Here is a 72,089-nt window from a genome sequence, read left to right on the forward strand (position 1 = left end):
TTACACAAGCACTTCAATTACTCCCCTCTTTATAACACTGTAATGACCACATAAGCTCATGTACATTAAAACCAGACTTTGTGGAATAAATTAACTGATTTATTGGAGTTTCTCTTCACAGTACTGGTACATTGATCTTAGACAGTTCAGTATTTAACACCTCCAGATGCAAACTTAAAAGATACAGTAACAGTCGTTTTAACATAGCTTTGGGACACAGCAATAGATTAACTAGTGCAATGTTTAACTGGTGCAATGGTTTAGACTTGTGCAGTGGTGTGAATACCTTTAGCTTGATCCACCTCTTTAAAAATGACTTTCATTTGCTCACTTTTACCTGTACCCAGGTCCCATCTTTTTGTATAGCTTGTTCGCTGATTCGGTGTGGGGGCACATTGATTGCCTTCAGCTGCCATTGTGCTATTGCTAGGCATCCAATATGTCCCCATGCCTTTAAGGAGAAGTGGGGTCTCTCCAGGCAAACTTGCCCTTAATTTATCCATTATATATGTGCTCAAACTTGGAGACTCTCAAAACTATAGAGTTAGGACCATAGTATACAGAGTCTTTTTTCATTGATGTTTTGTCAACCAATAAAATTTTTATATTTTTTTATATAATGAAAAACATGCCTACAAAGTCCATTTTTTTACTATTTATTTCCATAGCATACAGAGGACTAAACCCTCAGTTTTTAATTATGGATTAATAAAATACCTAAAATCTGTGCTAATGGCAACAAAAAACAAAGCAACTGAATGTTATGCCTTGATACCAAGCATAGTCTTAAATGTAAACCAAACAGTGCAGTGCATCTACTATAATCAGTAAGCCTTGGGCATCAAAAAGTAACAGTATATTGACCTAACACAGAAAATTGTAATACACTTGTGGCTACTGCCATTACATGACCAATAAAGTTGTGTGCAGTAAAGACAGTGACTGCAAATAAACAGAAAAAAAAGTGTCTTTAAATTAGCCAAAACCAAGAAGAAAATTTACCGATATGAGCAGTCCAAAATGACAGTCCCACAAGTCATAATGGAAATGGAAAACTTCTAGGTTAATCACGGTGACAAAATCCACTCGCATGCAAGGCTTACCAGAATGTCTGTGACCCCCTAATAAGAGTGGTCAACAAACGCTTAATACAATAGAGAGACTGTCATCATGGAAGAGGATGATCTTCATATAAAACCCAGGAATGTATTGTAATAATTAAACCACACCTTTCTTAACAGAGACTCCTCAGTCATTCAACTCAGCCCAATGGATTAGGATATGCCGTAGAATGCCTGGGTAAGTCTGGGAACTCATGTCAGGCCAAGAGGATTCTTCGAGAAATTACAACCAGATCCAACAGCCAGAAAATGTGCTAAGCAAAAGAACATTAAAGAAACACTTTGTGGCAAAGCAAATCAAAATATCGCCAACATGAAGCCACTGAGAAAGACTTCCAAACTTACGGACCTCAGCCGCCTATATTTATCAGCTGTATGACTTCCCTTGGCCTTCCCAACATACCGGGCCTTGTTCTATCTCTGCCCACAAAGCTTGTATATCCTCCTGTTCTACCCGAGGCTCTACCTTTGTTGACCACTCTTATTAGGGGGTCACAGGCATTTTGGTAAGCCTTGCATGTGAGTTGTTGGTGCTACCTTGGTTTTCATCACAGCTTGTGGGACTGTAATTTTTGACTGCTCAAATCGTTCATATTTCTTCTTGGTTTTGGATAATTAAGGACACTTTTTCTGTTTATTTATTTACAGTCACTGTTACTGTTTACTGTACACAGCTTTATTGATCATGAAATGACATTAGCCACAAGTGTATTATAATTTTCTGTGTTAGTTCAATATATTGTTACTTTTTGATGCCCATATGGGTACTGATTATAGTTACAAGTTTACGAACCTTGGTGATAGCCAATTCAATTTTTTGTTTAACCCTTGCACTTCTCCTTTGATAAAATAAACAATGTAAGCTCTAGTTGTTCCTGCTTATAAGAGCATAAGTGACTTTCTCCTCTGTTTGTATGACCCTTGGGTGAGAAGGCCTGATGATTTCAGCATATTTAAGATCTTCTGTATCCTGCAACAGTGACATAGTTACATAGTTAGTCAGGTTGAAAAAAAAGACACAAGACCATCTAGATTATATATATATATATATATATATATATATATACACATGTATATATACAGTGGGGACGGAAAGTATTCAGACCCCCTTACATTTTTCACTCTTTGTTATATTGCAGCCATTTGCTAAAATCATTTAAGTTTATTTTTTTCCTCATTAATGTACACACAGCACCCCATATTGACAGAAAAACACAGAATTGTTGCCATTTTTGCAGATTTATTAAAAAAGAAAAACTGAAATATCACATGGTCCTAAGTATTCAGACCCTTTGCTGTGACACTCATATATTTAACTCAGGTGCTGTCCATTTCTTCTGATCATCCTTGAGATGGTTCTACACCTTCATTTGAGTCCAGCTGTGTTTGATTATACTGATTGGACTTGATTAGGAAAGCCACACACCAGTATATATAAGGCACAGATCTGGCTAAGGTTACAAAAAAAATTCTGCTGCACCTAAGGTTCTTAAGAGCAGGTTCTTATGGAGCCCACTGTGTATATACACATATATATATAATTATTATTATTATTAAACAGGATTTATATAGCGTCAACAGTTTTTGCAGCACTTTACAACTTGAGGGCAGACAGTACACTTACAATACAAATCAATACAGTAGGAATCAAAGGGCCCTGCTCGTTAGAGCTTACAATCTAGAAGGGAGGGTCAAGTGGAAACAAAAGGTAATAACTGTGGGGGGTGAGCTGATGGAGAAAATTAAGAAACAGTTGTTAGGTGTGGGTAGGGTAGGCTTCTGTCACGTACCTGGTAGGTTGTGAGCCCGGAGTGCAGAGAAGGACCTCCCTTACAGCTCCCACTCCTGTTCCTCTGGAATGGAGACAGAAGGCCAGGAGTGAGGAGTGGTATGGGTGCCTGGCAGGATCGACAGTCACCGGAAGTTCAGGAGTGGTGACACCCTCTGGGTCCAGAAGCTGAAGAGGAAGCTGGATTACAGAGAGGACCCGGAGCCACAGCAGATAAGGAAGCAGGTAAGTAAGCAGGTAAGTAAGCAGGACTGGAACCAGGAACAAAGCAGCAGGTAGTAGCCTGGAACGCTGGACTGGAACCCGGAACAAAGCAGCAGGTAGTAGCCTGGAACGCTGGACTGGAACCTGAAACAAGCAGCAGGTAGTAGCCTGGAACGCTGGACTGGAACCTGGAACAAGCAGCAGGTAGTAGCCTGGAACACTGGGCTGGAACCTGGAACAAGGCACCAGGTAGTAGCCTGGAACGCTGGACTGGAACCAGGAACAAGGCAGCAGGTAGTAGCCTGGAACGCTGGACTGGAACCAGGAACAAGGCAGCAGGTAGTAGACTGGAACGCTGGACTGGAACCAGGAACAAGGCAGCAGGTAGTAGACTGGAATGCTGGACTGGAACCAGGAACAAGGCAGCAGGTAGTAGACTGGAATGCTGGACTGGAACCAGGAACAAGGCAGCAGGTAGTAGACTGGAACGCTGGATACAGGTGTCAGACTGAGGGGTGGTCAAACAAGCCAGAGGTCGGTATCGGTCGATCAGCAGAGGTACCAGGGACAACACAGAGGGATGGTCAGGCAAGCCAAGAGGGTCTGGTGCAGGCGGATAGCAGGATGGTCTAACAGGAAGCCGGGTCAGATAGCAGAGTACACAGGTCAGATCAGGTTAAGGCACACGGAACGCTGTAGAGCAGAGAGCGGGGATGGAGTGTGACAGGCCGGTTTAAATAGCCCGCCTGGCACTAGCGGGAGTGCGCGTGCCCATGCGTGACAGCACCCGTGAACGCGCGCGCATGCGCAGTGGAACCCTCGGCCGTGTCCCCCTGCGTCTGGATCGCTGATTATTGGCAGGATCTTCATGACATTGCCCCCCCCAAGGGGCAGCCTCCGGATGCCCCTTTGAAGGAATTTCTCCGGATGGGCTCTTTTAAAAGATTGCAAAAGATTTTCAGCATGAATATTATCCTCGGGTTCCCAAGAATTTTCTTCTGGGCCGAACCCCCTCCATTTTATCAGAAATTGATTTTGGTTGCCTCTTCTCCTATGGTCCATGATAGCCTCCACCTCAAATTCTTCCTCCCCATCCACCAAAATTGGATCAGGAGGATCCGTACTTCGGCCTGGAAATGGGTTAGAAACAGAGGGTTTGAGTAGAGACACATGAAATACTGGATGCACTTTTAATGAATCCTGAGTTCAAGTTCGTATGCTACCTCATTAATTCTTCGCTTAACAGGAAATGGTCCAAGAAACTTGGGACCCAATTTCTTTGACGGGCAAGCCATCCTGAGATTTACTGTAGATAACCATACCTGGTCCCCGGGTGTAAGTAACAGCTCACCTTGTCTCTTCTTATCAAAAATTGCTTTATTATACTCCTGGGTCCTGGTCATGGTCTCCTGCAAAACTTGATTGTTGGAAGTGAAGAAGTCCAACCTCTCCTGAACTGCGGGTACTGTGCACTCTGGAAGAGAATTAGGCAGAAAAGAAGGGTGGTAACCATAATTTGCAAAAAATGGGGTTTGTTTGATAGCGGAATGAATAGAGTTGTTGTAGGCAAACTCAGCCAATGGAAGAACAGAAATCCAATCATCCTGGGCAAATGAAGAAAAACAGCGTAAATATTGTTCAAGAGTCTGGTTTGTTCTCTCTGTTTGCCCATTAGTCTGTGGGTGATAAGCAGATGAAAATGAGAGTTCAATCTTCAATGTTTTGCATAGAGACCTCCAGAATCGGGAGGTAAACTGTACCCCCCGATCTGAAACGATATTAACTGGTACCCCATGGAGCCTGATGACTTCTCTAATGAATGCCTGTGCCGTTTCTGTAGCCGAGGGAGTGCCCTTCACAAAGTGGGCCATCTTCGACAACCGGTCTACTATGACAAAAATTGAGGTGAAACCCCCAGCCGGAGGTAATTCCACAATAAAATCTATAGAAAGCATCTTCCAAGGCCTATCTGGGACAGGTAATGACTTTAGCAAACCCCATGCCTTGGTCCTGTGCCCCTTGTTTCTGATACAGGTGGTACAGGATTCAACAAATCTCCTACAATCATCACGTAACTGAGGCCACCAAACGGTACGCTGTACCAGATCAGTAGTCTTAGCTACTCCAAAATGCCCAGCAAAAGCATGGTCATGACAGAGTTCTAGTACTGAAACTCGTAGTTCTTCAGGTATAAAAATCCTATTCTCGTGCCATAATAACCCATTCTTAACTTGGAGTTCTGGCCTAATGGAAGACCCCAATTCTGCGGAAGCCTGCCTAATCCGGGAAAGCAGATCTCCCTGAAGCAAAAGAAAATTCCCTGGGGACAGAATGGTGTCCGGAGGGGAAACCTCTTGGGGCTTATGAAACATCCTGGATAGGGCATCAGGCTTGGTATTCTTGGAGCCAGGGCGATAAGTGACATGAAAAGAGAACCTGGAGAAAAAGAGGGCCCACCTGGCTTGGAGTGGCTTCAACCTTTTTGCAGACCTCAAATACTCCAGGTTCTTTTGATCTGTAAAAATTAAGACTGGATGAGCGGCACCCTCTAGCAGATAGCGCCACTCCTCCAACGCGGATTTGATAGCCAATAATTCTCTGTCACCTACATCATAATTTCTCTCTGCCGTGGACAATTTACGAGAGAAGAAGACCACAGGATATAACAGGGCCTTAGTTCCCTGTCTTTGGGACAACACTGCCCCTACTGCAATTTCGGATGCGTCCACCTCTAGTACAAATGGCAGAGAGGAATCTGGATGTTTTAGCATGGAAGCAGAGGTAAAAAGGCCCTTGAGAGTCTCGAAAGCCTTTTGAGCCTCAGCAGACCAGTGGAAACGTGTACCCTGTTTAGTTAGCTGTGTGATGGGTGTGATGATGGCTGAAAACCCCTTAATAAATTTACGGTAGAAATTAGCGAATCCAACGAATCGCTGGATCCCCTTCTTATCTGTTGGGACTGGCCAGTCTAGTACTGCAGTGACCTTTTGAGGGTCCATCTTAATGCCCTTGCTGGAAATGATTAACCCCAAAAATGGAATACTTTCCTGTTCAAATTCACATTTCTCAGCTTTTGCATATAGACCGTGTTGTCGAAGCCGGGCCAATACACTTCTGACGTGCCTGCGATGGGATTCAAGGGAACAAGAAAAAATTAGTATGTCGTCTAAATAGACGATAACAAACAGATCTAGAAAGTCTCGTAAAACATCATTGATGAAGTACTGGAATGTAGCAGGAGCATTGCACAGCCCAAACGGCATCACAAGGTATTCAAAATGTCCATAACGGGTACGAAAGGCGGTCTTCCATTCGTCTCCGTCCCTAATACGAACCAAATTGTAGGCTCCGCGGAGGTCAAGCTTAGTGAATATGGTAGCTGTCCCAAGTCTTTGGAACAGCTCTGGTACCAGAGGAAGAGGGTAACGGTTCTTTACAGTGATCTTGTTCAGCTCACGGTAATCTACACATGGTCTGAGGGTCTTGTCTTTCTTTTGTACGAAGAAGATACCTGCACCTGCAGGAGACGTGGATGGACGAATGAAGCCTTTCTTTAGATTCTCATCGATATATTCTTTTAAAGCCCCTTGTTCCACTTCCGTTAAAGGAAATATTCTTCCAAAAGGTATCTCGGCACCGGGGAGTAATTCGATAGGACAGTCATAGGCCCGGTGAGGGGGTAAGACCTCTGCCCCCTGCTTGCTGAATACATCTAAGAAATCATGATATGCAGAAGGGATGGAAAGGTGTAGACTAGGGTCTGTGTTCAAACAGAGCAGGGTAGGATTCTTCTGAGTGTCCTGAAGTCTACAAGACTGTTGGCAATATGGGGAGGAAAAGGTAACCTCACCTGTGATCCAATTAATGTCAGGATTGTGGGCCTGTAACCATGGCATGCCGAGGATTATGGGGAACATAGGTGAAGCGATGATATCTAGGCATAACAGTTCTTGATGAGAATTGGAGATGGAAACGGGTAATGGAACAGTCTCTTGGGTAACAGGCCCTGACTTAATGGCTGTTCCATCAGCAAGATGAATGGAAAGTCCATGGGTTTTAGGCAACAGAGGTATCCGGTGTTGGGTAGCAAAAAGAGAGTCCATGAAACAACTGCAAGCTCCAGAGTCAATAATGGCGGCTATTTGCAGGGTCTCTCCTGGAAGCTGTAACAGGAGAGAGAGAGCAAGGTGAGTAGTGTTCTTAACCAGAGGTGCAACATAGTCAGAGGACAGAGATAGGCACTTACGGAGTTTAAGGGGACAGTTCCTGACATAGTGCCCAGGTTCCCCACAATACAGGCACAGATTATTCACTCGACGGCGTTGTCGTTCCTCCTGAGTAAGAGAAGGCCGCAGAACCCCTAATTGCATTGGCTCAGGTGGGTTAAACGTAGACATTGGTGGTGCTGGTGATGTATGATGGGGAACTTTAGGGGTAACCCAAGTTGGGCGAGAAGTTCCCATAGCTCTCTCAGTCCTCCGTTCTCTTAGACGTCGATCGATCTGGATGGTTAGATCGATCAATGCATTCAAAGTCTGTGGGGTACCCACCCTGGCCAATTCATCTTTCAGAGAGTCAGAAAGTCCCATTCGAAACTGATAGCGGAGAGCCGCATCATTCCAATTCGTGTCTACACTCCACTTTCTGAATTCCGCCACATAGTCTTCTGCAGCCCTGCGACCCTGCTGAAGGGTGTGCACAGCCGCTTCTGCAGTCACGGACAGCTGGGGGTCATCATACAGCTGATATAGATTGTGGACAAGAAAAGATTACTCCTGCGCTTGTGAGGGTCTGATTGGGTTTGAGAAGAGTAGTATTGTAAACTGTAGCAAAGCTAGAAGAGATGGTATTGCATGTCCCGCTGCCCAGAGATTGACCCCGGGGTGGTCAGGTAAGGCTATATGAAGAGTGATGGATGAAGGACGCGTGATCAAGCTTACATCAAAACATATAAAATTTATTTCAGAGGAAATAAAGAGCAAATAAAAGCAATTGAATAATACCAATACTACGTATCATGCAAACAGGTGACAAAATGTAAAAGACATGAAAAATTAAAAATGGGTTAAAAATATGGGTTAAAAATATATATCATGAGCCCATGTTAAGGCGGGCATTTAGAGTTGGCTAACGCGTTTCGAGGATAACCTCTTCATCAGAGCCTATTGAGAACCAGGGTGCAGTCTCTATATGCCAGTAGGCCAAAATATGTACATCAACATGATGGCTAGTTGGAAAAAACGGCCTGAAATGGAAGATGCGATTTTCTGTGTTCCATACCAGTCCACGTTCAAGCGTTCTATGTGATAGTAGATGGTGTGTGGGTTCTCCTTTAAGTTTGTAGAGAAATGGTTATGGGGTGGTGTGGACCTGTCACTGGCTGGGTAGAGGGGAGATCTTTTGACCTGTATATTCCTGGGAAGGTGCTGTCCAGTAAATGGAGGATGGAGGGGGGTGAAGGTCTCATGAGAGAATGCTGCAGCCGTGTGTGTCCGCAGCAGTCTCTCTGTCTCAGGGGACAGCTGACCTAGTGCGTCAAAGAAGGCGGAAAGATTAGTTAAGGATACGTCCTTTTGCTCCAAGAGGCGGTGGGCCCAGGTTTGGGGGTCACCAGAAAGCAGAGAGATTACGTAGCCCACCTTAGTAGCCTCCAGGGAAAAGGTACGTGGCTGAAGAGCAAAGAACAGTTCACAGGAGTTACGGAAGGCCCTGAATTTGAGGCGATTTCTGGAGAAACGTTCAGGCGTCGGGACCTTGGGTTCTGGAGGGAGCATCACCACTGTTGAGGAAGGCCCGACTGAAGGAGCAGAAGCGGAAGGAACTCCCTGAGCCCCAATGGGATTAGACAAGGTTAACACTCGTTCCTCCAGCCTGGTGTATCCTTGCTGTAGATTCTTGACTGCTTCAGTCAATCCTGTCAGGTGTGCACAAAGTTCCTCCATGGGAGACATTCCCTGCTCAGGCTCAGACATGGCTGTCTGCTACTGTCACGTACCTGGTAGGTTGTGAGCCCGGAGTGCAGAGAAGGACCTCCCTTACAGCTCCCACTCCTGTTCCTCTGGAATGGAGACAGAAGGCCAGGAGTGAGGAGTGGTATGGGTGCCTGGCAGGATCGTCAGTCACCGGAAGTTCAGGAGTGGTGACACCCTCTGGGTCCAGAAGCTGAAGAGGAAGCTGGATTACAGAGAGGACCCGGAGCCACAGCAGATAAGGAAGCAGGTAAGTAAGCAGGTAAGTAAGCAGAACTGGAACCAGGAACAAAGCAGCAGGTAGTAGCCTGGAACGCTGGACAGGAACCTGGAACAAGCAGCAGGTAGTAGCCTGGAACGCTGGACTGGAACCAGGAACAAGGCAGCAGGTAGTAGACTGGAATGCTGGACTGGAACCAGGAACAAGGCAGCAGGTAGTAGACTGGAATGCTGGACTGGAACCAGGAACAAGGCAGCAGGTAGTAGACTGGAACGCTGGATACAGGTGTCAGACTGAGGGGTGGTCAAACAAGCCAGAGGTCGGTATCGGTCGATCAGCAGAGGTACCAGGGACAACACAGAGGGATGGTCAGGCAAGCCAAGAGGGTCTGGTGCAGGCGGATAGCAGGATGGTCTAACAGGAAGCCGGGTCAGATAGCAGAGTACACAGGTCAGATCAGGTTAAGGCACACGGAACGCTGTAGAGCAGAGAGCGGGGATGGAGTGTGACAGGCCGGTTTAAATAGCCCGCCTGGCACTAGCGGGAGTGCGCGCACGCGTGCCCGTGCGTGACAGCACCCGTGAACGCACGCGCATGCGCAGTGGAACCCGCGGCCATGTCCCCCTGCGTCTGGATCGCTGATTATTGGCAGGATCTTCATGACAGCTTCTCTGAAGAGAAGGGTTTTCAGGGATCGTCTAAAAGCTAATAGAGTAGGAGATAAGCGGACAGATTGGGGTAAGGCATTCCATAGGATTGGAGAGGCTTTGGAAAAGTCCTGGAGACGAGCATGAGAGGAGGTGATGAGGGAGCTAGAGAGCAGAAGGTCTTGATAGGAACGAAGAGAATGAGTAGGTTGGTATTTAGAGACTAGGCTAGTGATGTAGCTGGAGGCTAAATTGTGGATGGCTTTGTACTTAGTTGTTAGTATTTTGAATTTAATTCTTTGGCCGACCGGAAGCCAGTGGAGGGATTGACAGAGAGGGGTAGCAGAGACAGAGCGATTGGTAAGGTAGATGAGTCTGGCTGCAGCATTCATGATGGATTGAAGAGGTGATAGACTATGTAGAGGTAAGCCAATGAGAAGGGAGTTGCAGTAGTCGAGGCAAGAGATGACCAGCGAGTGAATTAAGAGCTTTGTTGTGTCATTGGTTAGAAAGGGGCGTATTTTGGAGATGTTGCGGAGGTTGAAGCGGCAGGATTTGGACAGTGATTGGACATGGTGCTTGAAGGGAAGTTCGGAGTCCAGGACGACACCTAGAACCTTGGCATGTGGGGATGGGCTTATAGTTGTGCCATCGATTTTGACCCAGAGATCAGGGGAAGGGGCATATGGGGGAGGAAAAATTATAAGTTTGTTTTTGGATAGATTGAGTTTGAGGAAGTGGTGTGACATCCAGACTGATATATCTGATTAAATTAAGTAAATTAAATTGAGTAAATTAGTGATACGTGAGGAGACAGAGGGAGTGAGCTGAGGGGTAGAGAAACAGATTTGGGTGTCATCAGCGTAGAGGTGGTATTGGAAGCCATGGGATGCTATCAGCTGGCTCAGGGAGGAGGTGTAGATTGAAAATAGGAGAGCTCCAAGAACAGAACCTTGGGAACTCCAACTGAAAAAGGAAGAGGAGAAGAGGAAGTAGAGTTGTAGGAAGTGCTAAAGGTGTGGTTGGATAAGTAGGAAGAGAACCAACGAAGAGTACAGTCACAGAGACCAAAGGCGTGGAGTTTTTTGAGGAGGAGGGGGTGGTCAACCGTATCAAAGGCAGCAGAGAGGTCCAGGAGTAGGAGTACAGAATAGTGTTGATTGGTTTTGGCCGTTAGTAGATTGTTTGTTAGCTTTAGGAGAGCAGTTTCTGTGGAGTGTTGAGGGCGAAATCCAGACTGAAGGGGATCAAGAAAGCTATTATCAGCAAGGTGGATGCTCAGTTGGTTGTAGACCAGACGTTCGAGGAGTTTGGATAAAAACGGGAGCAATATATATATATATATATATATATATATATATATATATATATATATACACATACAGTGCCTTGCAAAAGTATTCACCCCCCTTGGCTTTTTACCTATTTTGTTACATTACAGCCTTTAGTTCAATGTTTTTTTAAACTGAATTATATGTAATGGATCAAAAACTGATAATTGGCATGTGCATATGTATTTACCCTCTTTGTTATGAAGCTCATAAAAAGCTCTGGTGCAACCAATTACCTTCAGAACTCACATAATTAGTGAAATGATGTCCACCTGTGTGCAATCCAAGTGTCACATGATCTGTGATTACATATACACACCTTTTTGAAAGGCGCCAGAGGCTGCTACACCTAAGCAAGAGGCACCACTAACGGAAGACCAAGGAACTCTCCTAACAAGTAAGGGACAATGTTGTTGAGAAGTCAGGGTTAGGTTATGAAAAAATATCCAAATCTTTGATGATCCTTAGGAGCACTATCAAATCTATCATAACCAAATAGAAAGAACATGGCACAACAGGAAACCTGCCAAGAGATGGCCACACACCAAAACTCACAGACCGGGCAAAGAGGGCATTAATCATTGAGGCGGCACAGAGACCTAAGGTAACCCTGGAGGAGTGGCAGAGTTCCACAGCAGAGATTGGAGTATTTGTACATAGGATGACAATAAGCTGTACGCTCCATAGAGTTGGGCCAGAAGAAAGCCATTACTTTCAGCAAAAAACAAAATGGCACGTTTTGAGTTTGCGAAAAGGCATGTGGGAGACTTCCAAAATGTATGGAGGAAGGTTCTCTGGTCTGATGAGACTAAAATTGAACTTTTTGGACATCAAAGAAAATGCTATGTCTGGCGCAAACCCAATACATCACATCACTCAAAGAACACCATCCAGTGAAACATGGTGGTGGCAGCATCATGCTGTGGGGATGTTTTTCAGCAGTCGGGACTGGGAAACTGGTCAGAGTTGAGGGAAAGATGGATGGTGCTAAATACAAGGATATTCTTGTGCAAAACCTGTTCCACTCTGTGTGTGATTTGAGGCTAGGATGGAGGTTCACCTTCCAGCAGGACAATGACCTCAAACACACTGCTAAAGCAACACTTGAGTGGTTTAAGGGGAAACATGTAAATGTGTTGGAATGGCCTAGTCAAAGTCTAGACCTCAATATAATAGAAAATCTGTGGTCAGACTTAAAAATTGCTGTTCACAAGTACAATGCATCCAACTTGAAGGAGCTGGAGCAGTTTTGCAATGAGGAATGGGCAAAAATCCCATGGTAAGATGTGGCAAGCTCATAGAGACTTATCCAAAACGACTTGGCGCTGTGATAGCCGCAAAAGGAACACCAAGTTCACTATATGGACCACTTATGTATTTGTACATGTTGATCATATCCCTCCTTAATCTCCTCTTCTCAAGAGAAAATAAATTCAGTTCCTCTAATCTATACTAATAGCTGTGCTCCTCCATGCCTCTTATCAGTTTGGTTTGCCTTTCTCTGCACTTCCTCCAGTTTTCCGATACCTTTTTGAGAACTGGTGCCCAAAACTGAACTGCATATTGCAGATAACATCATACTAATGATTTGTACAGGGGCAAAATTATATCTCTCGCTCTGGAGTCCATACCTCTCTTAATACAAAAAAGGACTTTACTCTCTTTGCTTTGCATTGCATTGCGAAACTGCTGCTTGGTATTGCATGCTATTATTAAGACTACGAACTAGCAGAATACCCAGATCCTTCTTCACTATTGATTCCCCCAGTTGTAACACCACCCCCCCCAGTACCTATGATGCATGCATATTCTTAGCCCCCAAGTGCAGAACTTTACATTTATCGACATTAAACCTCATCTGCCACCTAGTCGCCCAATTAAACAGAGCATTGAGGTCGGCTTGTAAGTTGGAGACATCCTGTAAGGACGTTATTCCACTGCATAGCTTGGTGTCATCTGCAAAGACTGAAATGGTACTTTTAATCCCAGACACTATATCATTTATAAAGATATTAAAAAGTAAGGGTCCCAACACTGAACCTTGGGGTACACCACTGATAACCTTAGACCATTCAGAGTACGAATCATTAACTACTACACTCTGAATTCTGTCTTTTAGCCAGTTTACCATACATTTACAATCTAATTTTCATGATGAAGTCATGTGACGCTATGCAACGGGTAGAGCCCCCGTGACCGGAAGTGATGTGAGACACCATGATTTGCCGAGTATACACATCATTACATGCGCTTTTGTCTTTCCTATTTTAATAAAGTTTTGTACATACGGTTTTACACTATGGGAGGCTTGTTATACTTTATTCTAACATGTTACTGAGCGTATGCAGCGGAGGTATTAAGGGACCATTGGTGTCTTAAAGGGACCAGCACCTTATTACCCTGGTTATCTGTATATGAAAAGTGGAGATCACTGGAGTTCCTTGGAAACAGATTTATCACTAAAGACTTATATTTATCACATGCATTAAGTGTGTCCTGAGAGTACGTCAAATTATGAAACGCAGAGGGCGGGGCAAGGACGCTAACATCGTTGCGCACACCTTTATCACACTCGTGGCTTTGAGATCATGGCCAGAGGTGATAGGCAAACACTAATAAGCGTTATTACCCTAGTGCCGGGGAGAAACTTAATGCATGTGAGTGGATCTATGTTTTAAATAAAAGTTTGGTCCTAAAAACATTTTTACTCTATGGAAATCTTGCTTCCTCTATCTTGATTTATTTCATGTGTGACCGGGACTTGCTTGAGCGGGCTCAAATGTGAGGGACCATATTGGCAACCAGGATCATGGAGATTAACCCCTTTGGGTATATTGTGGAGTACAGTAACTGGTTTACATTAATTCTGGTGAGTCAATAGAGTGTGGATGGTGAAGGATTTGCACTGGATGTCGCCTATATCAATTTGAATAATACTTTTAAGAAGATTTTCAGTGGTTTTCTGGGGTTCTTCCTTCTGGATCACAAATGAACTTTATTTTTATTTTTGCACTTTGCATATTTTTACATTTGTAGCACAATATTTCGCAGTTTTTTGCAGAATTTGAACTTTATTGATAAGCATTAATAATAAGCATTGTTTACACATCACATTGTATTTAATTAATCGATTATTCATTACGTGATATATATTTTTATGTTTATTGTTGCACATGTCAAATGTTTGATTAGGATTACTTTCATCTATATTTTCCTTGTCAAAAGATACTTTCATCTATATTTTCACTACTGGTATAAGCCAGAGTGATTACAGAAGGGATTATAGACCAACGCCACAACTTTTTGGCAGCGGTTTTAAAAATGTTTCCCTTCATTTCCCATGAATATCCTAGGTGCTGTATTTCCTCTTTTTTACACAGATTTCTACATGTATTGCTGCTTCTAGAAGCAACTACAATATATACAGGTTCATTATTAAACTGTGAATTGTTTGAATTAGGGAATTGCAGCTTATTACTGCAGGTTTTATTTAATAACTGGGTTACATCTAAAATTAAATTTTTCAATCAATTTGAAACATTGTGTGAAATAAAAAAAAAAAAATACGTACAATGTGCCCAGTGACTTGTCTTTGAAAGCCAGATGTTGATGCTGTAAAGCCAAAAATGAGAACCATTAAAGTAAAAATCAGGGCAAAATGATATACAGGAATAAAAAACATATTCAGGATACTTATTTTTTCAATATGTGCTCAATTCCCTATATTTTACTTGTTCATCTGCTACAAATCCTTCTGTGTAGGATGACGACATAGAGACTTTCTATTCAGACTGACAACTCTGATGAAGTGAAATCCTTAGCAGTGTTGTCAGAGCTGCTTGCTGGACTATAGAACTCCCCCTATTCCCCACCACTCTTTGTCCCCCTCCACATGCATAGTTTTATTTCTTACCTAGCAAAACTTTTCTGCTACCTGGAGTACCAAGAGCCTGCACTCAAACTCTGAATGTAGAAAAAGAGCTCTTGAGAGATGTAGTTCTGGTACACAGAGGTGGTTTTTGTTTCGTTCACCTAATCGCGCTAAACAAAAAATAACGAAGAAGCTCGCTGTACTAACTATGTGGTGTTAGTACAGCAATCTTCCCGCCAAGCTATTGTGTTCTGACAGGGGGACTGCCCTTCCCCACCAGAACACATCGGCCATTGGCTGCAAGCGCTGATCTGATGCCGGTCGGCTACTGGTTTTACAGCGTGGCCGCTTGACAGAAGCCGCACAATAGGCTGGCTTCTGTTGGACAGGTTGCTGTACACACGGTCTGAATGTCGTCTGGTTTCTGTTAAACCAGTTGATACTGACCGATGTAAAAATAAAAGAACCAAGCGTCAATGGATCGCTGATTGGCTGAAACGCGTCTAGGTATTACTGCGTCACTGCGACACACTTCTGCCCAGACGAACACAGGGTATCGAGCAGCACCATGGTTAGCGGTAACTACCACCATTGTGGGACGATTTTTCCCCAAAAAATCACCTGTTACACACGTCGGGTACCAGGATGTTCAGGCACCCTAACATGTGAGTGATACTTTTTATTTGTAAATGCTTTTAACAAACGTTTTGAAACAATATTTTACGCAATGAGGATTCTATAACCATTGTATGCCCAATTACTTGCATATATGCCTTCAAAATGGACACATTTGATTTTTGACGTTCAGGTCCCTTTGACTTTAATGGGGTTCGTTAATTGGGTTTGAACTTTCGCCGTGTTTGAAAGTTCTGGTGCTTACCGAACAGGGGTCCGTTCGGCCCATCCCTAGTGGTAATATCACAATGAGTAATAAATGTTGTTTTTCTGTACAGGTACAAGGTACAAGGCTAGTTCATGCGCTAGAGGTCACCAAACTTTTCTGTACAAAGATCACAGCATATATTTTACAAATATCAATTAATTATTTTGTTTTTACTTTTTAAGAAGCAGCATAATGTGATTCAGAACATAAGAGAGAGAAATTACGAAAAACAAAGCAAAGTTCCCCCTTACATCAGGGCCCCCCATCAGAACCCCCTCACATTAGTGTCCCCATCAGGTTCCCCCCTTACATCAAGGTCCCCATTAGAGTCCAACTTTACATCATGGTTTCCATCAGGGTCACTCTTACATTATGGTTCCCATCAGAGTACCCCTTAATATCAGGATCCCCATCAGTGTCCTCCCTTACATCAGTATTCCCATCAGAGTTCCCACTTACATCAGGATCTTCATCAGTGTCCAGCTTACATCAGGGTCTTCTTTTACAACCCCCCTTACATCTGGGCCCCCAAACAGAGCCCCCTTACATCAGGATTCCCATCAGCGGTGACCAACTGATGGGGATCCTCAGTCTGCGCACATCAGATTTCAGCAGGATAAAATCTTGTACCGTGCCAGTTCTGGCCCCTGATCTTAGTTTGGAGATCCGTGCTCTAGAGGTAGAGAGAGGCTTAGGGTAAATTTGGATAATGCTTGGACTTGCTCTTTAAGTTACTGTTAAAGTTTTGAAAATTGATGACTATTTGATTGGTTGCTGTTGCCAAAAACATTTTATCCTCTCTATTTTAATTTATGTATGAGGTCCATTGTAATGATGTCTTCTTAACATTATTTTAAAGGCTAATGCTGGGCATACACTATATGAAAACTTGTCCGAAATTCGGTCATTTGGACAGTTCATTTGTTTTTTGGCCAGTTAATGGGCACACATCGGTAATCGGTTGTGACGTTTTTGAGCCAAAAAAACGAAGACAAGTTTGGAAATGTTCTGCCGAACGAACAATAAATTGAAAGGTTAATTTGTTTCTCATTCAAACTGTTTTCACTAGGTATATGTGAAAAAAACAAACAAAAAACTGATTCATTTATGTCCATTGAACGATTTATCGGTCAGTACATGATGGCACTATCGTTTGCTCTCACGGCCGAGTGTTCGTTTTTCGAAAATGAGTTTGAACGATAATTCGTATAGTGTATGGCGAGCATTAGTTTATAGAATAACACAATTTTTGAAGGAATTGGATGGAATGGGGAAGGGTCAGAATGTTTGTTGTATTTTATTGCTCTCTCTCTGACAACACTGGGGGGTTGTTTCTCCTAACTGCATGTGTGGTCACCAGGACAGAGAGTAAAAAGGGAAAGCAATCATAGTATTTGAGATCAATAGAGTGGGAACAGATTAGAATTTCCATCAGGTTTTTTCTCTTTGCTTCACCTCTGAGGTTTCCCTTACTTTCTGTGTGGTCACTGGGACATGAAGTGAGAAAATATATTTCTAACAAAGATACATAAAGCAAAGTGAATAAATAAATATACATCCAAAATGAATAAAAAAAGTTTTTACTGTGAATGAACTTTATCAGCCTTGAATACCTTGTGTTAAAGTATAACTAAAAGAAAAACTTTTTTTTAACTTTGGATAGGGGAGGTTTTTATTACTGTCTGTACCCCTGTTAAAGGGATTTACCCTCTCTATTTGTCCTGTTTACCATTATCATTGAAAGTGAAAGTAAAAGAAAATCCCAAATTTCGGGTTGTCCCCAGAAAAGTAATAGAGGAGAAATCTTCCAATGGGGACGCTAGTTCTGGTGACTTGGAGGTCCCCAAGGAATTCCCTTAATTTGCAGGTATTTCCTCTCACTTCCTGTATTGGCTATGGGACAGGAAGTAAAGGTAAATCTCCCCAATGGGACAAGAATAAACCTTACAGGAGTTATGACCCTCCCTTACTCTATCCAAAATGAAGAAAAAAGTTTTGCCTATAGTTCTACTTTAAGTGTAAAATCATTATGTAGGCTAATGAAACTCGCAGGGTGATTTGAACAATGTTTGATATGAAGCATTCGGCTAATTCTTCCCTTAATTAGATATCTAATTCTTCACTGTAAAATAGACATACCTGCACGCGGACGCCTAAAAGCCATTACAAGAAGGATAAAGATGATACAAGTCTGAAGCACTATAACGCCATATAGGATGTATGATGATATATCTGTTTGATTTTGGTGTTCACCACCCACACCTGTCATGGAAAGAAAAAAAAATCTTATTTTACTAAATGTCAAATATGTTTGCAAAATAGTTTTTCTCCTTCAAATGCAATAGGTAATTTTGGACCCTTACAGAGTTAGTTCATTTTTAGACACATTATCCACAAAACCCCCTATGCACTGCAGGCATCCAAAGCACATTACAATCCATTTTTCAGCTTTTAAAAAAAGTTCTTCCTTGTCATTCCATATCTGTAGGCGATACATGGCCTTCCCACAAACCCTCTCCTTTATCCTGCTTAAATGGGAGGATATAAAGTATTAAGCATGCGGCTCATTCAAAGACCGCACATGCTCAGTGCATGAAATCTCTCCCTGAGCTCAACCACTCAGAGGGTTGCCTACTCAGAGTTTTTGTAGACAGGTTGTGTATATAGACTGCAGGTATGAAATAAAAAAGGGGCACTTTTTTAAAAGCTGAAAAGTGGAGTGCAATGTGTTTGGGATGCTGCAGTCATTTACAAGAAAAGGTGTGATGCTGCAAGACATCTGTAAATCATGTATTCTTCCCTCATTAGAGCCCTGCAGGTGCAGCAGCTGATTGATAATTATAAAGACACTCCCATTAGATTCACTTTGCTAATGGACACAGATAAACAAACAGCTATTTCTTCAGAATAACAAAAGGTAGGAATCTGCAACAAAGTTTGTTAAAATCCTTGCAGTCTACACAGATCACCCAGAGGGGAATCTTTTTCTTCTCAACAAAAGTGGAGTTACTCTTTAAATGTATTACCAATTAGTGTAAAACTGTAATTTGGCGATTTTTGTTTAAAAATATTACTCAATAATGATTTACTAAAGGCAAATAGACTGTGCACTCTGCAAGTGCAGTTACTCCAGAGCTTAGTAAATGAGGAAGAGCTCTGCTGACTTCCATCTTCCAATTATGTGCAAGCAGAAATTCCGTTTTTTTTTTTTTTTTATTATTGTTCTTGCATGTGATTGGGTGTTCCTTCTAAAGTTAACTTTCCCTCTTAGTAATAGGCTCTGGAGCAACTGCACTTGTAAATGTGCACAGTCTTTTTGCCTTTAGTTAATCAACCCCAGTATGTAGAACCCAGTGGCGGCCCGTCCATTAGGGGCGCCCGGGCGCCTCCCCCTCTCTCCTCTCCACCCTCTATATGCAGTGGATAGATTCATGCATAGCATGAATCTATCCACGGCCGCCGTGGCCACCCCCTATTCATGTGTTCAGCCCCTTTCAGGGCACCGGGCACATGAATTACAGCTGCCAGGGTTTATTTTGGAAGCACCTGATTAGAACCATAGGCTCTAATAGGCTTCAAAATAGCGTGGGCTCAGGTCTCAGAGGATGCGTCCGGAGCCCACCCAGGTGTGTTGCAACAGCGAATGAATATTCGCTGTTGCAACACTGATCATCCTCCCGGCCAATCAGGAAGCAGGTATGATCCTGATTGGCCAAAACGTCAGGTGAGCCTATTGGATGCCTAGCGGGAGGAGCAGAGAGGAGACGCACCGCGGAGAGGACTCCAGGAGAGCCCGCCATGCTGGATGATGGCCACAGCAGCTCCGACCGCTGCATCCACGGTAAGGACAGCAGGTGGTGGGGGGGTGTTGGTGGCCGCCCCCCCCCCAAAAAAAAAAAACACCAGCCGCCACTGGTAGGACCACCCTACAGATAGAAAACACCATTAGTTGAACAGATTAGATATTTATGTCTTGCCACTGCTGTCCTCAAAAAAGATGTAGGCAGGTGCATTTTTTTCTCTCCTCTGTAGGTGTCACTATTTTGCTGGCCGCTGTACAGAGGGAATGGAGGTTTGTTCTTCCTCAGCCTCTGTAGGTGTCATCAGGGGAGCAGCTGTTTGATTGGACGCTGTAACACTGTTTGACCTCCACATCCATCTTTAGTGAGGTCAATGCTAATAAATAGCACTATCCCACTGCAGTTGGCATGCATTTGCAGAGTGGATAGAGTAGGGACAGGATCCCCACTGGTTAGGGGCAGTATGTAATACTTTAGGAGAGGTTCCTGTCGAGGAGGGACAGAGCAGGGAGACCACTTGTGGCTCCACTATCTGGGGATCCTAGAGAGTTGGGACAGGGATCCTCTCCTATCAGTCTACTAAGTGCATTTGCATCACTGCTCTTCCTATCAGCCACCCCTTTCACTCAGATGCTGCTCTGGTAATGTAATCATTATCAAAGTATCATCTCAAGTGCTGGGAGTGTGTTGAAGTACCGCCAAGGTTGCTGAGAACTGTTGTACCCGAGTTGCCTACGCTATCAAGTTACTGATGCCATATTGTTTGGGACTGTTAAGTAAGCACCTTGCCGCTGCCTTCCACATGTTATTTGTTACTTCTAATTAACTAAATAATATCGGTGCCTCTTTTCTTGGTCTCTGTGTGCCTTTACTCCATCTTGGGTTCCAATCAACTGGCCCAGCCTACAAAGAAATCACTGAAACCTAGATGTCAATTTAGCAGCGTCAGTATGTGTCTGTTAACCACAGTGCGCTCCTAATTCCACATTAAATGATTGTGATGTAAATGAATGTTCTTTATGCACAGGGCACTGTGATGAGAGATGGCAACAGATTGCAATTAGAAACAAATTAATTACTCAGTTAAAAAGTGCTAAACAAATATTGATACATTACCTTCACTACTACATGGCTCTATAACCTGAAGCATTATGAAACGGTTTAATGTCTTCTTAACAGTCTTCACAGCGCAACAGTAAACCCCAGAGTCTTCCTTTGTCAGGTTTGTAATAGTGAAATTCAGGCCGTTTTTGGTGAAATCCAATCTATCTTTGTAACGCTTGTGGAAGGTGAGGTTCTCATTCCCAGGGAACAAGGACCATGCCGCAGAGAAAGAACCGACTTCCGGCTTACTGCAGCTTATCGTCACAGACTCCCCGACTTCAGCTTTAATATTCTGTAACTCTTCCTTATAGGTATCTGTTGTAAAAGAACAAACTTCAAAAGAAGCTTCAATGTAAAGTTTCATAAACAAGCTGTAACTTCAAACCTCAAAAGATAGCTGCATTATACTACAGTTCTTTGTATATGGACACAAATGAGTGTAAATAATCTCACTAGTATTAGGTAGTCTTAAGGCTTAAGTAGGGTGACCAGATATCACTGGACTGAGGACACTGACCCGGACCAAGACTGTCCCCGGTTTTGTCCCGGGATTCAGGGGCGGTGGTGGGGGCAGTTATAAGCACCGATCTCCCTGTGTGGCTTTTAATGAAGCAGCTGACAGCAGCTTCATTGAAAGCCACACAAGGAGATCAGTGCTTGTAACTGCTCCCACCACCGCACACCGATCAACCCCTGACTGTCCATCAAAATATCCCTAATCTCTGGGCCCCGTGCCCTCCTCCGGGCTCCCCCTCTGTGCCCCTCTTGGCTCCCCCTCTGTGCTGCTCCGGTCTTCCCATTTATGCTCCTCCGGGCTCCCCCTCTGTGTCAGGATGAAGAGCGGCCTTAATCAGATGCTGGTACCTCAGACCGCTCTCCTCAGTCTCCTCAGACAGCCCTCCTCAGATCTTCCGTCAGCACTCTCTCTGTAGTGTTGTGTGGGAAACCTGTCTCTCTCTCTTTCAATCATCTCAGCACTTCCCTCTCTTTAGTGTCCTGTCAGCACTCTCTCTGTAGTGCTGTGTGGAAAACCTGTCTCTCTCTCTTTTCTCTCACCTCAGCACTCCCCTCTCCTCATTTACCTTAGCACTTCCTGAAACTCCCCTTTTTCCCAGTGTGCTTTGTGTTTCTGAGTTTTCTGGAAGGACAAGTCAGCATCTCTCTGTCTCCATCTTGTGGCCAAAAGGAGAAATTGCATTACAACATGCCTGCTATATACTCCCCCCACCAAAGAACCTTTGATCCCCAAAGGAAGGACAGAGTCTATCAACATATAATGTCCACAACATGTTTTCAAAAATACAACGGGAGGCAAAAACAGGTTAGTACATGTAAGAAAACAAACAATTGGCATGCACGTATGAACCTGGCAAGGGAACCTCCCACCATTTGTCATAAGAAGTGAGGTTGTCTTGCTCAAGAGCCACCGATATTGGGATGGCCCACCTAGATGTGCCAGGGGGTGAGTTGGAGTCACCCTCCACTAAACCTGTAGTGGGAAGGATTGGCATGCCGTGCATTCTCTGAGATGTGAGGATCGCTTCTTCAGAACTTTCACCTAAAGTATAGTATGTCAGCCTTTTTGGTGGGCGAATTGTTCGCTTTGCTCTCTGCTGTTTGGGCTCAGGCTTTTCAGGTATAGTAGACTCTTACTCAGGCTCTGATGTTGCAGAAGGTTGAGAAGCTTCTATGTCCTCTACAGTTGGGGAACTCGGAAAGTCTCCTTGGCTTGCCAAGGGTTGCCTCTGTGGGATGAACTCCAGAGCCTCAGGCCTGAGGGTTCCAGCATCTGCTTCTCTTGGAGAAAGGGGAGTGCCAGTCTCTGCCAGCATAGACTGCCCACGCCAATCCATGCCCATTTCTTCATCCTCACTGTTTTCGGCATCCATGTTTGGTTGCAAGGATTGGGACCTGGTTACTGGAGGTGATTCCTGAGAGATGGTTTGAGTAGCCTGTGGATTTGGTTGATGAGGTATGCAAACTGCTTCTGATAGAAGGCAATCTCTGCAATCTATATAATAAACATGGTGTGAAATAGGATCTATATAATAATTTGGTCTGGATCACCTTGTCCCGTGAGGAAATGACAGAGGATACCTGCAGGGGAAGAACCTCCCTCCAGACATCCTCCAACAACTTAGGTATGTCAGAACGCCACTTATGTTCAATGGTGGTAAGTCTGCTAGTCGTGGAGTGTAGTAAAGTCTTGTAATATGTAGAAACAAGTTTAGTGTGAGAGGGGTCGGTCAGTAGACGCTCAAGTGGGAAAGAGCGCACCTCTATATTTCAGAGGCCGAATTGTGCAGCAGCAGTGTGTCGTATCTATAGGTATTGAAAATAAGCCGTGTGAGGGAGACCAAAGTCCCTTTGGAATTCCATGAAAGAGGGGAACATATTATCTGTAAACAAGTGTGTGTTTTTACACCTTTTTTGAACCAGTAACCCCCATCAGTTCTTTGGAAAAATTCTGGTAGACATGGGTTCCCCCAAACACTCTGTCGCCAGGCTGCAAATTGTGTACTCTCGCCTTCAGGTCGAAGTTTCACTTGTTTTGCTGCCCCCGTGTGTCTAAGGCAGCCTGGGCTATCTCATATGCTGTTTTCAGACTCTTCCTCAGGCTGTCCATGTACCCTCTATGTGACACCATTGAGGTATGATCTAAAGAAGTACCAAATGCTAAGTCAACTGGCAGTCGAGCTTCCCTACCGAACATCAGTTTGTACGGTGAATGGCCTGTGGCATCATTTTCAGTGCTATTATAGGCTTGTATGATAGCTGCAATGTGCCTGCTCCAATGTTGCTTCTTTTCAGCCGTAAGAGTCCCAAGCATATTTAGGAGGGTAAAATTAAAGCGTTCTGGCTGGGGATCCCCTTGAGGGTGGTAGGGAGTGGTTCTTGACTTCTGAACACCTAACAGGTCTAACAGTCTTTTAATGAGTCTACTCTCAAAGTCTCTCTCCTGGTCAGAGTGAATATGCTGAGGTAGGCCGTAGTGGACAAAGAACTTCTCTATCAGTATTTTTGCCACCGTAGGTGCTTGTTGGTCTTTAGTTGAGAATGCCTGGGTATACCGGGTGAAATGGTCAGTCACCACCAGAACATTTCCCTATCCACTTGAGTCAGGCTCCAGACACAGAAAATCAATACACATTAATTCCAGTGGTCCTTGACTTTGAAGATGGCCCATTGGGGCAGCTCTGTGGGGCAAATTCTTCCACTGTATACACCGTATGCAGGAGTGACAGTATCCCTCAACTTCAGCCTGCATACAGGGCCAATAGAACCGCTCTCGCACCAGTTTGAATGTCCTCTCAGACCCTAGGTGGATTGTCATTTAAGGCAGTCAGCAGTTTCCCTATTCTTTCTCGGTAAAAATAGCTGCCACTTATCTTCAGGATCATCTGAGGGGCCCCTTCGGTAGACCACCCCATTGCGCAACTGCAGTGGATTCCATTCCTTGTGCACTAGTCATTCTTTTGTTGGAGAGTCTGTTAGCAGTAGATCTGGGCATTGGCCCTCCAGGGCCTTCAGTGTTAAACTACAGAGGGGATCTTCCATCTGGTCCTTTCTTAAGTCCCTGTCTAAAAGGATAGGTAGGCCATTGTCCCTGACTTGAGACAAATCACAGTAGTATTTGGAGACACCTGCCACTGAGATTTCGATGGCTTTGGCCCCAGTTGTTCCTCTGGCCTGATGTTCCGCCCCCTGACACAAGGCTTGTATCCCTTCTGGTGTTAGTTGAGCCCACTCCTCAGGGCAAGTCCCTGCATCATAGGGTCTCCTCGACAGGGCATCAGTATCCCGGTTCCCAACCCCTGGTACTTTAAACTGAAACAGATTCCTGATAGGGCAGCCAACCACCTATGCCCAGTGGCATTCAGCGTGGCGGTCGTAAGAATATTTGTGAGCGGGTTGTTGTGGGTCTTAAATACAAAGTCTGCACCATACAAGTAGTCTTTCAACTTGTCCACCACTGCCCACTTCAGAGCCAAGAATTCCATCTTGTGAGTAGAGTAGTTCTTCTCAGCAGGTGCAAGACTTCGGCTGACATAAGCAAAAGCCCGCAGGTCTCCATCGTGCTCCTGATACAGTACCCCGCCTAGCCCGTCTCGACTGGCATCAACATGAAGTTCATACAGCTTGGTTGGATCAGCATAAGCCAGAACAGGAGCAGTCGTTAGACTTCACTTCAATTGCCAAAAGGCTTGCTCACACTAGTAGGTCCACTGGTCTTGGATTGACTCCCGAGGCTTCCTGGGCCCTCCGGGTTGTCTAACCAGCTTTGTTGGGTTTGGATCCTCATCAACATCCTCATTCTTCAATAATTAATTAAGGGACTGACTACTTTAGCAAATACTTTGACAAACCTTCTATAGTATGAGCAAAATCCCAGCAACGACCTACTGTAAGCTCAGTTACATTGGTGGGCCCTGGCCAAGAGCTGACAGCTTCCAACTTCTGGGGGTCAGTAGCTATTCCTTCAGCAGAGACAACATGACCGAGGTAATTAACTGAAGGCTGGTAAAACTGAAAATTTTCTAGGGACAGCTTCAATCCCTTGTCATGTCCTCAGAACCTTCTCCAGACACTCGTCATGTTCTTCCAGAGTTTTCCCGAAGACGATGATATCATCCAGATACACCAATACTTTGATTAGGTTCATGTCCCCTACTGTCTTCTCCATCAGTCTCTGGAACGTTGCTGGGACACCGGACAGACCTTGAGGCATCCTATCAAACTCAAATAACCCTACTGGGGTGATAAAAGCTGTCCTTTTCCCTGTACTCAGGGTGCATGGGGATTTGATAGTACCCACTCTTCAGGTCCAGCACACTGAACCACTCTGCCTCCGATAAGCTCTGCAGGGTATCTTCTGTCCTTGTAATGGTGGTTTGATCAGGGATGGTCCTCCTGTTGAGTGTGCGATAATCGATGCACAGCCTCAGGGACCCATTTTTCTTACGCACCACCACTATGGGAGAGGCATAAGGGCTCCTAGACTCCCTGATGATGCCTGATCACTTCAATTCTGCCAGCTGCTCACGTATATCTTCTAGGTCCCCCAAAGGGATCTGTCTGACTCTTTCCCTGAATGGCTTGTCTTCCTGAAGGCAAATCCGGTGCTGGGCACTTTTTGCACACCCCACATCAAACTCATCTTTCGAGAACATATTCTGCCATCTCAGGAGCTGGACTTTGACCTTTTCTTTCCACTCAGGTGATAGTATGGCGTTTTGTTGGTAAAACTGTTCTATGGAGAGTCCATCCTTCTCTCCCTTACCCAAATCAGATGGTGAGACTGGGGTGGTTGGATTTACTTGTCCTAACAGCAAATGGGCTTGCAGTTTTAACAGCGAGGCCGTAACATTCCTGATGCTGACAGGGATCTTCCCACGACTCTGTTGCAGAGCCCTAATTGATATGACTTCAGGGATTACCTCCACTCCCGTGTCCTCTCCCTGTCGGTCAGCTTCAAGGACAAAGGGTACGGTTGTTCCCAATTGAGTTTGACTGAAGCTTGTAAACACATCACCTCTCCAGGTTGTAGTATCTTCTCACTTCTGTCCAATCGCCAAATCTTCCCCACTCCTCCAGCTGGGGCTCTTTGTTCTTCGACTAGGTGCTGATACACTTGTCTCAGCATAGGGTGTATGCCTTTGGTTGGGGTGTCAGACTTCAGTACAAGAGGAGTGAGCAGCCTTCTGACAAGGTCAGTGTTCGTTCCTATTATCAGAGAACTCTTGTTGGCTCCTGCTGGGCGAGGGCATACAACGGCTAAGGTATCAAACGTTTCTGTTGGTTCGGTCACAGAGGGGTCAACAGTCAACTTGACAGGTAAGTATCTATCATATGGGAAATTTTGGGTTCCAATACCCCATATCTTCAGTTCCTCCAATTTCTGCAGGGGTAAGTGTTTGAGGTGCCAGTCGTAAAAGTCTATATATAGCAGGGTAACTTGCGCCCCCGTGTCCAGAAGGGCCTTTGTATATATGCCTTCTACTTGAATTGACACGATGGGAGAAGGTCCCACTAGTTTGTCAGGGAATCTGTAGGGTAGTTCGTTTGTCCTGTCGTCTGTATTTGCGCCCCCTTCTTGATGGGCTTCGGGTTTTGCTGGTGTTTCTGTTGGGCTCCAGAGGGCTGGTATGCACCGACTCTCCACGACCGGGCACTTGAGGTCAATAAGAGCGGATTGTCTGGTCATTCAGAAACAGCAGTGAGGGCCCTCTGTGACAGTTTAGGCTTCTGCTGTGGCTTGCCTGGGTCTTTGCCTTTTAGGCTAACTGCTGTAGGTGGGCACCCATTTGGCTTCTTCACCAGGGCCCTCTGAGGTTTCCTACCGGCTTCTGGGAACCAGCTGACATGTTTTAGCGGACTTGTGCAGTTGTGTCGGTAATGACCCACTCCTCCGCAATTAAGACAGACTACTTGACTCATAGGATTCTCTGCAGAAATGACTGTAGGGTTCGAAGTCTGCTTGGGCTCTGAGACATTCTCATTAGCTGGTGGAGTGATCCTGGATGCTAGCAGCATCATCATCTCCATCATTTGCAACACATGGGATTTCAAGAGCCCTATCTCTGTGTCATCACTAGTTACACTAATCAATCTGACCTCAGTGACAGATTCTGGTTTCAGGTTTCTTTTTTTTCTCTCCAACAGAGCTTCTTCTTTTCGCACCGTCCGGATTAATTCAGGGTACTTCAAAATTCCACCATCTCTTTGCGTTTTCAGCTGGATCATAATAGGATCTAAGGGCTGAGCCCCCCTTAAAACCTGTTGTGCCCGGACCCTGTCAACTGACCTGGGATCTATACCTTTCTTTAGCAGTATCTGTTGCATTATCTTGTCAAGATGCCTCATGTATTCAGATAGTTTCTCCCCCTCATCTTGGTAGGTATGCTCAAACTGGTACACGAGGTCAGAGGCCTTTTCTGTTATCCCGAACATGTCTTGCAAGATATCTAAGTAGTTGTGAGCAGTACAGTCCTGTTTGCTAAGTTTCAGCTTGCAAATAGCTTCTGAGGCTGGCCCCCTCAAACTCTCGGTGATTCTCTGCTTTTTCTGAGCCTCATAGACAGGGCTGGACTGGGACAAAAATTTGGTCCTGGACTTCATCCAGACCAGATGAGTGTCCCTGTCACCAGTCCCCTTACATCCATGTCCCAGTCAGCAGTCCCCTTACATTAGTGTGTCCCCGTCAGCAGTCCCCGTACATCAGTGTGTCCCCCTTAGCAGTCCCCTTACATCAGTGTCCCCATCGTCAGCACCCCCCTTTCATCAGAGTGTCCCCATCACCAGCAGCCCCCTTTCATCAGAGTGTCCCCATCAGCAGCAGCCCCCTTTCATCAGAGTGTCCCAATCACCAGCAGCCCCCTTTCATCAGAGTGTCCCCATCACCAGCAGCCCCCTTTCATCAGAGTGTCCCCATCACCAGCAGCCCCCTTTCATCAGAGTGTCCCCATCACTAGCAGCCCCCTTTCCTCAGAGTGTCCCCATCACCAGCAGCCCCCTTTCCTCAGATTGTCCCCATCACCAGCAGCCCCTTTACATCAGAGTGTCCCCATCACCAGCAGCCCCCTTACATCAGAGTGTCCCCATCACCAGCAGCCCCCTTACATCAGAGTGTCTCCATCACCAGTAGCCCCCTTACATCAGGGTGTCCCCATCGGCCCACCGGGAAACTCCCGGTAGGCCAGTACATGCCTGCTCAGGGATGTCCCACTCATCTAAGGCTTGCATTGCTGACTGCAGCCATTCCTCGAATCTCTCGTCACTGACAGGAACTGGCTGTTTTCCAGAAAAGGTTCCCAGCTTTTGGTATTGGGACCCAGTGTATAGTGGACTACTCTTCTGACACTTTGCCACAAACTCTTTCAAGGCGGCAATGAATTCCGGCCCTATCATGGCTACAAGTGTTGGTAAGGTAGCTTTTTCCGAAGAGGCTACTTGGCCTGAACTTTCTGGGCTCACATCAACAGGATTCATCTTGATGCTTGCAAGGGTGTTGTCTTGGTGGTTTGCTAGCAGAACAGGAAATCCCGGACGAGTCCCCACGTGTAGCTCCACCCCGCTCCTCTCTGACAGTGAGTGATCGCGATTTCACTCCTGTCAGGGGGAGCAGCTGCCTTCACTTGCTGGAGAGAGCATTAGACTTTCTGCTCCCTCCAGCCTGCAGGGGGAGATAGACAGCTGGCAGACTTTTCTTCCTCTCTCCCCTTATCACTTGTCACTTATCACATGACTGGAGAGAGGAACTAGATGCTGCCTTCAGAACTGTGAGTACACATGGGAGGGGGAGGAGAGGGGGACACTCTGATGTAAGGGGGCTGCTGGTGATGGGGACACTCTGATGTAAGGGGGATACTGGTGATGGGGACACTCTGATGGAAGGGGGCTGCTGGTGATGGGGACACTCTGAGATAAGGGGGCTGCTGGTGATGGGGGGGCTGCTGGTGATGTAAGGGGGCTGCTGGTGATGGGGACACTCTGATGTAAGGAGGCTGCTGGTAAAGAGGACGCTCTGATGTAAGGGGGCTGCTGGTGATGGGCACACTCTGATGTAAGGGGGCTGCTGGTGATGGGGACAATCTGAGGAAAGGGGGCTGCTGGTGATGGGGACACTCTGAGGAATGGGGATACTGGTGATGGGGACACTCTGATGGAAGGGGGCTGCTGGTGATGGGGACACTCTGATGAAAGGGGGTTGCTGGTGATGGAAACACTCTGATGAAAGGGGGCTGCTGGTGATGGGGACACTTTGATGAAAGGGGGCTGCTGGTGATGGGGACACTCTGATGAAAGGGGGCTGCTGGTGATGGGGACACTCTGATGAAAGGGGACTGCTGACGATGGGAACACTCTGATGAAAGGGGACTGCTGACGGGGACACTGATGTAAGGGGACTGCTGACAGGGACACTGATGTAAGGGGACTGCTGACGGGGACACACTGATGTACGGGGGCTGCTGATGGGGACATACTGATGTAAGGGGACTGCTGATGGGGACACTGATGTTAGGGGACTGCTGAAGGGGACACTCAAAATTACAGTGGGACAGTCTGGATGAAGTCCAGGACCAAATTTTTGTCCTAGTCCAGCCCTGCTGTTGGGTTACACAGTCCCTGGTGTCAGCGTGTGCCTCTCCCCTCAATCAGGTGCTGGTAACCCAGGCTGCTCTCCTCACTCTCCTCAGACAGCCCTCCTCAGATCTTCTGTCAGCACTCTCTCTGTAGTGCTATGTGGAAAACCTGTCTCTCTCTCTTTTCTCTCACCTCGGCACTCCCCTCTCCTCATTTACCTCAGCTTCCTGAAGCTCCCCTTTTACCCAGTGTGCTTTGTGTTTCTGAGTTCTCTGGAAGGACAAGTCAGCAGCTCTCTGTCTCCCTCTTGTGGCCAAAAGGAGAAATTGCCTTACAACATGCCTGCTACATGTAGATGATTGTGGGTATTGACCCCTGGATAGAATCATTACTGCATTTTTTTTTTTCTTACCTCATTGACTGATATCAATGCTGGTCTTCCACAGGTCTACTTCTATGACCTTACAAATACAGTCCCACCTTTTGTTTTTCCATTTGAATATTGGTCTATTCAGGAAAGCTGTACTTTGCTTTTCAATTACTCAATACCCACAAAATGTCTATACTGCGTGGAGTTGAGAGGTGGATTGGGTTTTATTATATGTAGTGTGTCTTATGTGGTACCATATTATGTTGTTGATCTTTTCCCTTTTCCATTTGACATTAATAAATACTGTTTTATTGATCCAGCGAGTTAGAACTTTGCTCATACAATTTTATCTCAGTTTTTGCACATGTCTCCTCACCTATAGCTCCCATTCCTTCTATTGGTTGTCCAATTGAGACATCCCAGGTACTTAGATATTATGGTAATTTAGGATAATACAGATATAGGTGGTAGTTTCTGGAGGACCCACCCCCTGCAGTGTGAGAACTACAACATTAAGTGCCGTTGTCCATAGTAACCAGCGAGAGTTGCCTGTTAAGTATTGCTGCCTGCTTACCCAGTTGCCCAACCGCGGCTGGGATGGAAATTTGTGCTAAATTCTGCAATTCAGTAACTACTTTACCATGTGCTGTGCCCCGTGGATTACAAATGTGTCCAGCAAGCTGAAAACACAGGGCATTTAAAACTTTTGCTTCAAACTCCTGCTTTATACAGTGAAGTGCGCCTGGAGATGTCTACTGTTGCCTGGGGTGATCAGGGTAAGCCTGCGTGTGCCTGCAGGTGGGACTGTGCTAGAAATGTTTCTTTTATTGAGACATGGACTAAAAACTTTATTGTTGCTATTGGCAACCACCGGAAAAGTCAGCGGTCATCTTTTCCAAGATGCTCGGGCACAGACAAGTTCTGCTAGTCCCAGAGTGCCTGCAAACTTCAGTTAGTCTAACAAGGTGTTACAGTACGCCAAGGTAGGGGCCTGCCTATCAGTTATACAGACGTCAGCCTGTCTGGAAGCGAGGGGGCGGTGCCACCCCCTAGAGGAAACCCAGTGTTCCCTGCTAGCAGACACCATGAGGCAGAGGAGCAAGATGGCGGAGTGTGCTCATATGTTTCCAGCGCTGAACTGGTTGTCTGATCTGCAGGAGCAGACACTGGTGGATACCAGTGTCTGGTTGGAGCGTGGCGGGGGATTCGCCCTCGAGGTGCTTGATGGGATGGAGCGTCTGTGCCTGCTGTGTCCAGAATGCCGGATACCGACCGCAATGATCAGTGCATGGATCTGGTGCCGTCATTGCGGTGAACCGCTTACACAGCTTGCATCCAGCCAGCAGGAGCCACAGTACTACAACATGAACCTGCAGTCAGGACTGTGACGAGTGCAGCCCGGAAGGCCGAAGCGGGCCTGGAATCATCGCCGAAAGGCAGGGTAGAGTATGAGCCTGGTGACTCCCCTGCAAATACCAGCGACATAAGGGAAGACGAGTCTGTCATGGCCTGCGGCCTGGCCAGGGACCTGGTGACTGTAAGCCCCTTTCACACTGCCGCGACTTAAAAGTTGTGCGATTTTACAGCGATTTTGCGGGCGCGATTTTGACGTGATTTAAGGGAATGCCTTGTAAACTTGCGGTCTATGGACCTCAACTCGCATGAAAGTCGGACCAAAGTAGTACAGGGACTACTTTGAAGTCGCACATATGAATGGTTATCATTGGAAATCATGGGGAATGACTTCTCATGGGACTTTGCAGTCCCAAGTCGCAGGACAAGTCGCACAAGTGTGAAAGGGGCCTAAGGCTAGGTTTCCACTATTGCGACCTGCCACGATTTTGATGCGACTTGAAACAATGTTTGTGTATTCTTGAGGTCTATGGACCTCAAGTCGCATCAAAGTGGGACCAAAGTAGTGCAGGGACTACTTTGAAGTCGCTGGGACTTGAAGTCGCACAGATATGAATGGTACCCTTTGGAAATCATGGGGTACGACTTGTCATGTGACTCTGCAGTCCCAAGTCGCAAGACAAATTGCACTAGTGGAAACCAAGCCTTTGTACTGCCCAGCAGGAACCAGTAAAAGTCCTTTCCTAGCCCCATCTGGAGGGAGCCAGTGCTGGAGGGGGATGTGCCCTCAGGTGAGCCAGAAGGGAAAGGCGAGGACAGGGCCATAGATTGGGGTTCTCCCAGACTGCAAGCAGAATTCAGGGCCCTGGAAGAGATAACAGATTGGTCATCCCACAGCAGCTCGGAGGAGGAATGGGAGCTGGGAGGCTCCCAGGTCCAGTAAATCCAGTCCGGGGTGGTAGATGTTCCAGATCTGGCAATGGGAGCGGAGTAAGCTGCGGGAACTCCCATCAGCAGTAGACAACTCTTCTACAACAGACCCTCCACCACCCAGACCAGAGCAGCTGAATACAGGCAGTGGGTCAAGAGGTCCCCCAACGCTTGTGTCCTGCTAGGAAAAGGGAAGCCCGGAGAATTGCCCAGGTTTTCCAGGTTCCAGCGGGAAGTTCAGCACAGAGTTGCTCTACACTACCCTTATGTCCCTCCTGACACTATAGACATCATGGAGAACTCCCAGGGAGAGTGGGAGGATGACCTAGTGTGGAAATACTTGTATATCCCCAAGCCTTTGCGGGTGCCAGAGTGTGAGGAGGCCTTGGCCCGCTTTGAGGACATGCAGAAGGAATGGAGGCTGGGAAGATCTACAAAGACAGAGTGGTGGTCATAAAAGCAGGATGGCCTGCAAGGAGCCACTCTGTCTCCATCAGAGAAGAAGGGGGGCAGTAACAAGAGACTACCTGACCCGTATTTCTATGCGTGAGAGACTGCTGAAGCATGCAGCTCACCTTTGAAATGTGCAACATGACTGCCATGAGGGATGCAGACTGTGGGGCTGATATACTAATTGGTGCACTGGAAAAGCCATTAACCGAACGTGCGAACCGGGGCACTTTGAAAATATAAGATAATAAATACCCACCTATGTAAACTGCAACTGTCGCTAGGATAACTGCGGTTTTCTCATTGATAATAGCGCACACCCAATCCAATTGGTTAATTTCATCTCATTGGATGTGTCTTGTTAGGCAATTAGTAGGTGTTCTCAGTTAATTAACCGTTTGGATGCTAATCTCATTCCTATCACTTCTAATATATCTTTGATTTTTTTTTTTTACCCAAATCTTTCAATACATTATAAAGAACAGAGAAGTGTTTCTAAACCCAATAAATGTATATTTTCAGATCTTTAAAGGTGACCATACACTGCAATCAGTTAGATCTTAGATAAGTTAGATTTAGTGCAAGAGCCTGTTTGATTTCCTATCATTTGAATTAATTCTTCAAGTCTTCCTATTACCTATTTTACCTAAATATTAAGTTGGACAGAGATTGGCCAATCAGTTTGCATTGTGCATGACCATCTTAAGTGCAAAAAAAAAAAAAAAAAAAGATCTTAATTTGCAAATAAGGATCATCTCTTCCTCAGAGAAAAGTGAACGGGGCATGGTGGTGGGAAGAAATTAACAGCAGTACAAGCAACTTTCTGTAGGGGCGTGATGTCATTCCTGTGTGCTGGCCACCACATCTGGGAACCAGCTATGCTCGGGTACACACCCCCGCGCACACAGCAGTTGCGCATCTCACATACACAGCGGTTGTGCATCTAGCTGCAGGAACCCAATTTTTAGGGAAATTAATAGTAAAGCAGATGCAAATTTCCAGGACTGGACTAACAAATGTTTCTAGTGAAAGGCAACTGGTGTTTTCTATTAAACAAGGTCTAAATGGGCAATTGACATGCATCACAGTTGAACTTAAGAATGTGTCTTTGCAAAGTTAAACTAAATGAAATTCTTTCTTATTTTTGCTTGGGGATAGAGTGCAGAGGGATTAGAAGTCTTGTCAGTTTTTGGCTTTGTCTGCGCCCCTGATAGGATGAAGACACCTCCCAAATGTTGCCACTTTGTCCTTCAAATTTATTCACTTCCTGTCACATAGCCAAACAGGAAATGAGGGTAAAACCCTACCAATGTCTTTTCTTGGGGACACACAGGTCAATCTAAATAGTTTTCCCATTAGATAAATTGCACACTAGAATATTGCTGTGTACACCCCAAATTAGTAGATATCTTGGACTTTGGAGTTTATTTACTAAAGGCAAATCCACTTTGCACTACAAGTGCATTTAGATGTGCAGTTGCTGGAAATCTGAGGGAGACATGCAAGGAAAATAAAAAAATAGCATCTCTGCTTCTACATGATTGGATGATAAAATCACCAGTGCTTCCCCTCAGATTTACAACAAATACACTTGTATTGCAGAGTGGATTTGCCTTTAATAAACCCCAAAATACCTAATAATGTGGGGCGTACACAACAAAGTGGTAGAGTGCAATTTGCCTAATGGGGACACCAGTTAGATTGACCTGTGAGTCCCCAAGGAAAGACATTGGTAGGGTTTTACCCTCACTTCCTGTTTGGCTATGTGAAAGGAAGTGAAGCCAATTTTCAGAAAAGGGACACAAAGCCCAACCTAAAAAAGGCAAGCAGGGGTTCTAATACTCACTTGATTTCCCTCAAATGCCCACGATTATATTAGGATTGTCTTGAGCTAGATTTTAGCTCAGTGCTCTAAATCAGTGCTTCTCAACCCTGTCCTCAAGTACCCTCAACAGGCTATGTTTGCAGGTTTTCCTTCATCTTGAATAGGTGCTTTAAATCACAGTCAGTGGCTTGGTATTTTGGCCAGCTATTTTAGCTAAGATAAATTCCCAATAATGTCCTGTCAGGGGTACTTGAGGACTGAGGCTGAGAACCACTGTGCTAAAATGGAAAATTGAATACTTACCTCTCTGTAATTTTCCTTTCCTGCTGCCATGAAGGCACCAGGAAAATAGCTTTTAGACAAATCACACTTTTTTTTGTTTTGCCATGCCAATCAGCCTAGTTAAGCTGCAGCTGGGAAATCTGTTGCATGAAAACACATAAAACATAAAAAATTGCTACAAATTTTATTGGCCAACAAAACAGGACTTGGAAAAGAGCAAGGAAAGCAAAAAACACATGTATGTTAATTTGAGACACTAACAGAACATGGATTTGAGGTCTGACCATTTTGCAGAGGAAATTAATAGGAGTTAAAAGAACTGTGCCCACTTGGCTGGCGTATCTTCCAGTTTTTGGCCTTAAAATGGGTATGGGAACCCAGGTCCCACCCTGAGGGACATATATCAATGTCACCAATTTGGACAACCCCAAAAATGAAACAAGGAGAAGTGCCTTTAAAAATGCAAAATTGCTTAAAAGCTAGTAACTTAGGGGTGGGGGGCTTACTCTGCCTGTAAAGTGGTGCATCTGTAGCATGTATCCAAAATGCTGCTTCAAAGATGTATGGCTTTTTAGAGAAAACTTACAAATCTACATTGCAGCTGCAAGATTTTAACACCAAACAAAAAATAGCCTGCCCCCAATACATACAAGGCCATTTGGGTCTGTCAAGGCTTAAAATGAGAACCCCCACGAGAAAAATACCATCCCAAACTAAAAAAATATTGTGCCCCTCCCATACACTAACAAACCCATACCAAACACACAGCAAGCCAGCCCATGAAAGGGGGGTGGATGCTTGGGGGCAGGAGGGGCTTGAGCACCCCAAAAGTCAACCACCTTGTTCCCATATTCAGGGGGACAAGGGCCTCTTCCACACAACCCTAGGCTGGGGTTGTGGGGGCTGCAGACAGGGGGCTTTAAGGAATGTGGAATGCCCTTTAAACTAGTGGGTAAAAGGTGCTTTGTGGTTGGTATTGGGCTGAGCCCAACATGCCCCAAAGGCAAGGCAGCCAGCCATGTTGAGTGCATGTGGCCTTGTATGGTTCAGGAGGGGGTTGGGCAATCGCTCTTCTCGCCCCTTTCCTAGCTGGCCCTGTTGTATGCTCTAAAAAAGGATGTGGTTTGGATTGGTGAAGGCATCTCACAGCCTTTGAATTATGGAGTGGAGTGTGAAGTTCACATTTAAAAGCTAGCCCATGGAAATCCAAGGGGTTAGAGGGGGGAGACATGAGCATTGGAGAATGGAGTGTTGAGTTCCCCTTTAAAAGCAAAAGAGACCTAGAGAGTGAGCTCAAAAGTCAAGTAAAGTGCTGGAGAGTGATATCAAAAGTCAAGTTTGTGCTGGAGGAAGTTGTATATATAAGAGGTGTATATAGTTCCCCAGTCCCTAATATTTTATGCAATCAACTGGAAATCAACTACCACAAGCCATTACATGAGCTCCTTACCAGTTGCTGTGATCACACAAGGAGACCATCAGATGCTTTATACATAGCCATATACACCACGATCTCGCATGCAAAGGTTCCACGATCTCCTAAGCCAAGATAGACTCAATGGAGGAAGTTAAAGTACAGAGGAAAATCCACATAGTATAGTATTCCAAGAAAATTTTAATAAAATTATAAAATCCCACTTACAATTTTGAAGAGATTACACAGCATGTGTTACAAACAACCAGCAGGTCCAAGCGGTCAGGCTGACTTGGAGAATAATGTCACGTGTGAGGCCACTCCCAATGCACCCGTTGCTCTGTAAGCAGTGTCGTCTGGGGATATGAGGCTCATGTGGGATATAAACACTGAGACTTTTATATAGCCCAAAAGGGGATAACGCGGCTTAGGACACCTATCACCATGACTACTATAACAAATAACCCTGATGGCAGAAAAAACAGGCAAAAGGAAGAATAATTGATTGAAATATATAAGTAATGAGTACCTACACAAGATCAACAGAATCTGCTTGAGTTGGGCACTGTGGGTCCAGGCAGGTGAAGGGCAGGGGAATGACCCGCTCATGTCAGACCACTCCCTTCTATACCCCTGACACCACAGGTCCAGAAAAGGTATAACACTGTATGTGGTTCAATGCAACCAATTTAACCTTAAAGGGTTACTAAATTCTCGTGTTTTAAAAAATAAAACAACATGTCATACTTACCTCCACTTTGCCGTTCGTTTTGCACAGAGTGGCCCCGATCCTCCTCTTCTGGGGTCCCCCAGCGGCACTATTAGCTCCTCCCCACACCGGAAAACCACCTAGGAGTAGCGCTCTCCATGGGGGTACCCGTGTGGGCGCGCTCCAGAGTCCAGCGTTTGCATCCATAGACACAGAAAGCCGGACCCCGCCCTGCCCCTCGCATCATTGGATTTGATTGACAGCAGCGGGAGCCAATGGTTGCGCTGCTATCAATCTATCCAATCAAGAGCTGAGACCCCGGCCAGAGAGGGTGCACGCGTCTACGGCATGGGAACGAACGGGTTTAGGTGAGTAAAATGGGGGGGATGGTGGGCTGCTCAGTGACAGAAGTTTTTTCACCTTAATGCATAGGATGCATTAAGGTGAAAAACACGAGGGTTTACAACCCCTTTAAAGTCTTAAACCCCCTCACTTAATAAATAGAGTCCTAGGTGAAAGTAGGGCCTTTATGGCACCAAAGGTGTTAATCCCTTGTGGTAGGGGATATGTTCTAGCCCCTTAGAAGAAAAAGAAGGCCTTGTGTCTTCATCTAGCTCTTTGGTGATATACTGGAGATATCCCAATAAGCAGAGTGAAGAGAGTTAGGCTGGTATGTCCAAGCAAGCAGGGTGGTGTAAAGTGTGCTTGTTTTGTCCTGTAGCAGGATGAACACTGTCATTGCTCGACAGGGAGTAAGTGTAGCACAAAGTACTACAGGTTTAGGCTAAAGAACAAGACATTGTCTGCATGCAGTGTTCCTTTTTATTACATAGAGGGCGGGCAAGTGCCCGCTCACCAGTCCTAGCAATGTTCCCCGATGAGAAGTGATGTGAACACCACAACAGTCTTCTGCAGAGCAGTGGCGGCTGGTGCTTAATATTGTGGGGGGGGCGGCAAACTAACACCAAACCCCCCCCCCCCCTTGTGGGGAATAGACAGTCCCGCTATAAGTCGCTTATCACTGCCATTACAAGTATAAAAAAATAAATAAATAAAAATTCCATAAATATATACAATAGTTCTTAGACGCTATTGTGTTCGCATAAACCAATCAATATACTCTTATTGGTATTTTTTTATTTTACCAAAAATGTAGCAGAATGTATATTGGCCTAAACGTATGAAGGAATTTGATTTTTTTTTTTTTTTTTCATTTTATTGGATATGTTTTATAGCAGAAAGTAAAACATTTTTTTATATATTTTTTATATTTTTGCACTCCAGGGGATGTAACACATTAGTGGTTCATTGCACCAGAGGTTACAACAAGGCAGTTGGACATATCTGTTTTGAAGTTTTATGCCTATAAATATTTTCTGCAAATACACTTTGTGACCAACAGGCAGGGGGTGCAACACTCCAATTTCACAATTAGATAAAAGGAGAAATAGCGCCACGTCTACTGTTTTTCAATTCACCTAGTGCTCCACTTAAGTGGTAATAATTTGTAGAGGCAGCAATTCTCTCCTTTGGAGCATCAGGGCATTTTTTTCTGCCCATTTTTTCTGCCCATTCATATTACTAATATTATCCTATCTCTTTTATTCTCATACTGTGTTTGTGGATTCCGTGGCGCAGTATCATCTACGTTTTTCAGAAAGTAAAAAATATTGTTTGTTTTTTTTGTTTTTTCAAAATTGTCAGTCTTTTTTTGTTTATAGAGCAAAAAACGCAGAGGTGATCAAATACCATCAAAAGAAAGCTCTTTTTTTGAGAAAATAATTACAAAAATTTAATTTGGGTACAGTGTTGCATGACCGCGCAATTGTCAGTTTAAGTAACACAAGTGGTTAAAGTACAGAAAAAATCCTGTTGGACAGTCAGAAATGCACTCTTAATTTTACAATCATGTATTAAAAACTCAGTATTTTGGTGGCCTGAGGGGTGTTAGCCCAGTTTTCTTATGCTAAACTGCTCCACCACTCCCATGCTCTATAATATAAACATTCAGCGGGTGTTTATGAGCTGTTAGAAACTGAAAACTCAGCTTTGGAACCTTTGTTGTGAATTTTGAATATCTTACAATTAGCTACAGAGGTTGGGATAGCTTATTTTAAAGTTCTTTTAATGCTTGTTAAAGTAATTCATTTAATTCATGTCTATAGTCTGAGCACAACAGCACTTTACCACTTGACCCCCAGAAGGTTTTACCCCCTCCATGACCAGGCCATTTTTTGCTATTTAGTTAATGTAACTGCCAATTGCTCGGTCATGCAACACTGTACCCAGTTTAACATATTTATCATTTTTTGCACACCATTTGAGCTTTCTTTTGGTGGTATGTAATAATAACTGAGTTTTTTTTTTTTTGTTCTATAAATGAAAAAAATGCTGAAAATTTTTAAATAAAAAATGTTGTCGTTTCTGTTATAAAGTTTTGCAATTAAATAATCTTTCTAGATAAATTTAGCCAAAAGTTTAGTTTGCTACATTTCTTTGGTAGAAATAACCAAAATCAGTGTATATTATTTAGTCTGGTGAAAGCTATAGAGTCCACAAACTATGGTATATACAGTATATTTGAAAATTGATCAGTCCTGATGTACTCATGGCTTATCTAATTTCTTGTGGTACTAAAATGCTAGGACAGTACAAATACCCCTTAAATGACCCATTTTTGTAAAGAAGACAGTCCAAGGTATTTAGTAAGTGGCATGGTGAGTTTTTTTGAAGTTGTAATTTTTTTGTAACAATTTTTAGGAAAATTAACCACTTGCCGATATACGTCTGCACAATGGCACTGGGCAGGCAAAATCACATACCTGGTACGTGATTGCCTTCCCGCGGGCGGGGGGTCCGATTGGACCCCCCCCCCGGTGCCCGAGGCGGTCGGGTTTGGTCTGGGAGCGTTCAGAGATGAGGGGGAGGCCATCCATTCGTGGCCCCCCCCGCGATCGCTCCCAGCCAATGAGAATCGTCCCCTGCCTCTGTGTAGTACACAGAGGCAGGGGATGTGATGTCATCTCTCCTCGGCTCAGCAGTTTCCGTTTCGGCGCCGAGGAGAGAAGACATCTGAGTGAGTTGCACAACACTACACCTCACAGTAGAACATGCCAGGCACACTTTACACCCCCGATTCCCCCCCCCGATCCCCACCCGATCGCCCCCCGATCACCCCCAATCACCCCTCCCTCCCCCCGTCACACTGACACCAAGCAGTTTTTTTTTTCTGATTACTGCATTAGTGTCAGTTTGTGACAGTTAGTGTGTTAGGGCAGTGAGTGTTAGCCCCCTTTAGGTCTAGGTACCCCCCTAACACCCCCTAATAAAGTTTTAACCCCTTGATCACCCCCCATCACCAGTGTCGCTAATTAGGTTCGCCGTCAGCGTTTTATAGCGACAGGGACCCCCATATACTACCTAATAAAGGTTTTAACTCCTTGATTGCCCCTAGTTAACCCTTTCACCACTGATCACCGTATAACCGCTACGGGTGACGCTGGTTAGTTGGTTTATTTTTTATAGTGTCAGGGCACTTGCCGTTTATTACCGAATAAAGGTTTAGCCCCCTGATCGCCCGCCGGTGATATGCGTCGCCCCAGGCAGCGTCAGATTAGCGCCAGTACCGCTAACACCCACGCACGCAGCATACGCCTCTCTTAGTGGTATAGTATCTGAACGGATCAATATCTGAACCGATCAGATCTATACTAGCGTCCCCAGCAGTTTAGGGTTCCCAAAAACGCAGTGTTAGCGGGATCAGCCCAGATACCTGCTAGCACCTGCGTTTTGCCCCTCCGCCCGGCCCAGCCCAGCCCACCCAAGTGCAGTATTGATCGATCACTGTCACTTACAAAACACTAAACGCATAACTGCAGCGTTCGCAGAGTCAGGCCTGATCCCTGCGATCGCTAACAGTTTTTTGGTAGCGTTTTGGTGAACTGGCAAGCGCCAGCGGCCTAGTACACCCCGGTCGTAGTCAAACCAGCACTGCAGTAACACTTGGTGACGTGGCGAGTCCCATAAGTGCAGTTCAAGCTGGTGAGGTGGCAAGCACAAGTAGTGTCCAGCTGCCAACAAAAAGACAAACACAGGCCTGTTGTGCCCATAATGCCCTTCCTGCTGCATTCGCCAATCCTAATTGGGAACCCACCGCTTCTGAAGCACCCGTACTTCCCCCATTCACATCCCCAACCAAATGCAGTCGGCTGCATGAGAGGCATTTTCTTTATGTCCTCCCGAGTACCCCTACCCAGCGAACCCCCCAAAAAAGATGTTGTGTCTGCAGGAAGCGCGGATATAGGCGTGACACCCCCTATTATTGTCCCTCCTGTCCTGACAATCCTGGTCTTTGCATTGGTGAATGTTTTGAACGCTACCATTCACTAGTTGCGTATTAGCTTAGGGTACAGCATTGCACAGACTAGGCGCACTTTCACAGGGTCTCCCAAGATGCCATCGCATTTTGAGAGACCCGAACCTGGAACCGGTTACAGTTATAAAAGTTACAGTTACAAAAAAAAGTGTTAAAAAAAAAAAAAAACACAAACAAAAATATAAAATAAAAAAAAAATAGTTGTCGTTTTATTGTTCTCTCTCTCTCTATTCTCTCTCTATTGTTCTGCTCTTTTTTACTGTATTCTATTCTGCAATGTTTTATTGTTATTATGTTTTATCATGTTTGCTTTTCAGGTATGCAATTTTTTATACTTTACCGTTTACTGTGCTTTATTGTTAACCATTTTTTTGTCTTCAGGTACGCCATTCACGACTTTGAGTGGTTATACCAGAATGATGCCTGCAGGTTTAGGTATCATCTTGGTATCATTCTTTTCAGTCAGCGGTCGGCTTTCATGTAAAAGAATGCCCCCCCCCCCACCGTCTTCCGTGTTTTTCTCTGGCTCTCCTGTCTCAACAGGGAACCTGAGAATGCAGCCGGTGATTCAGCCAGCTGACCATAGAGCTGATCAGAGACCAGAGTGGCTCCAAACATCTCTATGGCCTAAGAAATCGGAAGCTACGAGCATTTCATGACTTCGATTTCGTCGGATGTACACAGCGCAATTGGGAAATTGAGGAAGCATTTTATCACACCGATCTTGGTGTGGTCAGATGCTTTGAGGGCAGAGGAGAGATCTAGGGTCTAATAGACCCCATTTTTTTCAAAAAAGAGTACCTGTCACTACCTATTGCTATCATAGGGGATATTTACATTCCCTGAGATAACAATAAAAATGATAAAAAAAAAAAAAAAAAATGAAAGAAACAGTTTAAAAATAAGATAAAAAAGCAAAAAAATAATAAAGAAAAAAAAAAAAGCACCCCTGTCCCCCCTGCTCTCGCGATAAGGCGAACGCAAGCGTAGGTCTGGCGTCAAATGTAAACAGCAATTGCACCATGCATGTGAGGTATCACCGCACAGGTCAGATCGAGGGCAGTAATTTTAGCAGTAGACCTCCTCTGTAAATCTAAAGTGGTAACCGGTAAAGGCTTTTAAAGGCTTTTAAAAATGTATTAATTTTGTTGCCACTGCACGTTTGTGCGCAATTTTAAAGCATGTCATGTTTGGTATCCATGTACTCGGCCTAAGATCATCTTTTTTATTTCATCAAACATATGGGCAATATAGTGTGTTTTAGTGCATTAAAATTTAAAAAAGTGTGTTTTTTCCCCAAAAAATGTGTTTGAAAAATCGCTGCGCAAATACTGTGTGAAAAAAAAAATGAAACACCCACCATTTTAATCTGTAGGGCATTTGCTTTAAAAAATATATAATGTTTGGGGGTTCAAAGTAATTTTCGTGCAAAAAAAATAATTTTTTCATGTAATCAAAAAGTGTCAGAAAGGGCTTTGTCTTCAAGTGGTTAGAAGAGTGGGTGATGTGTGACATAAGCTTCTAAATGTTGTGCATAAAATGCCAGGACAGTTCAAGCTATTTGCTGAGAGGCATGTCGAGTCCATGGAATATTTTATATTGTGACACAAGTTGTGGGAAAGAGACAAATTTTTTTTTTTTTTTGCACAAAGTTGTCACTAAATGATATATTGCTCAAATATGTGAAATTACACCCCAAAATACATTCTGCTGCTTCTCCTGAGTATGGGGATACCACATGTGTGAGACTTTTTGGGAGCCTAGCCGCGCACGGGACCCCGAAAACCAAGCACTGCCTTCAGGCTTTCAAAGGGCGTACATTTTTGATTTTACTCTTCACTGCCTATCACAGTTTCGGAGGCCATGGAATGCCCAGGTGGCAAAAAAAACCCCAAATGACCCCATTTTGGAAAGTAGACACCCCAAGCTATTTGGTGAGAGGTATAGTGAGTATTTTGTAGACCTCACTTTTTGTCACAAAGTTTTGAAAATTGAAAAAAGAAAAAAAAAATGTTTTCTTGTCTTTCTTCATTTTCAAAAACAAATGAGAGCTGCAAAATACTCACCATGCCTCTCAGCAAATAGCTTGGGGTGTCTACTTTCCAAAATGGGGTCATTTGGGGGGGTTTGTGCCACCTGGGCATTCCATGGCCTCCGAAACTGTGATAGGCAGTGAAGAGTGAAATCAAAAATTTACACCCTTAGAAATCCTTAAGGCGGTGATTGGTTTTCGGGGCCCCGTACGCGGCTAGGCTCCTAAAAAGTCCCACACATGTGGTATCCACTATACTCAGGAGAAGCAGCTAAATGTATTTTGGGGTGCAATTCCACATATGCCCATGGCCTGTGTGAGCAATATTTCATTTAGTGACAACTTTGTGCAAAAAAAAAAAATTTGTCACTTTCCAGCAACTTGTGTCAAAATATAAAATATTCCATGGACTCAACATGCCTCAAAGCAAATAGCTTGGAGTGTCTACTTTCCAAAATGGGGTCATTTGTGGGGGGTTTTATGCCATCTGGGCATTTTATGGCCTTTAAAACTGTGATAGGTAGTGAGGAGTAAAATCAAAAATTTACGCCCTTAGAAATCCTGAAGGCAGTGATTGGTTTCGGGGCCCCGTACGCGGCTAGGCTCCCAAAAAGTCCCACACATGTGGTATCCCCGTACTCAGGAGAAGCAGCTGAATATATTTTGGGGTGCAATTCCACATATGCCCATGGCCTGTGTGAGCAATATATCATTTAGTGACAACTTTTTGTAATTTTTTTTTTTTTTTTGTCATTCAATCACTTGGGACAAAAAAAATGAATATTCAATGGGCTCAACATGCCTCTCAGCAATTTTCTTGGGGTGTCTACTTTCCAAAATGGGGTCATTTGTGGGGGTTTTGTACTGCCCTGCCATTTTAGCACCTCAAGAAATGACATAGGCAGTCATAAATTAAAGGCTGTGTAAATTCCAGAAAATGTACCCTAGTTTGTAGGCGCTATAACTTTTGCGCAAACCAATAAATATACACTTATTGACATTTTTTTTTACCAAAGACATGTGGCCGAATACATTTTGGCCTAAATGTATGACTAAAATTGAGTTTATTGGATTTTTTTTATAACAAAAAGTAGAAAATATCATTTTTTTTCAAAATTTTCGGTCTTTTTCCGTGTATAGCGCAAAAACTAAAAACGGCAGGGGTGATCAAATACCATCAAAAGAAAGCTCTATTTGTGGGAAGAAAAGGACGCAAATTTCGTTTGGGTACAGCATTGCATGACCGCGCAATTAGCAGTTAAAGCGACGCAGTGCCGAATTGTAAAAAGTGCTCTGGTCAGGAAGGGGGTAAATCCTTCCGGGGCTGAAGTGGTTAAGAGATTAAATCAATTTTTCTTTTTTTACTATTTTTTTTTTTACAGGCTGTCACCAGTGTGTGTGTCAGTGATCAGGGATACTGACTGGTAATATATATATATATATATATATATATATATATATATATATATATATATATATAAATATAATATAATATAATATAATATTTTATATATATATATATATATATATATATATATATATATATATACTCTATACAGTGCTCACCATAAATGAGTACCAACAGATTTGTCAGAAAACCTTTACTTTCTTTTTAGTATCAATATTTTCTATGGGACACTATACTACAAAATACTCCCACAAATGCGAGCCATTAATTGTAACCAAGATTTGTTAATTTGCACACACAAAAAAAGTATTTTTCCTAACAAATTTATTCAAGACAATGTTGCAAAAATGACTACACCCCAATGAAAGTCAAAAGCTCCCATACACACTAGATTAGATTTTATGCAGATTTTTATCTTCAGATTTACCAAAACCATGTAGTGCAAGGGCCTGATTGCATACAAATTTAAACTCTAAAGCTGCGTACACACGTTCGGACATTCCGACAACAAAATCCTGGATTTATTTCCAACGGATGTTGGCTCAAACTTGTCTTGCATACACACGGTCACACAAATCTTGTCAGGAATTTCGAACGTCAAGAACGTGGTGACGTACAACACGTATGACGAACCGAGAAAAATGAAGTTCAATAGCCAGTGCGGCTCTTCTGCTTGATTCCGAGCATGCATGGTAATTTTGTGCGTCGGAATTGTGTACACACGATCGGAATTTCCGACAACAGATTTTGTTGTCAAAAAATTTGAGAACCAGCTCTCAATTTTTTGTTGTCGGAAACTCCGACAAAAAATGTCAGATGGAGCCTACACATGGTCTGAATTTCCGACAACAAGCTCCCATCGAACATTTGTTGTCGAAAATTCTGATCGTGTGTACGCGGCATTAAGGTTTGACCTAATATTATATGGTTTTGGAAAATCTGAAGACACAAATCTGCAGAAAATCTAATAGTGTGTATGGGGCCTTAGGAGCAAAGCTACATTTTAAACAACAAAGTCCTAATTAACAAGAATTCAACTACAGGTGAGTGTAATTATTCATTAAACAGGTGTCCAGCAGACAGTTGATTATAAAAGGGCGTTACTTAGCAAAGAAAAATCCCTTCACATTTCATGCTGTCAGCAATGGCATCACATGAAAGAGAAATGTCACAAGGCCTAAGAAAGAAAATAATTTCTTTACACAAATAAGGTGAAGGCTACAAGAAGATCAGTAAAGCTTTACTTATCAGAGACAGGGCTGGTGCAAGGAATTTTGACACCCTAGGCGAAACCTCATTTTGCCACCCCCCCTTGGCTCCACCCCTGACTCCATCCCCTTTGCCCTGCCCATGTATACCCCACCTTTCTAATGAAGTGCCTGTCAAATGCAGCCCACCAGTACCCATCAAATGCAGCCTACCAGTGCCCATCAAATGCACCCTCACCAGCACCCATCAAATGCACCCTCACCAGCGCCCAACAAATGCACCCTCACCAGCGCCCATCAAATGCACCCTCACCAGCACCCATCAAATGCACCCTCACCAGCGCCCATCAAATACACCCTCACCAGCACCCATCAAATGCACCCTCACCAGCGCCCATCAAATACACCCTCACCAGCACCCATCAAATGCACCCTCACCAGCACCCATCAAATGCACCCTCACCAGCACCCATCAAATGCACCCTCACCAGCACCCATCAAATGCAGCCTACTAGCACCCATTAATGCAGCCTCACCAGCGCCCATCAAATGCAGCCTACAAGCACCCATCAAATGCAGCCTCACCAGCGCCCATCAATGCAGCCTCACCAGCGCCCATCAAATGCAGCCTCACCAACACCCATCAAATGCAGTCTACTAGCGCCCATCAATGAATGTTTGCTTGCTTCCATTCATTCGGGAGTCGGGACACAGTCCTCCGCCGGCGCTGCGCCTCTGACACTATGTGCGAATGGAACGGCGGCTGCCTGCTGATGCTGAGACTTAGTTGCTTGCTGCAGAGAGAAGAGTGTAGGAACACCAGTGGCCGGCGCCCTAGGCAGCAGTGCGCCCTAGGCGGCTGCCTAGTTTGCCTAGTGGTAGCACCGGCCCTGATCAGAGAGAATACTGTAACAAAAGTAATACAAAAATGTAACAAATATGGAACTGCAATCATTTTATAGAGACGTCCAGGCCATCCACAGTGAATAACACCTCAACAGGAGCATCTTCTGATGAGAAGGGTTGAAGAAAAACACCATGCAAGTTCAATGCAGTTAGCTAAAGAAGTAGAAAGACAAACTGGGGTGATTGTAAATGAAAAGGGGTGATTGTTTCCCGTGACACAATACAACGTAAACTGCACAGGAATGGCATGCATGGATGTTGTCCATGAAAGAAGCCTCTCCTAAAGCTCATGCACAAAAAGCCTAGAATTTGCCAGGGCCCATGCTGAAAAAAGAAGACTACTAGGACTCTGTACTCTGGAATGATGAGACCAAGATAAATGTTTTTGGAACTGATGGCTTCAAAACTGTATGGTGTCGCAAAGAAAAATGCATGGTGCCTACAGTGAAACATGGTGATGGTAGTTCCTTCTGTGGGGCTGTATAAGTTCTGCTGGTGTCGGGGAGCTGCATTTCAATGATAGTATCATAAATTCACAGATGTACAGCTCTATATTGAAAGAGAAAGTGCTACCATCACTTTCTGCCATTGGTCGTTGTGCATTTTTCAACCTGGTCCAAAAAGACATGGATGAGTGCCTTCTTGTCCAACATCAGTGCCTGAGCTCACAAATGCGCTTCTGGAAGAATGGTCAAACATTCCCATAGACACACTCCTAAACCTTGTGGACAGCCTTCCCAGAAGAGTTGAAATTGTTATAGCTGCAAAGGGTGGCCCAACTCAATACTGAACCCTACAGACTAAGACTGGAATGCTATTAAAGTTCATGTATCTCAATACTTTTGACAATATAGTGTATCTTAATATATTAAAGGATTCCATTTAGCATCCAAGAGGCAGAAATTGCTCAGTTCTCAATGAACCCTTAGCAACCTCTGGAAGAACCACGTCACCCTGGTTGAGAAACCCTGCTCTAAACAATTGTAAAATGTCATTCAATATGGAAAATAAAGGAATCACCAAAGGATTAATTATCTCTCCTGTTTAAGTATCTATGCCCCTGTGCCCTTGTGCCCTGGTGCCCTTACAGAATATACCAGTACCCAACCTGAGCCAATAATCCTAATATACATTCTTTATAGTGAAAGTTGTATAATTTCCTACCTTTTTGTAGGACAAGGCAGCTGAAGAGTAAAGGAAATATGCAGGTGAACAGAAGGAGCTTCATTTCGCCAAGACAGAGTGTTGAAAACTGCTAGTTTTTACTCTAGTCTCATTTCTCTTTGTTTCTTGACCACCCCCACCTGAACCCTTCCGCTTCTACACTCATCCTTTGCTACGCTGGTGACATCATGGAAAGTGTGGTAAAGACAATGTAACACCTAGCCTTTAGGGCCAGTTTAATTAAAATAATTGACTACTGAGCTCAATGCAAGCTACTAAAGACACATGAAATACACGCAGTACATCTGCCTTACCTGCAATAATTGTGATCCAGTTCAATAAGCCTTGTGATATGGACACATCTATGAGACAGCGCAGCCTGGTCCTTGACCTGCATTGCAGTCCTGAAGCTCCAGTTGGTCCAGGATATACCACCAGCCAACAGATTGAACATTGAAAACCTGCTGACTGCCAGAAATGCAGTGAGCACCTAAAATCCCCATTTTAGCTGCCAAGTTAGTGCCTCTACTGTTCCAAAAATCTTCAGCAAATTTGTTTAGTTTTGTTTGGTTTCTTTATTTTTTAACAAATTCCAATTTTTTAGACCAATTTGAATTCTGTGTGAAGAATAGCTGGTTGTTAAGGAGCAGGCAGGGAAGTCGGCCACTGCATCCCTAACAACCGATGACTGACAGCTGAATGTGAACAATAGAATGCCGGCAATGTAAAATAAATGAAAAAAAACAGCATGGGGTCCCCCCCAAAATCCATACTAGATCCGTTTCTGAGCATGTAGCCTTGAAGATCAGGAAAGGGGGAAATGAGTGAGCCCCCCCCCCCCACCTCCTGAACCATACCAGGCCCCAGGCCCCCAAAAATGGGGGGGGGTTGATGGGGACAAGGGCCTCTTCCCCACAACCCTGGCCGGTGGCTGTGGGGGTCTGCGGGTGGGGGTCTTATCGGGATCTGGAAGCCCCCTTTAACAAAGGTCCGCCCCCCCATGTGAATGAATATGGGGTACGAACTGAAGTACCCCTACTCATTTAGAAAAAAAGTGTAGAAAGTAAATAGAAACACAACACAAGTTTTTGCAAACTCCTTTTTAAAAAAATAAAAAATAATGTCCCCCCGGTGTAGATCCATTGTCAGTCACAATTGTAACAAATCTGATGTTGCACTTTACTTGTAATGCCTGTTGTTAAATAGCAATAAATGAGCTTGTAATTGTATCCAATGATATATTCCACTAGATTGCCAATCCTTATAAATGATACTTGTGTACTGTATATTATACTCAATAAATCTAAAAAAAATGTAATGTGTCCTTATGTGTAAATTTTCCATCAATTTATTTAATAGCATACAACCAATACTTATGTGAACTGTCTCTGATTGAATGTGTAAAACCTTAAAAAATATTTTAAATCATACATAATAATAATAATAATAAGTGGATTTTCTCCTCTGGGTAGTAAATGCAAATATCCGGAGCTACAAAAGGGTCGACAACTGTGCAAATAAGTAATTGCATAAATAAATTACATAAAAACATACATTCTTTAATAACCCTACTGGGTGGTGTGTCCAAGTCATCAGTGTTGCAAATAATTGTGCAAATAAGCAAAAATAAATGTACCAAATTCATATAATAGTCATTAAAGTTCATCAATAGAATATTAGTATACAGTCCATTTTAGAGCTTAATATACGAAAACCAAGTGTCCATACATAAGTGAACTAAATTCCAGTGTTGATAAAGTGCATATAGATTAGACTTCTTGTGTGATGTGGTCACACTCCCATACACCAACTGCAATCCACACTGTGCACTCTAGCCACTCACTGCACGTTTAGAGCATATAGGTCTAACAGCGTTTAGAAACAGGTGATTCCTCCACTGTGTGTTCTCCTTTCCTCCGTTCAGCAGTGTCAGGATGTAATAAAATAGAAACAATACTCATGGTGTAATATTTTATTAAAAGAAGAATTTATTAAAAATAGTAACTCACATATACTCTACAGTAATCAGCATGGGTAAGTCTCCTGAGCGCATCAACATACAGATCCTCCAGTCCCGACCGTGATCGAAACTGCTGTCACCTGACTCCTCCCGACACGTTGCGTCACAGCACACATGACTTCATCGGGGTGGTCAATCACGACGCCCACCTCCACCCCCAACCTGGGGAAAAAACAAAACCTCCGGTGTAGACAAAGGCTCCTGCCGTCTGACAGCTCTTCAATAACTAAGGGGGCGAGGCCACCCAGTGACGTCATTGGGTGGCACTGCCCCCCTTGTGACATCATCGACCGAGGGCATACTGGGTCGATGACATCACAAGGTGGTGGTTCTGCCCGGGTGGCCCATGCCCCTTAGTTATGTAATAGTTGGCAGACAGTGGGAGCCTTCATCGGGACCGGAGAGATTTTTTTTTTTTTTAAGTCGGCGGCGGCATCATGATTGATGATGGATCTACACCGGTGGACTTTATTTTTATTTTTTAATAATTTGTCAAAAATTGCCTACTATAATTTTTTTACAGTACACTTTTTTTTTTTTTTTTACTATGTACCCCATACTCATTCACATAGTGTGCGGGTGGGCATCTGGGGGCCCGCAGACCCCCACAACCATCAGCCAGGGTTGTGGGGAAGAGCCTTGTAGCCGACCTTCCATACAGTTTCCCATGGCAACTACCTCCTCTTCTTTGCCTTGCCACCCAGTGCCGGGGCAAGGTCATCTAGAGCCCAGGGCGAACAAGCCAAACTGCCCCCCCCAAGATGTGAGAGCATTATGTGTCAGCAAACCCCCCCTCCAAATCTTCTATCCCTCAAACACCCCACACACACACACACACACACACATTTACCCTAATCCCCCATTCCAGCACAAATTTCCCCTCAATGCCTCCTCCTAGAACAAATACTAACCCCCCCCCAAAAAAAAATTCCCCTTCTAGCACAAGTACTCCCCGATCGTCCTTACTAGCACACATTCCCCCCACCATATCACCGCTTCTAGCACAAACTCCCTAAATCTCCTCTCCTAGCACAAATCCTCTTTACAGACCCAGGTTCTGAGGAATACGCCAAGACCCACATGCACCCCCTTAAATGACTTCAGACCCGGCTTAAAGCAGTAGGAACAACTTTACTGGAACTTTGGCATAACAGGATAAAATGTCCTTTCCAAAACTAACACTATTTGTGGCTGCCCCAGCATACCTGCACGGATAAGGTCTTTTAGGGACAAGTCCATAGTTGGAAGACACAGGGTGTTGGTGTCCATCATTACGCTTTCCTGACCAGCTGGCCTTCCTGGAGAGCACAACAGGTTCCAGCAACTTTCTTCTATGATAGTTCCCACTCTTTCTTTCTCTCGGGGACCCAAACCTCCCCCCTTTTATAATACAGGGAAAAAGATGCCGGACCCCAAAACAGCCCATGAACCTGACCAGAGAAGGCGGCGAAACATTAACTCATTATCCCTGACTTGGACAGCTAAGCTGGCTAGCTAACTACAGTACAGCAGGCAACCTGCCTACATTCATGATCAGAGTTTATTAGTACTTGCTAATATTCTGTATAGCTTTGTGTCGTAAAACTTCCCATGAGCTTGTTACTAGGTTGCAGAACTACCTAGATAAGGCATTATCTCTGTTCCATCATTGATGATAAGTACCCCTTCTTTACTTGGTGTACTTATTGTGACTTTACATAATAAGTTGTTTCTATTTGAGCTACCACCCGCGCCGCTGTAATTCAGGCGCCCGGAGTCCGAAAAGGGGCCGGAGGCCTGAACAGGGGGTGGTGGCAGCCATGGATAGATTCATACAATGGCTGGAGAGAGGGGGTGGTGCCCGTGCGCCCTTAATGGACACACCGCCACTGCGTATGTCCAAAACGCAGTCCTATTTTTTTTTTGTTACTCATGCTTGATGTGTTACTTAAAGTGGTTGTAAACCCTTTACAACCATTTTTTGCTACAGGTAAACCTATAATTAGGCTTACCTGTAGCTACACTGGATATCTCCTAAACCTGCACGGTTTAGGAGATATCCCCTGTATTTGCATGTGCCGACATCATCGGCACATGCGCACTGAAGCAACGGCACGTACTGCCGTTGCTTCAGTTAGACTGTGCCATTACTGGCTGCTCCCGCGCACGTGCGTGAGAGTGACATCATCGTGGCTCTGGCCAATCACAGCGCCTGAGCCCGCGATACCCGGAAGTAACTCCGGGAGCGATGTTGGCCGCCGGAGCAGGGTACGAGGACGGCTGCAGGAAATGGAGAGACCCCCTAGGGGTGGGATTTTAAAGGCACTACCATAACAACAATATATAAAAAATATATAGTTTATTGTACATAGGAAAAACACATAGTAAAAAAAGAATAAACACATAATGAAGGATGCATGATGGTGTACAAACGTTTAGCAGAAAGACAAGATACACAATCCTATCGGGGTTTAGGATTGTGTATCTTGTCTTTCTGCTAAACGTTTGTACACCATCATGCATCCTTCATTATGTGTTTATTCTTTTTTTACTATGTGTTTTTCCTATGTACAATAAACTTTATACTTTTTTATATATTGTTGTTACGGTAGTGCCTTTAAAATCCCACCCCTAGGGGGTATCTCCATTTCCATATGTATTTGGGATGTGGCACCTTTACTGCAAGCAGTCCTTTTTGGATATTCCTGTTTCATCGAGGACGGCTGCAGGGGCTTTGATTTCAGGTAAGTAATTCATAATGAGCTAGTATGCTATGCATACTAGCTCATTATGCCTTTGTCTTGCAGGGTTTTTTTTTTTTCTAGGGTTTACAACCACTTTAATGCTTTGTACTGTAAAATTCTTTACCACTTTTTATGTACCTTGCCATGTACACTGACATATTTCAATAAAATATTTGAACAGGGAAGTAGAATTACAAGTATACATTTGGATCCAGAGTCTGCATCGTTTTTTTGTTACCATTTTTCTAAATACTAATTCAAGTCAAGTGAAATGAAAGTCACAGCTCTTGAAAAACATAATATCTGCACAAACCACAAAGAAGCAAGCTATACAGTGTGTGTCCCAAAATAGAAGTAAAGTGTAATGCAGCAGCAACCAAGTACATATCTCAGTAATAACCAAGAAGTGACGTTGTGTGACAAACTAAAAATGGACAGGCTTTAACAGCACCGATTTTAAAGCGGTATTAAGCCCAAAACCAAAAATGTTCATTTTTCATTAAAACTTCACTTGCTACTTTTAAAATTATTGAGTGACTGACGCTTTTTTCTTGCCTTAACCACAAGTTAAAATCAGTATTTTTTGCTAGACAATTACTTAGAACCTTCAAACATATATTTTTTTTCCAGCAGAGACTCTAGAGAATAAAATGTCGGACGTTGACATTTTTTATGTCACACAGTTTTTGCGCAGCGTTTTTTTAACTGCAATTTTTTTGGGAAAAATACACTTTAATGAATTAAAAAAAAAAAACAACTTAATATATATCCTAATTTTTTTGTATAATATGAAAGATGATGTTACGCCGAGTAAAAAGATTCATGTCATGCTTTAAATTTGCACACGCTCATGGAATGGCGGCATACTATGGTGCTTAAAAATCTCAATAGGCGACGCTTTAAAAATTTCTACAGGTTAACTCTTTATGCCCTGTACACACGATCGGACATTGATCGGACATTCCGACAACAAAATCCATGGATTTTTTCCGACGGATGTTGGCTCAAACTTGTCTTGCGTACACACGGTCACACAAAGTTGTCGGAAAATCCGTTCGTTCTAAACGCGGTGACGTAAAACACATATGTCGGGACTATAAACGGGGCAGTAGCCAATAGCTTTCGTCTCTTAATTTATTCTGAACATGCGTGGCACTTTGTGCGTCGGATTTGTGTACACACGATCGGAATTTCCGACAACGGATTTTGTTGTCGGAAAATTTTATATCCTGCTCTCAAACTTTGTGTGTCGGAAAATCCAATGGAAAATGTGCGATGGAGCCCACACACGGTCAGAATTTCCGACAACAAGGTCCTATCACACATTTTCCGTCGGAAAATCCGACCGTGTGTACAGGGCATAAGAGTTAGAGATGAGGTCTAATGCTAGAATTATTGCTCTTGCTCAGACATTTGCGGTGATACCTCACATGTGTGGTGCAAACACCGTTTACATATGTGGGCGTGACCTACGTATGCGTTCACTACTGCACACGAGCACACGGGGACGGAGGCACATTTTTTTTTCTATTTTCTTATAATTCTTACATTATTACACTGTCCCTTTAAGAAAAAAAAAATGATCACTTGTATTACTATCACAAGGAATGCCCAGATCACTTCCACATTTCAGCCAGGAGCTGGCTGTAGAATTTTAAAACAAGATCATGGCTGCTAGAAAGAGTAGACAAGTAGAGATGGTGGGATCTTAGAGGTGTTGAAACCTTCTATCAGATTAATACAGATGACATTATTAAAAACAATCACATTTATTGAAAAATTGTTTAACCACTTGCTTACTGGGTACTTAAACCTCCTTCCTGCGCAGGCCAATTTTCAGCTTTCAGCGCTGTCGCACTTTGAATGACAACTGCGCGGTCATGCTACACTGTACCGATATGACATTTTTATATTTTTTTTCCCCACAAATAGAGCTTTCTTTTGGTGGTATTTAAAAGCCAATATAAAGGAATAGTAGTGGTAAAAAAAAAGCCCTTGTGGATTTGATTAACTTTTTTTTAATTAATTCTCCTTTAAGGGGGTGGGGTAGGAGGCATGTCCTATGCCTACATACGTTTGCTAGTAGGTGTCCCTCATTCCCATCTCAAAATGTTGGGAGGTATGAATCAGTGCCACCGATCAATGCTGCCTATCAGTGGTGTCACCTACCAGTGCCTACCAGTGCCCATCAGTACCACCCATCAGTGCCACCTACCAGTGCTGCTTATCAGTGCCCTTCAGTGCCGCTCATCAGTGCCCATCGGTACCAACCATCAGTGCCACCCATCAGTGCCACCTCTCAGTGCCGCCTCATCAGTGCTTATCAGTGCCACTTATCAGTGTGCATTAGTGCCAACTTAGTAGTGCCTTTCAGTGTCCATCAGTGCCGTCTATCAGTGCCCATCAGTGCAGCCTCATCAGCGCACCTCAATGAAGGAGAAAAATTACCTGTTTGAAAAATTTTATAAAAAAATATGAAAGGTTTTTTTTCTTCAAAATTTTTCGTCTTTTTTTAAATTTTTTTTTTTGTAGCAAAAATCAAAAAAACAGCAGTTATTAAAATTTACAAATGCAGCAATTTAGAATTTGGATGAAAGGTTTAGCACTGGGAAACACTTTTTGAAAGATAAAAAGTGCATTTTATATACAACTCTATGGATCAGACCAAAATGAGGGACAAATGAGGGGGGGAGGGACAGAGGGACATTGCTCCAAATCAGGGACAGTCCCTCGAAATCAGGGACAGTTGGGAGCTATGCTGATTATGAGGCACTGATAGGCATTGATTGGCAGCACTGCTGGGCATTGATGGATGGCACTGGTGGGCAAAGGTAGGTGGCACTGTGGGCACTGGAAGGTGGCACGGTGGGCACTGGTAGGTGGCACTAGTGGGTCCTGATAGGTGGCACTGGCAGCTGGCACTGGTGGGCACAGGTGAAGCATGCCACGGCTCTTTGTGTGAAGGAACGCTACAACCCTGGGCTACAACACAAGTTTCATCTGCCCCCCCACACAGCATACTGGTAATACCCCCTGTCCCCACCTACACCCACTCATCTACTACAAGGAAGGGACGCTACCACCCTGGGGTGAGTGTGGCCAGTGGAACTTCCCCCCAAGTTTCTCACTGCCCCACACCCAGCATACTGGTAATACCCCCTGCCCCCACCTACACCCACTCATCTATCTGCCGAAACTATTGGAGGCCCATTTATACCAATAATCGATTCATGAAAATATGCCGAAATCAGCAGATATATTCCACATCATTTCGGCACCACAAATGCGTTTTCAAAGCGACCCGGCGACCCGACTCCTGAAATGTCTCTATGGAGTTTTAGACACTGAACCTTCTCTGTCAGACAAATCACACTGAAAATGTGTCCTCAGTAGTGACCCTGCCGAACCCCACAGCGGTCAGAATGAGGAAGATCGCATGAAGAGCGCCAACCTACAAAATGAGTCCAAGGAAACCTTAATCAGTCATCAAATGACCAAAAAAAAGCAGAAAAACAACAACATGCTTTGGACGTCTGAACTCCCCTCCCCCTCTTATGCAATGGGAGAGATTTACTAAACTGCAGTACTCAGAATCTGGTGCAACTGTGCATGGGAGCCAATCAGCTTCTAACTTCAGCTTGTTCCTGGCATTTTTGGGCCTCAAGAAATGAGATTGGCCATCAGTACATCAGGATTGATCCATTTTCAGATAGATATCCCACAGCTTGTGGACTCTCTAACTAACTTTTCTACAGACTAAGGCCCCTTTCACACGATTGGACCGTTGAGGTCCGATCATGTTGGACTATGGAACGACGGATGTCAGCAGAGACATGTCCGCTGACATCCGACCCAGTCCGATCCACTAAAAGCAGACGGATGGCCCTACGTCCAGGTCCGTCGCTGGCGGATCGGATCGGGTGAGATCATGCTGTCCGTTTTCATATGATCCCTCCATAGGCGGCAGCGGCGCCTGACAATTCCCTCCCCGCATAGTGAGCAGAGAGGGACCTGTCATCCGCCGGCTCAGCGGAGATCAACAGAGAGATCTCCCGCTGAGCCGGCAGACCGAGGCGGACTCCGTGGAAGCGGAGTCCGCCTTGTGTGAAAGGGGCCTTAATAATATACACTGATTTGGGTTATATTCACCAAAGAAATGTAGCAGAATATATTTTGGCCTAAATTTCTGAAGAATTGTTATTTATTGTTATTTATTTGTTCCGTTTCATAACAGAAACAAAGAAAAATGTGTTTTTCAATATTTTCGGCCTTTTTTTGTTTATATAATAAACAAACAAAAAAACCCAGTGGTGATTAAATGCCACCAAAAGCTCTATTTGTGTGGAAAAAAAAAATTATAAAAATTTCATTTGAGTACAGTGTTACATGACCGCGCAATTGTCATTCAAACCGTGATAGCGCTGAAAGCTGAAAATTGGCCTGGGCAGGAAGGGGCTGGAAGTGTCCGGTATTGAAGAGGTTAATGAAAAGAAAAACAGTAAAATGGATCCCCTGCAGCTGGCGGACCCCCCCCCCCTCCCCCAGAAACAATAGACCCCCTCCCCCAGAAACAACAGACCCCCAGCAAGAACAGAATTCCAGCAACAATAGATCCCCCCAGCATCAATAGAGCCCCCACCAGCAACAATAGACCCCCCCCCCTAGAAACAATAGACCCCCAGCAACAACAGAACTCCAGCAACAATAGATCCCCCAGCAAAAATAGAGCCCCCCACCAGCAACAATAGGTCTCCCAGGAGCCAGCGTCAGTAGACCCCTCCCTCAACAGTAGATCCCTCCGAGCAACAATAGAGCCCCCCACCAGCAATAAGCCCCCCCCACTAGAACCAATAGGTCTTCCAGGAGCCAGCACCAGTAGACCCCTCCCGCAACAGTAGATCCCTCCCAGCAACAATAGAGCCCCCACCAGCAATAAGCCCCCCCCACCAGAACCAATAGTTCTCCCAGGAGCCAGCATCAGTAGACCCCTCCCTCAACAGTAGATCCCTCCGAGCAACAATAGAGCCCCCCACCAGCAACAATAGGTCTCCCAGGAGCCAGCGTCAGTAGACCCCTCCCTGAACAGTAGATCCCTCCGAGCAACAATAGAGCCCCCCCACCAGCAATAAGCCCCCCACTAGAACCAATAGGTCTTCCAGGAGCCAGCATTAGCAGACTCCTCCCGCAACAGTAGATCCCCCTCAGCAACAATTGAACCCACAGCAACATAAGACCCTCCCAGCAACAACAGTTTCCCCGCCAACAATAAACCCCCCACCCCCCTCGGGATAATAAATCCCCCAGCAGCCAGCATCAATAGACCCTCCAGCACCCCATGGAATTATATACATTCAGCGCTGGAGGTTACAGAACTGTGCTTCCCTGCATTAACACGGAATAAAGCCCTGTGCTTCAGGTGGTGTGAAGCCTGCCATCTGGGAGGAGGCGGAGCCCCGATGGCACCATTATTAAATTTTATAGACATAGAAAACGATCTTCTCACTCCGCTTCTTCAACAAACCATAAATGCGGTTTCTGCTGACCGTCCATTCACCAACCCATCCTTAGACACACACATTGTACTACTCCCCGAACCACACCAAGATATGATGCATTGCAATATTTAGCCACCTATTTCACACATTAACCAGTTCCCGACCGCCCCATACTAGTTTTATTGCTACAGGGTGGCCGCACTGCACAGGGTCACGTACATGTACGTGATCTGTGTTCCCGAGCCGGGGGGCGCGCATGCCCGCCAGCCAGGGGTGCTGTGATTGGCTCCAGCACCAATCAGTCTTCAGGTCCAGGCCAATCATTTTTGCCCTGGACCTGCTGATCGGTTCTGACAAATCACAGAATAGCATGTGCCTGCGCTTATAAAACACAGGCACAGGAAATGACGGCCTCTTCTCTCCTGGACCCCTTTACAGTTCCAGAGACAGAAGAGATGGCATCAGACAGTGAGTAACAGCAGCACACTGGACGGGCTGTGACCAGTGGGAGCAGAAAATGTCCTGGCGTCAGTGGGAGTAAACAATGCCCCATCATTGGTATTAGGGGGAGTAATAGTGCACCATCTTTAGTATTAGGAGGTGTACTAGTGCCCCATGTTTGGTATAAGGGGGAGTAAACAATGCCCCATCATTGGTATTAGGGGGAGTAATAGTGCCTCGTCTTTAGTATTAGGGGGAGTAAACAATGCCCCATCATTGGTATTAGGGGGAGTAATAGTGCCCCATCTTTGGTATTAGGGCAGGGCTTGACAAATTTGTTTAGAATCTAGAAGCCAGCTAAAAAAGTTAGGAGAAAGTTTTTTAAATCAGCTGCCCGGCTTCCAGAACTGCATGTCTGGGGCCTCGGGCAATAAGAATTGCTCACGCCTGATGCCAAACAAAAAAAGAACGAAGATTAGAAAAAAATATATATATTTTTTGTTTGTGAAAAGATTTTGCAGATAAGTCATTTTTCTCCTTCACTAATGAGGCTGCACTAATGGGCACTGACGAGGTGGCACTGATGAAGTGGTACTAAAAGGTGGCACTAATGAGGCCGCACTGATGGGCGCTGATGAGGCTGTGTTAATGGGCATTGATGGGCACTGATAAGAACTGATAGGCTGCACTGGTAAGGTGGCACTGATGAGCTGCACTGATGGCCACTAATAGGTGGCACTGATAGGCATGGGTAGGTGGCACTGATAGGCAGTACTGATAAGCACTGAAAGGTGGCACTCCCCGTTCACAGTGGCAGTAAGGAAAAGGCAACCGATCAAGCCCACAACCTCAACCCCAGCTGTTAAACTGGGAAGATGATGTCAAAGGTGGGCAGGCTGTGAGAGAAAGCCTCGCTCATCACAGCACCGCTCACCAGAGGAGGGCGCTGCTTTGCAGAAAGGAGCATGTATCCCACTCCAGCAGGCCGCAAAACAGCGGCCTCAATTTTGGCCAGCCCAACATAAGTCCGCCAGTGGGGGGGGCACACGTGTAAGGAATCCAGACAGCTGCTGTAGCCCAGGCGCCAGGACACAATTTCCAGTTGCCATTGTGACCTGAAGCCTGGGTTTTGTCAAGCCCTGAATTAGGGGGAGAAATAGTGCCCCATTATTGGTATCAATGGGAGGAAAAGTGCCCCATCATTAACGACAGTGGGAGGAATAGTGCTCTGTCGTTGGTGTCAGTGGGAGGGAAAAGTACCCCATCATTGGTATCAGTGGAAGGACTGGTGCCCCGTGTCATTAGAAGGACTAGTGCCCCATCATTGGTGTCAGTGGGATGACTGGTGCCCCGTGTCATTGGTGTCAGTGGAAGGACTAGTGCCCCGTCATTGGTGTCAGGGGGAGGGCTAGTGCCCCGTCATTGGTGTCAGGGGGAGGAAGAGTGCCCCATCATTGGTGTCAGTGGGAGCAATAGCACCCCATCATTGGTGTCAGTGGGAGGAATAGTGCCCCGTCATTGGTGTCATTGGGAGGACTAGTGCCCCGTCATTGGTGTCATTGGGAGGACTAGTGCCCCGTCATTGGTGTCATTAGGACGAATAGTGCCCCGTTATTGGTGTCAGGGGGAGGGCTAGTGCCCCGTCATTGGTGTCATTAGGAGGAATAGTGCCCCGTTATTGGTGTCCAGGGGGAGAGCTAGTGCCCCTTCATTGGTGTCAGGGGGAGGGCTATTGCCTCATCATTGGTGTCAGGGGGAGGGCTAGTTCCCCATCATTGGTGTCAGTGGAAGGAATAGTGCCCCATCATTGGTGTCAGTGGGAGCAATAGTGCCCCATCATTCGTGTCAGTGGGAGGAATAGTGCCCCATCATTGGTGTCAGTGGGAGAAATAGTGCCCCGTTATTGGTGTCAGTGGGAGGAATAGTGTCCTGTCATTGGTGTCAGCGGGAGGGCTAGTGCCCCATTATTGGTGTCAGTGGGAGAAATAGTGCCCCGTCATTGGTGTCAGTGGGAGGAATAGTGCCCCATTATTGGTGTCAGTGGGAGGAATAGTGCCCCGTTATTGGTGTCAGTGGGAGGAATAGTGTCCTGTCATTGGTGTCAGCGGGAGGGCTAGTGCCCCATTATTGGTGTCAGTGGGAGAAATAGTGCCCCGTCATTGGTGTCAGTGGGAGGAATAGTGCCCCATTATTGGTGTCAGTGGGAGGAATAGTGTCCTATTGTCGGTGTCAGTAACAGGCTCCTATTCCGTGTGGCACCATGCTAAACCCTCTTTTCAGTTGCAAGAGCCAGACGTAAACCTCTGACGCTGCTTGAAGGACTTTCATCCCTCTCTCTGGAAGCAGCTGATGGTGAATTGTGTATAGTGTGGGTAGACACACAGTATCTCACAAAAGTCAGTACACCCCTCACATTTTTGTAAATCTTTTCTTCTATCTTTTCATGTGACAACACTGAAGAAATGATACTTTGCTACAATGTAAAGTAGTGAGTGTACAGCTTGTATAACAGTGTAAATTTGCTGTCCCCTCAAAATAACTCAACACACAGCCATTAATGTCTAAACCGCTGGCAACAAAAGTAAGCAACCCCCTAAGTGAAAATGTCCAAAGTGGGCCCAATTAGCCATTTTCCTTCCCCGATGTGATGTGAGTCGTTAGTGTTACAAGGTCTCAGGTGTGAATGGGGAGCAGGTGTGTTAAATTTGGTGTTATCGCTCTCACTCTTTCATACTTGTCACTGGAAGTTCTACATGGCACAGCATGGCAAAAACTTTCTGAGGATCTGAAAAAAAGAATTGTTGCTCTACATAAAGATGGCCTAGGCTATAGGAAGATTGCCAAGACCCTGAAACTATGCTGCAGCACAGTGGCCAAGACCATACAGCAGTTTAACAGGACAGGTTTCACTCAGAACAGGCCTCACCATGGTCGACCAAAGAAGTTGAGTGCATGTGCTCAGCGTCATATCCAGAGGTTGTCTTTGGGAAATAGACGTATGAGTGCTGCCAGCATTGCTGCAGAGGTTGAAGGGGTGGGGGGTCAGCCTGTCAGTGCTCAGACCATACGCTGCACACTGCATCAAATTGGTCTGCATGGCTGTCATCCCAGAAGGAAGCCTCTCCTAAAGATGATGCACAAGAAAGTCTGCAAAGAGTTTGCTGAAGACAAGAAGACTAAGGACATGGATTACTGGAACCATGTCCTGTGGTCTGATGAGACCAAGATAAACTTATTTGGTTCAGATGGTGTCAAGCGTGTGTGGCGGCAACCAGGTGAGGAGTACAAAGACAAGTGTGTCTTGCCTACAGACAAGCACGGTGGTGGGAGTGTCATGGTCTGGGGCTGCATAAGTGCTGCCGGCACTGGGGAGCTACAGTTCATTGAGGGAACCATGAATGGCAACATGTACTGTGACATACTGAAGCCGAGCATGATCCCCTCCCTTCAGAGACTGGGCCGCAGGGCAGTATTCCAACATGATAATGACCCCAAACACACCTCCAAGATGACCACTGCCTTGCTAAAGAAGCTGAGGGTAAAGGTGATGGACTGGCCAAGCATGTCTCCAGACCTAAACCCTATTGAGCATCTGTGGGACATCCTCAAATGGAAGGTGGAGGAGTGCAAGGTCTCTAACATCCACCAGCTCCGTGATGTCGTCATGGAGGAGTGGAAGAGGACTCCAGTGGCAACCTATGAAGCTCTGGTGAACTCCATGCCCAAGAGGGTTAAAGAAGTGCTCGGAAATAATGGCGGCCACACAAAATATTGACTCTTTGGGCCCAATTTGGACATTTTCACTTTTGTTGCAAGTGGTGTAGACATTAATGGCTGTGTGTTGAGTTATTTTGAGGGGACAGCAAATTTACACTGTTATACAAGCCTAGCATTCAGGCGCTGCTCCCAACAAGCTGCATGGTGAGAAATCACGTGTCTCATTTATAAACTTTTTATTGTACAATTATAATTTAAAAGTTACATAGACGGATGATATTGAAGTCACGTGTCTCTTCATCTGCGCGGTAAGCAAATGACTGATAGTATTGCCACACTTGATAGATTTTAGGCAGAGCCTGCAAATGACTGTGGTACAGTCTACAGCACAAATGTTGAAAAGGCCCACAGAGCGGACCTCTGGAGAGCAGACCGGGTACAAGTGCCCTGCACCCATAGAGCTCTGTGCCATCTAGTGGAATAGGACGGCCGTTCCCTTCACAATTCTGTGACCTACCCCTGGATGACATCCTCCCTCATTTTCCTCCTTTGCCCTATCTACCCAAGTACGGCCATAGACCTCATCATTTTGCCCCCTCGCCATCACTAGATCCAACTTGGCTTGGCTGTAGGCTGATATCAATGCTAATTGGTTCCATTTGTTACCTCCCTCTATGTTCCCATGGCTCTCCTCAACCCCACATGGAATTAATTACTGTGCATCCTTTTCCAGCAAGCGGCTGATACTGGGCTCAAATAACTCAATGGCTCCTACATGGTAGTTGTAAAGGGCAATGGAAGGAGTGGCTTTGGATGAGGAGGCAGAACAGGGCACTTTAGCAGCTGCTGATGACTTCATGATACTCTGGGAGACAAAGGAGGATGATAAAGGGTTGGCTAGAGGGGGGGGTTCCTGTCCTCCAGTCCTTCGTATGACCGAGCCACAATGACGGCAATCAAGTCATGTTTTACACCACAGAGCTTTGAAGAAACGGCATGGGCATGCACCGGTGACGTCACAGAGAGATTTACAGTATCTACAGGTAAACCTTTTCGGCTTACCTGTAGGTAAAAACAAATGGACTTAGCTACCACTTTAATTGCAGAACAAGGCAGGAGGAAACCAGGGCTCTCTATATGAGGGTCAGAAGATTCCTACTATTTCCCATAGCCTATTCTGGGGTGTCTTGCAGACAGGTATGTGACACATGTGGATGGACAGACTTAGGATGGAGTACTTTATTGGAGTTGTACTAATAGACCGCTAGTCTATTTTTAATATAGTTGTAGAGGTTTGTGATCTTTCTGAACCTAGACATTGGGTCATACCAGCTGTTAAACCAGTGGGCAAGGACTGGGGACAGTTTGAGATCAGTATGAATGATATTGCAGTCTTTGGACACCTTTTGGTCATGTATTATATATACACACCACTGACAGGTAAAGCGAATGACATTGATTTTCTTGTTACAATGGTACATGAAAGTGGGTGGGATATATTAGACAGTGAGTGAACATGTCCCTGAAGTGTTGAAAGGCGGAAAAAAATAAAAAAATAATGAAAAATAAATAAATAAATGGGCAAGTATAAGGATTTGAGCGACTTTGACAAGGGACAGATGGTTAGATGAATGGGTCAGAGGAACTTCAAAACTGCAGCTCTTCTGGAATGTTCTCGGTCTGCAGTGGTCCGGAGCGACCAAAAAGAGGTCCAAGGAAGAAAAACCAGCCAACTGGTGACAGGGTCATGGGGAGGGAAGGCTGGCCCGTGTAGTCCGTTTCATTAGAAGAGCTACTGGAGCTGAAATTGCTGGAAAAGTTACTTCTGGTTCTGATAGAGAAGATGTCAGAACACACATTATATACATTCCTATCTATTTACTAATGCTAGCAGCAGAAGGATTAAAAATAGTTAATGAGAGAGTTTAGTTTTGCTTTAATGTGCATAGTATCGGCACTTTAAACAGATATAGGAGGTGTCAACTGTCTTAGAAATCTGATATTTAAAATTTTGAATACAGGTAACCCACATCCTTTGACCATTTCCTTAAAGTGCAGATCAACCCAATCACAAAAATCTCATATAAGCTTTATCATATTAATATCATTGAAAACATTTTTAAATTAAGTAAAGTCTGCAGATTTTATTCAAAGAACACCTGGTGATCCTGCCATGGAGGTCCTGGTGCAAGACACTTCCTGTTATGGGGTATCAACTGTCTGTGTTGTCACCCTGACACATACACCTCTGGGAGGAGACTCCTTTAAAGAATGGCTCCCCACCCACTGATTACTACCCTTCACTTCACTATGGAAACTGGGAGTCCAAACCCCATGTCCGAGGTGGGAGGATCCTTCCATTGCAGGTCCTCAGGTACAGCTTCCTCTCCAGCAAGGAGAACAGTGAGCAGCACAGTTGTGACATCATCAAATCTCAAATCTCAAATCTGGTAAAACTTGCTGTTAGACAGCAGCACCTGCAGATACACACAGCTAATTAACATTTCTAGATGTTCCTTATAAGAATATCCTCACTTCATGTCCACTTTAATGTAATGGGCAACCATGAGCAATTTTAATGCAACTTTGGATGGGTACAACTTGGATACGACTTTGAGCAGTGATAATGGACTGTTGCACAACTGTTGCATTGTATAGCATTCAGGTACGACTTTCATGGAACTTTTGAGGGTTAACAAGGTATAAACAAGGGGATGGATACACCATCTAAATGTAGAAAATCCAAACTCAATTCACTGAAAATAAAAGGCAGACCCTTTAGAGTTGTTTTTAAAAAAGCTTTATTTCAAAAAAATATAAAATGTGGTTCTGTACACTAATATTTACAGGTAAAGCGACAACCAGCATCAAGACATCAATTTTCCTTGCCTAGCAGGAAATCATCCATACAGCTCTGCGAGGGGGAAAAAAAAGTCAAATCTTATCTCCAGGATAACTCTGATTGTGTAGAATAGGAAGGTACTAGAGCAGACTTTACAGGAAAAAATATCCCACCCCCCAAGTGAAAGAAAATAACAGAAGTAAGGAGGGGGGGGACACAAAAACCACCTGGGTCTCTAATCGCTTCTGTAGGAGGTTGCATTTTCCCGGGATCCTAGGAACACCAACTGCCCAGAATCTTATGAGAGGTGTAGGAGCAACTTCTTGCAAAATTTATGCTCCACCTCCTTCCCTGGATCCCGGGAGAAGGCAAAGTAGCTGCCGTCATCCTTGCCAGAAGCCGGTTGTGAAGGAGAGTATTTTTACTTTAATCTTCTGAAATGCTTATCCCCCCCATTTTAATTTTGCATCTAAGGTGATTGAGAAAGGCTATATATTTGAAAAAAAAAAGCAAGTATGTACACACAGTAATATATATATAAATAAATAAATAAATAAATAAATAGTTATACGTGCCTGCTCTGTGTAATGATATTGCACAGAGCAGCCCCCAATCTCCTCTTTTGGAGTCCCCCTGCCGGTGCTGTCCACTACTCCTTCATACAAGTGCCTCTTCAGCAAGCCATGTGCTGAGGTGGGGCCCCCCATGTGGACACACTCTAAAGCCGGGCTGTGTGCTTCCATAGACACACACACAGCGTGTCTCACCACACCATTATCTTAAAGCGGTGTTCCAGTTGCAAACATTTTTTTTTTCTTTTAAAGTCAGCAGCTACAAACACTGTAGCTGCTGACTTTTAATAAGGACACTTACCTGTCAAGGGAGCCCGCGATGTCGCCCCCTCCCCCCCCGAGGCCAATCCATCCATCGGATCGGGTGCAGGCGCCGCCATTCCAACTAAGGGCAACCGGTTTCCTGCTGTGCACAGGCGAGTCGTTTTCTGAATGACTCTCGTCATCTTCTGGGACACACACAGGTCCCAGAAGCCCTGGGCCGCCGCCAAGCTCAGACGGAAGTACACTCAGTACTTCAGTAAAGGCAAGTAAAAAAAAAAATAATAATAATTATCCAAAATCGAGTGGTGGAGGGGTGGTCTTTCCTTTAAGACAAAGTAGTAAAAGTGGGTGGAGCTCCGCTTTAATGCAGAGAATGAATTAAGGCTGGCCATACATTATACAGTTTTCTTGTACAATGTTCCTTTAGATTTACCAAAACCATATAATATGAAGTCAAACCTAAAAACTTTCAATTTCTATGCAATCAGGTTGGCCCTTGCACTACATAGTTGAAGGTAAATCTAAAGGAAATTGAATAAGAAAATTGTATAATGTATGGTCAGCTTAAAGTGTTACTAAACCCACAACAGTAAAATCAGTCTGTATATGCAGTAAAGCATGCTTGGTATACTCACTGTGGTACCTAAGGGGTTAATCCTCCACATTGTTTAAAAAGGCTGTTTAATTCTGTCTTCTCTGATCCTCCTCTTCCACTGTCCCCAATCCATCACCTGATAGAACAGAGGCTAGGGGACAAACTGCACATGCTCAGTTTGGTGTGTATTGCTAGAGTTTTTTTTTATTTTTCGTAAGGTGCATGTGATCAGCACAGGGCCAATCAGCACTGTCCAGACAGAGGGTCAGGGGTCATACAGCCTCATAGGACAGCTCAGTGCAGTATGAAAGCTCCTCCTACAAGCTCTAACCAGACACTGATAGAAGTCACAAGACTGCTATGTACTGCTGATAAGAAAAGGTATTTAGCAGTTTATATTTTCTATGTTCTGTGTACTGTGGGAGACCAGATATAGTGAATGCAGAGTCCGGGGTTTAGTAACACTTTAAGCAAGGTTGGTGACCTATCTGTTCTCTTCTGCAGTTAGGAGATATAGCTTGGTCACCTCCCCACCCCCCAGCCTGTGATTGGACACAATCCTCCTGTCAGCTGTAATAGTACACAGTACCTTCAGTTCCCCAGAACACAACCTCACTTCCCGGGTGCCATAAAACAATCCCGGAGCCGAGTCTCACCTGCTGCAGCGCCCTCTCCTTCTTCATCCTGGCGTAGAATTGCAGCACATACGGATTGACAGTCACAGCCTTGGCATTAAAATCCATCACCCGGAGGCCCTTGAGGCTGTGAGCTCTGGAAAGGGCCACGTAGGCCTGACCGCACTCAAACACGTGTGATAAGGAGATCTCCACACAGTCCAGGGTCATCCCCTATGGGAAGGCAAGTGTGAATAATTGGGGGATTCCCATTACATCACCCCCCCCTCCCCCCCCCCCGGGAAATCGGACTCACCTGACTCTTGTGTATACAGATCACCCACGCCAACTTCAGCGGTAACTGCTGGCGGGTCAGATAGACTCCGCCCTGAGCTTTGATGACCCAGCGCTCCGTCTTCATCACCTCCGTGACACCGCAGAGGAAACGCACCTTGGGCAGGGCTGGGAACCAAAAGTTAAAAAGTTCATACAGAAAATAATACTGCATTGATGGAGGGATTTTGCTTTACTCGGCACTGCCACCATTCACAGAATGTCTTGTATTTTTTTCAATGAATACAAGACTTCTTCTGATTGGATGATGATCTCTGCCTCGTCCAATCAGAAAATGCCTTTCCGATTTTTGACGTCTACAAGTTACTATCCATACGTCTTATTTTTATCAGTCAGTTTATTTATTATGTATACCATATAACCCTTCACCTCACTTTCTATACCACTATTTCTTTAACCACTAGCGGACCGCCCCACGTACATGTACTGCGGCAGGGCGGCCACTCTGTGCCGGATCACGTACCTAGTATATGTGATCTGACACTTGTGGGTCTGGGGTCACGCGTTGTGCGCCACCAGCGACCCGCTCCGATCACACACACACAGCGGGATCTAGACATGTGAACTGCCGAAAAGTTTGTTTTCGTTTCATTCTTTTTTTTAGTTTTCTTTTTGATTTTCGGGTCATTAATTATGATCGCAATTCGTAAATTAAAAAATCCAAAAAAGAAGAAAGAAAATCCAAAAATTTGAAAGAATAACAAACAATAACCAACTATTAAAATTATAAATATTGGAATTTCCTTTCAAATTTGGCTGTTAGCGAACGTAACGAATTTAACCGAAGTTATGAATTATCCAAAATAACGAATGCCGCATCTAAACAAATGGAACGGAACAAATTAATAAATAATAATAATAAAAAGTTATTATTGTTATTTATTATTGTCAAATTGTTATGTTCCATTTGTTTAGATGCAGCATTCGTTATTTTGGATAATTCATAAATTCGGATAAATTCGTATTCGTTACGTTCTCCAACAGCCAAATTTGAAAGGAAATTCCAATACCTATAATTTAATAGTTAGTAAGAGTTAAGTTATTATTAGTTAGTTATGATTTCAGATTTTCTGATTTTCTGATTTTCAAATTTACAAATATTTGGAAAAAATCCTTAAACAAGTTTTCGTTAATGCAGAAATTTACAAATTAATGAATTTGTTGAAATTTGTTAAAAAAACAAACAAATTCGGAACAAAACAAATTGCACATGTCCAGCAGGAGTCCAGCGGCGGGTACCACGGACTCAACGTCCGCCGGCACCCACCAATTATGCAGTACACTGACAGAATGGAATCTGTAAACAAGGCAGATTGTCGTTCTGTCAGTAGGGAAGGTATAAATCCTGTGTCTCTGCAAAGCAGGAACATGGATCAATGCCTTCCCATAGTACAAGCACCTCCCCCACAGTGAGAAAGAACTGGCTAGGTGCACAGTTAACCCTTTGATCACCTCTGATGTTAACCCCTTCCCAGCCAGTGTCATTAGTACAGTGACAGTGCATATTTTTTTAGCACAGATCATTGTATTAGTGTCACTGGTTCCCCCAAAAAGGGTCAGTTAGTGTCCAATTTTTCCGCCGCAATATCGCAGTCCCGCTATAAGTTGCTGATCGCTGCCATTACTAGTAAAAAAAAAAAAAAAAAAATATCCCATAGCATGTAGGCAGTATAACTTGTTGTGCAAACCAATCAAAAATACGCTTATTGGGATTTTTTTTTTTACCAACAAAAAAAATGTAGCAGAATACATATTGGCCTAAATTGATGAGGAAATTATATATATATATATATATATATAGTTTTTTTTTTAATTTTATTGGATATGTTTTTTTTTAGCAGAAAGTAAAGAAAAAAAATGATATACAGTAATATAATATAAATATATAAAAATAAATAAATATATATAAATATATATATATATATATATATATATATATATATATATATATATATATATATATATATATATACATTTCACATATATATTATATATATATATATATATATATATATATATATATATATTTATTTATTTATTTTTTTATTGTCTGTTTTTTTTAATTATAGTGTATAAAATAAAAACCGCTGTGGTGATCAAATATCACAAAAGAAAGCTCTATTTCTAAGGGAAAAAAAAAGGACACATTTTATTTGGATGCAGTGTCACACGACCACACAATTGTCAAAGTAATGCAGTGCCATATTGCAAAAAATAGCCTGCTTATGAATGGGGGGGTAAATCTTCCAGAGGGCAAGTGGTTAAGGATGAAGTCATAGTTGGTTGTAATGAGTAATTTGAAGAGCTAATTTTGGAACTAGAATATTCAGTCCCAACTAACAAGTAGGATAGAAATGTATTCCTCTGGGAGGTGGGGGAAGGGAGGCTTTATGCCTTGTATAACGTGCAACTGATCATCAATTGACTTATGAATTATCTGACGCACCTTTTCCTGAACCCTCAAAGCCAACCACCACGCCACGGGCCCCATTCACCAATCCGCGAGCCACGTCCAAGTTTTTTGGCTAACATCACCTAGAGGGAAAAAAATAAATAAATAAATAAAATATTTCTATGAGGATGGCTATGCTGCCTCTCCATGTTCTCACGCACTGTATGCACCACCATCCTCTGCACATTCACAACAGCAACATTTCTACATGCCATGTAAAAGTTTTTTTGTGATGTGAAATCAGCACACATTCATAACAGCGCTCCCCGCAGGCTACTTGAGCGATAGAGGGACCAGGAAAAGAGCGGGGCACGCATGCGCAGTAGAGTATGCAGGCTCAATGAATCTTGGGAGTTGTAGTATCAGCAGAGCAGAGCATGTGACCATAATACAGGTGCATCTCAAAAAAATTAGAAGAGCAAAAAGTTAATTTCAGTAATTAAATTCAAAAAGATAAACTTATATATTTTATACATTTGTGTTACACACAGAGTGATACATTTCAAGCATTTTTCTTTTAATTTTGATGATTATGGCTTACAGCCAGTGACAACCCAAAATTCAGTATCTCAGAAAATTTTAATTTTACATAAGACCAATAAAGCAAAAATAATTTTTAATACAGAAATGTTGGCTTAGTGAAAAATCTGTCCATGTACAGTTTAGTATGCACTCAATACTTGGTTGGGGCTCCTTTTGCATGAATTACGGCATCAATGCGGCGTGGCATGGAGGTGATCAGCCTATGGCACTGCTGAGGTGTTATGGAAGCCCAGGTTGCTTTGATAGCGGCCTTCAGCTCATCTACATTGTTGGGTCTGGTGTCTCTCATCTTCCTGTTGACAATACCCCCAGGGCCGTCTTTAAAGCAGGGAAAAAGGGGCAGCTGCCCTGGGCCCCATCATTGTGTGGGGACCAAAGCAGCTGCCTCATACTTGCCAACTATCCCAGTTTAAATTCCTTTGAAGTTTTAGTCCCGTGCGGTGTCCCGAAGTGCTGCTACTAATGCTGCCCAGCTCTGCCCTATTGCCAAGTACAGATGACTCACCTGCAGACCCTGTATTGATATGTAAATAGCGGCGGCATTCAATGACATTACATACATTCTATGTAAATGGCCATGGTCGGCAGCATTGATATGTAAATAAAGGCGGCATTCATATGTATATCATGCCCCCCCCCCCCCCCCCCCCGGGGTCATGGTGGTTACTGTGAATGCTTCTATTACATTGGTGGTCAGTGTAAATCCCTATTACATTGGTGGCCAGTGTGAATGTTCCTCTTACATTGGTGGTCAGTGTAAATCCTTCTTTACATTGGTGGTTACTGTAAATTCTTCTATTACATTGGTGGTCAGTGTAAACCCCTATTTTATTGGTAGCAAGTCTTGAAATTCCTCTTTATATTGGCAGTCAGTAAAAAATCAGCTTTGTCATTGATCACACCCTCCCCTCCCCCCAGCACTGCCACTGATCCCCGGAGTTCTAGGAGTCCTAGGAGTTTTCTGTCTATTGATGGGTCCCCTCACCACCCCAGTCCATGGTGTGTCGG

The 72,089-nt window shown here is 44.3% G+C and overlaps 1 protein-coding gene across 1 annotated transcript; it reads right to left on the reverse strand.

Moving 5' to 3' along the window:
• Positions 1–1,878: 1,878 nt before the first annotated feature.
• LOC141107160 (uncharacterized) lies at positions 1,879–48,529 on the reverse strand. Its single transcript, XM_073597910.1, has 5 exons — positions 48,450–48,529; positions 20,952–21,254; positions 18,175–18,297; positions 14,853–14,893; positions 1,879–2,091 (listed from the first exon to the last, which is right to left on the reverse strand). Exons 1-5 carry the CDS (start codon positions 48,511–48,513, stop codon positions 1,987–1,989), a joined length of 636 nt encoding a protein of 211 aa, XP_073454011.1. The 5' UTR covers positions 48,514–48,529; the 3' UTR covers positions 1,879–1,986.
• Positions 48,530–72,089: the final 23,560 nt, after the last annotated feature.

The sequence above is a fragment of the Aquarana catesbeiana genome, linkage group LG09, assembly GCF_042186555.1.
Source record: "Aquarana catesbeiana isolate 2022-GZ linkage group LG09, ASM4218655v1, whole genome shotgun sequence".
NCBI lineage: Eukaryota > Metazoa > Chordata > Amphibia > Anura > Ranidae > Aquarana > Aquarana catesbeiana.

Coding starts and splice junctions, on each gene's coding strand:
- LOC141107160 (XM_073597910.1), bottom strand. CDS start 48,513: ATGAAGCTCCTTCTGTTCACCTGCATATTTCCTTTACTCTTCAGCTGC. Junction 14,894..18,174: donor TTTTAGGCGTCCGCGTGCAG/GTATGTCTATTT, acceptor TTGGCTTTACAG/CATCAACATCTGGCTTTCAA. Junction 2,092..14,852: donor GACAAGTCACTGGGCACATT/GTACGTATTTTT, acceptor TCACTGTTGCAG/GATACAGAAGATCTTAAATA.